The sequence below is a fragment of the Drosophila hydei genome, unplaced genomic scaffold (assembly GCF_003285905.1).
Source record: "Drosophila hydei strain 15085-1641.00,03,60 unplaced genomic scaffold, DhydRS2 tig00008124-arrow-arrow-pilon, whole genome shotgun sequence".
Taxonomy (NCBI): Eukaryota; Metazoa; Arthropoda; class Insecta; order Diptera; family Drosophilidae; genus Drosophila; species Drosophila hydei.
Genome location: NW_022045834.1, coordinates 797,538 through 853,402, shown reverse-complemented (window position 1 = coordinate 853,402; position 55,865 = coordinate 797,538). Strand labels below are relative to the sequence as shown.

General features: G+C 34.5%; 6 protein-coding genes across 7 annotated transcripts; 3 read left to right on the top strand and 3 right to left on the bottom strand.

Annotated features, from left to right (window-relative positions):
* The first annotated feature begins 841 nt into the window (after positions 1–841).
* On the top strand, positions 842–2,160 carry LOC111600423 (fibrinogen-like protein 1). Its single transcript, XM_023316505.2, has 3 exons — positions 842–933; positions 998–1,866; positions 1,926–2,160. The coding sequence occupies exons 1-3, from the start codon at positions 844–846 to the stop codon at positions 2,041–2,043; spliced, it is 1,077 nt and encodes a 358-aa protein (XP_023172273.1). The 5' UTR covers positions 842–843; the 3' UTR covers positions 2,044–2,160.
* Positions 2,161–33,644: 31,484 nt separating this feature from the next.
* LOC111600418 (cilia- and flagella-associated protein 299-like) lies at positions 33,645–34,534 on the top strand. Its single transcript, XM_023316499.1, has 2 exons — positions 33,645–34,048; positions 34,120–34,534. Exons 1-2 carry the CDS (start codon positions 33,734–33,736, stop codon positions 34,501–34,503), a joined length of 699 nt encoding a protein of 232 aa, XP_023172267.1. The 5' UTR covers positions 33,645–33,733; the 3' UTR covers positions 34,504–34,534.
* Positions 34,535–39,075: 4,541 nt separating this feature from the next.
* Positions 39,076–39,600, bottom strand: LOC111600437 (protein nemuri). The gene has a single exon (XM_023316530.2). It carries the CDS (start codon positions 39,598–39,600, stop codon positions 39,163–39,165), a length of 438 nt encoding a protein of 145 aa, XP_023172298.2. The 3' UTR covers positions 39,076–39,162.
* Positions 39,601–42,111: 2,511 nt separating this feature from the next.
* Positions 42,112–43,215, top strand: LOC111600327 (cysteine and histidine-rich protein 1-like). Its single transcript, XM_023316391.2, has one exon. It carries the CDS (start codon positions 42,112–42,114, stop codon positions 43,213–43,215), a length of 1,104 nt encoding a protein of 367 aa, XP_023172159.2.
* Positions 43,216–44,174: 959 nt separating this feature from the next.
* Positions 44,175–45,079, bottom strand: LOC111600417 (cilia- and flagella-associated protein 299-like). 2 transcript variants are annotated; one of them, XM_023316497.2, is made up of 2 exons: positions 44,701–45,079; positions 44,175–44,638 (listed from the first exon to the last, which is right to left on the bottom strand). In XM_023316497.2, exons 1-2 carry the CDS (start codon positions 45,016–45,018, stop codon positions 44,246–44,248), a joined length of 711 nt encoding a protein of 236 aa, XP_023172265.1. In that variant the 5' UTR covers positions 45,019–45,079; the 3' UTR covers positions 44,175–44,245. The 2 variants fall into 2 exon arrangements, with proteins under 2 accessions (XP_023172265.1, XP_023172266.1); XM_023316498.1 differs by having other exon boundaries at positions 44,539–44,620; positions 44,688–45,079.
* A 621-nt stretch (positions 45,080–45,700) lies between these two features.
* On the bottom strand, positions 45,701–46,945 carry LOC111600399 (cilia- and flagella-associated protein 299-like). The gene is made up of 2 exons (XM_023316479.2): positions 46,473–46,945; positions 45,701–46,404 (listed from the first exon to the last, which is right to left on the bottom strand). The coding sequence occupies exons 1-2, from the start codon at positions 46,785–46,787 to the stop codon at positions 46,012–46,014; spliced, it is 708 nt and encodes a 235-aa protein (XP_023172247.1). The 5' UTR covers positions 46,788–46,945; the 3' UTR covers positions 45,701–46,011.
* Between the last annotated feature and the right edge of the window lie 8,920 nt (positions 46,946–55,865).

The window sequence follows — 55,865 nt, the reverse complement described above, 5'->3', positions numbered from 1 at the left end:
GATTTAGGCATCTGAGCTAGCTATGACTAATGTAACGTACAGTTAATATACTTAAGAAAAGTTATAGAAAAAGAATATGTAAACTTAAAAGAGAAAGATTAAGACACTTATTTATATATATATAAATTTATATATATATAAATTTATATTTATATATGTATATTTATATGTATATATATGTAAATAATAATTGATAACCAATAAATATATAATAAAAGTGATAGCAATTTAAAAACAAGTCACAAAGCTGTAGTCGAAGTGCCGACTGTGAGATGCTCTGCGAACCTTCTCTAAGAGCACATTTAGATATGCTTAATTTGAATTTTAAATTTAATAAATGTGGGAAATATTCCTCTAGCTACATTTTGGAATTTAGCTTGTGATGAAATTCAATGATATGATAAAAGTTATCGATAAATTGGTAACCAATGACTAATGAAGGAAGTGTGTCTGCTATTCTATGCTTATATATACACGGAAATGGGTACATAGGTTATTGATCCTAATAAAGAAAATATCTTAAATCAATATATAAAGTCTGTCTGTACACTATCTCAAAAGCAATATACTCTAAATGCTTCTTTGCACAAGGCTTCGAGTAATCTTTAGTATAAAACACTGTTCAACAAATTGAATATGCATAGAAAGCGTAACACTTAAATAATATATAATTTGTAAAAGCTGAAGACAATGCTGACAAATATAAACCTGTTCAAGCGGATTCTCGTTTCTCTTTTTTCAAGCATAATTTTTGTTAGACAGTGTAAAATTTCAAGAACTTAATCTTGCTTACAGCTGAGCCTGGAGAGCAAATCGTTTTCATTCATTAACTGCAGCGAGACGATGCGACGTGGAAGTGTCTTAAAAATGAATATAAAGTTAATAATTTTTGTAATTTGTGCACTAATTGAAGCTATTTACGGTGATGAGTTGGTGAGCTGAACTAAATGCATTTTTAGTTCAAAGTGAAGAATTCATAAAACATAATCATTTTTAGAGTTGTGCCGATGAAAGGAAATTGGGAAACACATGTGGAAAGTATTGTTATCGTATCGTCAAGCCACTTTTACAGCACTTGGCTAAGATGTCAATAAAAGAGCAGGAGTTTGAAAACCTATTGAAAAAAGTTCATGAACAGGAGATAATTATTAAAAATTTGCAATTAGAGAATGCTAGATTTGAGAACCAAACTCCATTGTTATCAGCATGCAAATCTGAGTTGGCTGCTAAGGATGCGCTTATCGAATACAGGAAAGCTGATATTAAGAGTCTGGAAAGTGATATCCAGGACTGTAAGTTTCATGCCAGAGCAAATATCTTCAGACTGGAAGAGCAGTTGAAGACGAAAGATAATTCCATTGACCCGAAGGTCTCGAGTTGTTCGACAAGTTCAAGCGACATAGAAGAGGCCAAAGTTTATAATATCAAGAGCTTTGCAGTGTCTTGTGATTCGAGGCTAGCCGGTTCGGGTTGGACGGTTATTCAGAGACGTCAGGATGGCAGCGTTGACTTCAATCGCAAGTGGAACGAATATCGTCTAGGATTTGGCCAAATCCAAGGCGAGTTCTTTATGGGACTCGAGAAACTACATTTGCTCACCAGTTCCCAGCCGCACGAGCTCTACATATATCTGCGAAATATTGCTAACGAAACACGCTTCGCTCGCTACGATTACTTTCTTATCGCCGACGAGACGGAATCGTTCAGACTGCAGTCATTGGGCAATTATACTGGAAATGCAGGTCATTCACTCTTTAGCCATGTTGGTTCAAAGTTCTCTACAATGGATCGCGATAATGATAGCTCCGATTTCAATTGCGCAACTGAGTGGTTGTCTGGTTGGTGGTACAAAAGCTGCTATGACTGGTAAGACAGGCTTATTGTATAAGCTATGCAAACCCTTTTCAACTCTTCAATCTTTCCAGTAATCTCAATGGTGTATACAAAGATGTCTCTAACAACGATGGAATTAAATGGTTAACCTGGAACACTACGTCATCAATATCATTTGTGCAAATGATGATTAGACCGAAAAGTCTCTAAGACTTCAAAAAATGAAAGTATATTTTAAATAATCAGATTCAATTATATATTTAATTTAAATTGTATACAGTTCAATGGAGAAATAAAAAAAATCTGTATCTAAATCTGATTTCTGCTGAGGAATATTTTTTGGTGTTTTACTTCTTGATTGTTGACACGACTCTAAGCCACCTTCTGCTTCAAAAATATCAATATGTCCTGAATTTAATTAAGTAATATATTCAGCTACTAATAACGACATGGAAATAGCCTGTACCCTACCCTGCTGTTCCTTAGTAATTCCTTATGGTTTTCATTCTCCATATAAACATTCTTGTAGCTATTGATAAGCTCATTCTGAAGAGCCAATTGCTTATCCTTTGAGTCCAGATTTACATCTTTGGCTGCAGTCAACTGAAGCTGAAGAGCCAATTGCATATCCTTGGCTTCAATCAACTGCAGCTTGGCAGCCAATTCTTTGTCTTTAAGCTCAATTGTTTTCTGTTGATCTGCTATAGTCTGAATATATTCGTCAACTTTAATTTGTATTTCTGCTAGAGACTTCTCCTTCACGAGCATAGATGAGGCGTGTTGAAGAAGGGGCTTCACAACCGTGTAGCAGTACTTACTGCACTGCGTATCTAATTCTCTCTTAGCCTTGCACTCCTTTAATAGTTATTATTGAACATTAATGTGTATGAGTGATGTGTAATTACTTACAGGACTTTCCATTGCAACGCAGCTCAAAGTTGATATCAATATCATGAACATGCAACAGACCTTGATGTATTTGTCCATTCTAAATAAAGCAGAATTTGCAACTTTTTCACAATTAAATTTATTTCGGACTGATCCAAGCTCCTCACTCATCTTAATAAAGAAACCTCGTATTTCGCAGCTTATAAGTTCTTATCATTTTCTCAATTGACGTCAGCAGTTGGAGGAAGAGGCGTTATCAAATAGGAACTTCTGACACACGAAATGGACAAAAATTCCCACTTGATATTGCAAGCGGGTCTTAAAGCTAAGCTTATCAAAGTCAAACGCTTATATATGAGAAATCAGAGGTATCAAAATAAAATATTTTAACAAATATATTTATTTATTCAAGGTGCTCCATAACTTGTATCTATGTCTCTCTATGTTATATGGCACTCATTGCAATGGCATATTCATACGATGCACATTCCATATAGATCAGATAGTAAACTCGACTAGAGCCCTCTCACATTTATAATCTCTGCTAAGTTGACATCATACTAGGCATGGTCTATGCATGGGTTTATATAATTTCTAGCTGGCCATGTGCACATTTCGATACATGCGACCGCTACATGAGCATGTTTTTATAAACTGTATGGTTAATATTCTGTTGGCCCACAAGCATAACGGTATTAAATGTAAATTATGCAGGACATGACACATAATCAGCGAACGCAGCACCGAAGCGACGTGTGCACTTTGGTAACCACATCGTGTAATTAAGTAAATATTTTTGTACATATTTGTGCTTCTATATATGTATATATATATATATATATATATATATATATATATGTTTTACTTTTGCACCTGGCAAGCGCTATGGCCATGAACAGAGATAGCCGTAGCACAGACAGAAAGAGAGAGACAGATCGACAGCGACAGCGAGAGCGAGAGCTGTGTGTAAGAATTTCATGCTGAAGCGTTGCATATTTGTGGCGTATGTTGCATGCAAATGGGTTTTTACTTTATTGGCCGCCATTCGCAGATTTGCAACATAATTAAAAGAAGCGAATGGTAATGGGCAATGCGCCAAATTAAGTATACGCCACGCTGGCTTCAGACTGAAGGCAGAAATGAACATAACCGCAACGACTAATAAAGCGCAGCCAAGCCAAAGCAGCTGCTGTGTGAGCATTTTAACTGTAAGTGGATTATAAGCGTATGCGTACAATTTAAATGCAATAATTCTGGCGCAAAATAAGAAGACAAATACAGCTACTACGACCATGCCAAAGTCAGCTGCAGTTGAATTTTAAGCGGTCTGGCCGCAGGTCAGTTGACTTGACATTTGGCAGACATTAAACAGAAACTGTTGGCATTAACCGCAGGCCAGGTACACCATGGTCACACACACAGAGCAGCAGCAGCAGCAGCCGTCAGTAGCAGCAGATTTCCCCAAAGACAAAGACAACATCATGGAAATGGAGACAGCAGCCAAGCAGGCGCCAGACTTAGGCCCCAGACCAAAGACAAGTTAGGCAAGCGAAACAGAGCTGAAGTTATGAATAATTAATGTCTATCTTGCTCTCTCTATGTGTGTAGGTGTGTGGCTTGTGTTGGCGTGTGCGTCATTCGTGTGAGCGAGTTGATAATTTGTTATAATTGCCGGGGGATGGCCACAGGTCAATTTTGTGGGCATTTAAATAAATTTGCCAAGACAGCAGTAAACGGCCAGGCGAAAAAGTCACAAAACTTGGATTATTTATTCAAGTAGAGTAGGAACAGAGGAAGCGAGAGAGAGGGAGTTGAAACATTTAGTTCAGCAAGAATATTGCCTTAATGCTGACTGAAAATTATTGCAATCTATATAAAGCTCTTTTTATCTGAGCTGCTTGAAAAATATATTTAAATTCCATTTCAATTTTCACTTTTTAAATGTATTTTTATGTTATTTGTGCAGAACTTGAGACTTTATCGTTCCAATAAAAATTGTTTTTTTTATAGAACGTTTTAACATATTTGTATAAAGTTTTATATAATATTTATATTTATTTTTCTCACCATTTTTTTTAGATTTTTAACTTATAATATTAGTTATATATATTTATTATATATATTTATTAATTTATATATGTTTATTAAATTAATTTGTCTAACCTTGAAATATAATACTTAATAATACATTTACGTTTTTTGTTCTAAAATATTCTAAAATTCTTTAAAATTTCAGTGCATATTTTTTTAATGCTTAAGATGGTAATATAATTTATGTTAGTTAGATAATTGTTAAAAATGAATTTCAAAATGTTTAAATAACTTCTCCCTTATATTCATTATTCTAAAGTTAACTATTTTTTTTCTAATGCTATTAATTAAAATTAAAATTAATATAATCAATATCGAAAAGCATGTTTTATATTTTAATTTGCAGCAAGTAATTATTTAACTTTCCAAATAAAACATATATGTATGTGTATTTATCAGTAACTGCAGGACATATAAATTACTTGAGATTTTTGCATGCTCCAACTTTTTATATTTCCAACATATTTTAACAAAATTTATTTACTTACGAGCCATGCTCCTGTTACGCAACTCACAACTCGTTAATAGAGGATTAACACACCTAAATTGATATTGTGGCCGATATTGTGTACGAGATCTATATTTATCTCCCAGCAACACAGTTCATATCTCTTTAAAGGCAGATATTAAGTTTGGAGTGTTTGCCTGCTCGACACTGCGCGCTCTCTCCCTCTATCTCTCTTCCTCTGTCTCTCTCTCATTAGCTCATCCACGCCCGTAACACACTTTTCGTCTGTCCAAAAACTGAAGTTTCGGGCTAAGCGTAGTTTGGCAAACAACTGGCAACTATCACAACGCCAAAGCTGTAAACATCAACTGTGATGGAAGTGGCTCGAGGTTGTGTGTTTTGCAGCCAGAAAAGGGACATAATAATAATAACTTGGCTGTCCGGAGCGTTGGCACGCCTTGCTCGAGGGGGCCTGAGCTTATGCTTGGCCATAAATACCTTAACAGCTTTTGCGTAACTTAAGTCACCTTAGCACTTAACAGGGCGTCGAGTGTGCTTGGGCGTGTGTTGGTGTTAAACGCATTAAGTCCGCATTCGCAGGTGAGAATTTTTAAGAGTCGCATTACGTTTAAGCGCGCAACAAATGCAACTATTTGCAGCTGCAATGAGTTAACTCAATAATGCACTTGGCCAAGCAGACACAAACACACACACGCACACACACTCTTTTTCGTTCAACATATGGCCAACTACTCGGCTGTCGTGTCCATATAAATGCGCACTTGTTTCAGCTTTTATTATTATTGTTTTTTGCAGTTGCTGCTTTTGTTGTTGCTGTGTTAAATAAAGTGCTTGGCAATTCATTTGCTTTTATTTTTTAAAGTTTCTGCAGCTTGGCAACAATAAATCACAGCTATTGACAGCCATGGCGTATACTTAATGTCGAGCACCCACAGCTGCCAATGACAATATGCAAGCAAATAGTCCTTCATTAATAAGCTGAGCTGTTGCTTTAAAATATTTTAAATATGAATGTGTGTGAACAGCATTTATATTCATGTAAAATTTATTAAAATATTTATTTAAAAATGGATTTAAATGTTAATATGAAAATAAAAATATATTTGGTTGAAACAAGTTTAACATTATATATATATAAGTTTAATATATTTAACAATATATTTCATATATTTCAAAAATATACATAAATTTTATAATTTAAGACAATATTTTATTTTGTATATATTTTCTGCTAGCTTAATTCAAAATTTGATTTTATATTTTAAGCACAAACTGAAATAAATTACAATTTCTATATACATATACATATACACGTTATATATATTTGCTTTAATCCCCCGTTGCACTGCAGTTGTTGCAGCAATTTTAAAGTTGCATTTCAACTATAATTTGGGTTGTTTTACGGGCACAAAAATGTCATAGCCAAATGCTCGGTGGCTCAACCTGCCACACACATAAAGGAACATGGTCTACATAATAATGCAAGCCAACCAGCCAAGCGGGCAGGCAGGCAGCCAGGCAGCCAGGCAGGCTACCTTCGCAGTTCCCTCGAGGCAGTCATCCGACCAATAGCCGCAAAAGATATCAATGAACAATCGATGGGGCTACCACCCCTTGGATGTTCGTATGCTGGGCAACTCAGGTTACAGATACATATGCACAACTTACAGCATAGATGGGGGATACAAAAGCTACAAAGACACGGTTGTCGTCGCACTGAATTTGTAAAATACGTGACAAACATTTGCAATTTGGTCAAAGTCGCAGTCGCAGTCGCAGTCGCAGTCGTTATCGTTCTCCATCTAGAGTCCTGTCACAGTTTTTCTTTCTTTTCCTTACATTCTGCTCCGATATTTACAATTCAATTGTTCTAATTTCGTTTCGTACGGTTCTCATTTTTCTGACCCAAAAACAAAAATGAAAAGAGGAAGACGAGCGAATAGGAAATTGAAGTTCAATCGAATTGACAGTCTGTGAAAATTAAATGCCCCCGCAACTAAAAGTTGTTGTTGTTTCCTTGGTTTTTTTTTATTTTCGCTAGTTTTCTTGTTTTTCACTTCATGTCTAAATTGATTTATTTATGTTCGAATCGACAGAGCTTACGCTCTTCTCCATCTGCTTTTTTATTTTTCCAGCTCGTATCTGGTGAACTTTTATTGTGCGGCCGACCACATTTTGTGGCTGCATGGGTTATAAATTTATAGTAATTTTTTATGCCATTTTAAATGGCAACATAAATTTAAATTTATTACACGTCGATTTCCGCTTTCCCCTCTGTTAACCCCAACTTCCTATCGAGGCATTTGCATTCATTTACCCGTTCGAGTTTGTCGCTGAAGTAGATAGCAAAAAATATCTGTCTATCTGCCGTCGCACAGGAACTGCGCTGCTGATGGCCTGCTCCTGATTTTTATGCACTTCTGCGGTCTTGTTAATAACATCGTGAATGCCTCAGTTTCGAGCTTGGTTATTCATATTTTATACAATAAACACTACTGTTATACTATGGCTAAGTAACCAGCAAATTGTTTGAGTAAATTAATAACTATTAATATTTTTTAAATTTTTTATAAATATTTATTTTGGTTTTGTTAACTTTTTCCAATTATGAAATTTTAATTTTGAATTTATATTATTATAAAAAACTTAAAGAAATGTTTATGGTTTTTTCTTCTCATATTAACAATTTAAATAAAATGTTCGTTTGATTTTTTAAAACTTAAAATAATTTATTAAAACTTAAAATATGTTATTTATTTAAAATTAAAAACTGATTTTTTTTTAAATTTTTAAAATGACTAAATCATAACTTTTTTACAAACTTTTTATTATATAATATAAAATATTTTTTGAATTCATTAAAATAGTAAATAAATAAGAAATAATAATAGAATTAACTGTATATATAATTAAATGCAATATGTTTTATTTTATTTTAACCTTGATTTGATTTTCTAGAGCTTTTAAAACAATATAAGAATAAGTTTTATTTTCAGATCTTCAATTTCTGCACACATTACATATCTATGTCATATCCCAATCGAAATCGAATGATAAGCCTTATCAGATGCTGTTTAACAACTTGTACATATATCAGATAACTTTTATGCTACAATCGTTGATTAAGACTTATAATTTGCAGAGCTTAAACCACTCAAAAGTTGTCCAACTCTGCTGGCCATGAGTCATAAACATTTATGTCAAATTCCAGCTAAACAATTTTCGCTAATAGACCAAGAGACAGAGAGAGAGTGGAAAACCCTACGAAATGCTTAGCATACCACGTAGCTAAAAGGGAAATTTAATTAATTTGCTTGCTTGTCCGCGTTCTCTGGCGAGTTGCTTCAGCTTCATCTGCATCCTGTGTATTTTAGTATCCTCTTGAAGCGCGGACAAGTCATAAACTGTGAAAGTTACGAAGTTACGAGTATTTTTCACCAGCTGCAACTTCATTATGTGACTGATGATGTACAGCAGCGTGAAAGTAAGTAATCATATTTTATTTTTTATTTTTTTGCCTTTGTTTTCAAAAAAAAAAAAAAAAAAAATCTAAAGCCTGTCGCAGGACGAGCTGCTGCTGTTGCTGCTTGAAAGTTTGCGCCAGCATAACTGCATAATGGCATGGAGAACAGCAAAAATTGGCATATAAAAAGTTTTTTAATGAATGGAATTAGTGTCTGGGCTGCACTGACTTTGTTAAATCGTCCGGCCAGCGCCTCCGAAAGGCAGTCCATCAGTCCACTCACTCTGTCCACCAGTGAATGTATTTGGCATGCCCGCAATGCTCGATGTAACAGCTCCTGTTTTCTGGGCTAACAAAATTAGCGCTTATTAGTGCCAGTTGGGCAAACTTCTGTTACGCTGCGTTTTTCATTTCTCGACTCGTGGCTCTCATAATTTCCCCTGAGTGGCCCATTGAGCGAGATCTCTCTAATTGTTTTAAACGAACTTCCATCAAAGTTGATGTACCGCAAACTGCTTGCAACGTCGCTCACAAATTAATATATTCTTTAATGAGTATTGTTTCGCAAGTTTCTGGCTTTGGTTTTTCTTTTCCCTTCCTACCACTTGTATTTAGACAGGTTACACTTGAAACTGAATTGTGTTTTATGAAAAGTTGTGCGGTTTTGTTAAGACAAAGTTTTGATTATTTCTTTTAATTTTCACAGCATCCAAATTGCTGCATTGTTGTTTTCAAAGTGTTGTTTGACTTTCAACATGATTTTATATAGAAGGTGTGTGTTTTTAAGTTTACAGTTTGCCAATAATTTTTTATATACCTAATAAGAGGTATATCTGACTGAAGGAGAAGTGAGCAGCTAAAGGGCTGAGCGACGTACCACTTGGAGTTCTCATTTTGTTCAAAAATAATGTGTTTCTAAAAGCTGAAGTGACGAATTCAATGTAGATTTTCTATAATTATAACCAGTAACTCAAAACTCAATGTTTGATACTAAGAACAAGGCAGATTTATTGGTAACAAACTATGATTTTAGGGCAGCTGTTGAGCTACGTAATGTGTTTTCTTAACTTTGACATAAATTCAAATATGTTCTAGGCATTGTATGTTAACTGTATTTGTCTATTTAGTTAAGCGCGAGTAAGAACTATTTGTATATGTAAATACAAGCAGCTGCTGTATTCTCATGCTATTCTAATTCTAATCAGGCTGAGAGAGATCAAGAAAACTAATGAGCATGGGCCAGGAGAACGTTAAAGGGTGCAAGTGAATGTCATCTCTCATGGAAATCCTGGTTAGGTTTTTAATTGCAAAAGGCTCAGATATATCAGATATACAGCAGATCAAACCAAATCCTCTCTTACTATACACGGCCTAAATACTTTTACTTGTTGGTTATCTTCCCAGAAATTGCTCCAAAAATACAATTACAATAAAACATAACATATAAATATGCAAAATTTTTTAACTAGATGAACTCAAAGTAATAATAATAATAATAAATAAAAAGTATTCTGCTCTGCAGTAAATATCTTACACAATCAATCTCATCTGGCAAAAGAGGTGACAGACTTAACAAAGTTTTGTCTAGCCAGCGAGCTACAAGTATTTATCAATTAACGAAGTCAGCAAGCCTGAAGAATAATAAGCAGCAAAAGTATACAGATATACATATGTATATATATATGTATCTATATGTATACAGCTATGTATGTGTATCAGCATATAATCCGGCTAGCTTGACATAAACAGTGAATGACTGCAATGCAGTCATAAACTTGCACCAAATATCAATTTATACACTTAATTAAGCGCACATGTGACTGCGCCATTTTATAAACCAATACATGACTAGAAAGAGGAAGTGAGAGCCATGGGGAGAGCTGAAGAAGTGGAGTCAAGCGCACACACACTCGCACAGAGAGACATTATATAGCCACACACACATAAGTAGGTACTGCTCAAAGTCAATTGCAATTTTATGAGCTGTTGAAAATGAAGTGTATAACTGAGCGAGATAGAGAGAGGGAGAGAGGTGGGTAAATGGTAAAGAGACTTCACATCACAAGCCATTACGCTGATTGGCTTTTAATGTTTATCAATACATAAGCCAGTCCGTTGAAATTACGCTCATTTGAGGTCAAATGCGAACGAGTGTGTGGATGCAGGCAAGGCATCAATTTTAGTGAGAGGCGTGAGTTGGTTTGTGGTAGCCGAGAGGACTGCTTAAATATGCATGTCCCGTGGACTACTTTACTTTTGTGTGTGTCTGTCTCCCTCTGTGTGTGTCGTGCCTGCGGCACATAAATTTCCATTATCACATGCTAACATTTAGTCAGCTATTATTTTCATACAAGAATTATAAGATGCAGGCACATAGGAGCAGTCCAGCACTGACTCGACCTGCATTTTTTCTCAGTCTTACGTGCATAATTTATCTGTCAGTGAAAGTAGCAAATGCACTAAAAGGAGAACCACCAAGAAGTAGAACGAAAAAAACCAGAGGAAGAAGCAACAAAACCAAATGGCAGCACCAGTTGGTTTACAGCCGCAGCAGGACATACGGACGACATGTGGCGTCTGGTCGCAGTTAAACAGTGGAGCAAATTCTGATTTTTGTACATAGAAAGAACTAAAATATATATAAGCAAATTTTTTTTATTTATTTAAATTAATTTTCTTCAATTTCTTTTTTTTTAATATACAAGTATGAAAATATTTATTTAATAGCAGATTAAAAATTATATATTATAGATAATCTATTGATTTATTTTTAAAATTTAATTAATTTTCTTTTATTATATTATTTATTTATAATACATTCAAGTTTATCTAATGTTAAAATTAATTTTCCTAATTTTTATATGAATGATAAAATGAATTACTAATAATAATTAGTGCAAATAAATGTTTAAATAAATAATATTGAAAATAAAATTTTGACTAAAATATAAAACAATATAGTACAATTATTTATATTAAATTATTTAATACTCATCAAAGAATTTTTTTTTAATATTAATAAACATTTAATCTCATTTTTAAAACATAAATTCATGTCTCTCTTTATGTTACTTGACTTTCAGCTTTTATAATACGCACAGACCAAAGGTTTGAATGCACTGTGCAACGAAAACCAACAGCAACAACAACAGTAACAGCATGTTTAGAACTGGCATATGCATCATCATCATGATGAGAAGCAACGAGCTACACTAACTAAATCCTATTATGAACTTTGAGCTTATGAAAAGACTTCAAGCGGCGCATTGTCTGCCAGCTGCAAAAAGAGATGGACTAGCAAAGGCGATAGGGACGGAGATAGTGAACGGGACCCCTATGTGCTCCATGCTGCTGGCAACGTTTACACTTCTGCATAATTAAGTTATGTGCACAATACACACACATACAGACAGAGAAAGCGAGACAGACAGACACATTCACATGCACACCTTGTGCCATTAGCTAGAGTTTTTCATTGCGCATACGCCGCGTGTGTCGCAGTTGGTTGGTCGCCTGTCTGCGAACAGCTGCTTAGGCATCTTTAATTGTTATAAATTGTGAGCTAAATTAAAGTTGTGCAACAGCAGCAGCTGCTGCAACCGCAGCTGTCGACCAATTTGAAATTTCTTGCTTCGTTTTGCACAATTTTACACAATTTCCGTTTGCAATTTATCAGCGCCAAGTTGTTGGCGGTATTGAAAACAATTGGCAGCTAATTTTGCGCAAAATTTGCCATTTTTTATGTTCGTTTGTGCTGGATTGAGGATATTTCAAAATCGTTTTGCTGGATGCTTGCCAGGCAGCCAGGCAGCAGCAGTTGGCCCATCCACCCACAGCATTGAGCTCAATGCACATCCTGAGCTGAGCTGCTGCTGATGCTACCATTGCTGCTGCTATTGAATGTAGAGCCTTAGTTTCAATCAGCACTGCTGTCGTAAAATGCAAAATAAATTTCTAATGAATATTGAAGTGTGAAATTTGAATTGATTGCATTTGATTTGCGGATTTATAGCCAGTATATTTACATTGAGGCGAATCTTGTGGCTTTTTCCTTTCCTTTACAGACATTTCCAAATTCAATTTAAATGTTGCATTGAGTAAGCAGCTTTACAGTTTTTGTTCAACTGCACAGCTCGGGAAATGCAACTGTGCTTAAACTTTTTAGTAAAAATTAACTGAGAATCATTTATTAAGTAGATATAGAGAGTCGTACAAAATTAATACTTTTAAATATTTAAATTCAATGGTCAGAAATATGTAGAAGTATTTTACAAAATTTATTTGTTATCAAATTGAGAAAGCTCATTTGTGGAGAAAAATATTTTATCAATGTTATGTGAGTTTGATAGAAGGAAATATAAGTTTTGAGGACTTGCGACGTTTTTTAAATTTTTCAACAATTAATTTAATCAAAGTATGAAGCCTTTTACTTAACAAATAACAAATCAAAATAAATATAAAAATTAATTTTAACAATTTAATGACTTACAAATTAAATTAGAAAAAGTAAGATAAGGAAGTACTTGTTTTTAAATATTTTAAATAAATTATTTTTTAAATCACAAAAAACATTAATTTTGATAAACTGCAATTAGTGCATGTGATTATTCTATTTGCTAGCCTGGCACTTCCACTAATATCATTTACTTTATAGGGTTATAAATAAGTTTAAATGTTTTTAACATAAAATTGATTTTTTTTATATTTTTTCTTTTAGACAATAAATAAATACTATATATTTAACAAAAAAGCTTAAAAATATTTCGAGATGAACGTATTTTGAAATCTATTTAAAATGTAAAATATAGAAAAATTAAATTAAATTAATCGGAAAACAACTTTAATAGGCATACGATTTAAATGGTATAAAAGCTAAACAAGTAGAAACACAGCTATATTAAATAATATATTTAAAGTGAATTCATTGTTGTCACCACTTTTGGGCCACAGTAATAAGTTTCTCAGAAATAAAAGTATATATATTTGAGCTCAACTGATTTTATTTGTTATCGAGGTGCTTAATTCTTACATATTCAGTTCAGCTTCTGTTAAATACAAACCAACTCGCTTGGCAACTTTGTATATACTTAGAAATGCAACTATTTTGCCCAATTTCAGTTGGCAGACCGCACAAAAAACTCTGCACTCGCAAAGTTAAGCCATAATCTGGAGTATTTGCAATTGCCGCATAATTGCAAAACTATTACAATTTGCCCCGTTTCCGAATTGCACAGAATTTTGTGGCAAACGAATTTAATTGAATTATGTGCCAGACAAGCTCGGCTCGGCTGAGTTGCGCCGCAAGGCGAAATTGCTTGCCAAAAAACGTACCGTCAGAGATGGAAGCTAAGGACAAAACCCGGTGCCATGTTTAATAATTTTACAACAATCTAACGGCACCAAATTCAATTTTATTCAATATTATTAGCTGGAGGCCCGTGCCTGGCTCGTCTCCAGTTGCGGTAGCCAACTTCTTGTCTGCATTTGCCCCAAACCGCAACGGGACAACGGACGGAATGCTTGAACAATTTGGCTTAAGTGCCGAGATTTGGGATCTGGTATCTGGATCTGTAGGTGTGTAGCTGCTACAGCTATGTCCGCATGTGGTCTTGGGGCTAGCTTTCGTTTGTTTGACTTGACTGTTATGCCAACTTGGCACGCAAACTTCTCACAAGTTTAGCTAGTTAAGCCAAAAAGCGACGGATGCCGCATATGGAAATTGGGTCGTGGCATCATCATCATCATTGCCATTTTATTCTCATCATTGGCTTGGCTTGGCTTGGCTTTCGACCAGTACAAGGCCAAGACGCTGAGGCAACTAACTAACAATGGCAACTATGCAGCCCTTGTTTGGTTAGCAATCTAGTTGGGTCTTTGCAGCTATGTTCAACACACACATACGCACACACTCTCCCTCACACACACACAGATACACACATCCACACTTTCATACAGTGCGACCCTTTTGTTGATATTGTGCCGCAGCTGGTGCGAAGTTTTGGCATATACCCCAAAGGTTAAAATTGTTAATTTGTTAAAGCTTTGGCATTGTGGCCAGAGTTCATGATGCCAGCGTCACTGATTGAAAATCTCAATTATATATGAACTGGTGACACGACTTGAACTTAACTCTGTCATAAGTGTGCGAGCAAATTTTATTTAAGTTTATCAAATTTACAACTTTCAAATTTAATTGAAAGACATTATGCATGACACTATTATTATTAATACATATTACTTATATACATATACTTTCTATACAACCAGCTTACATTTTGAGTGCCTTATAAATATTCATGAACTGAGTGCCTCAAGTCTTTGTTTTGATATTTCAGATCAAAAAATAGATCTTCCCCTGATCATTGTTCCTTGCAATTGTAAGAGATTTCTATCGATGTTTTATTAGCAGGCAAATATATTTGAGCTCTATATCTTAACTCTCTAACTTTCAATATAATTTGCATTTTATTTGTTGTTAAGTTTTCAACTATTTTTATGACTTGTTTGGTTGTTATCTGTTACTATTCGCCTATTTATATAAGTCTTGTAGATGTATATCATACATTAAAAGGAAACCCAGTCTGTGCGGTTTTCCTAATTCTGAATTGTGGTATAGATATTAAAGTATTTCTGTCTTCTGGCTCTTTGACTCTTGCTGCTACTATCGCCTATAAGTAGTCATCGTATTCCCACTAAAAGTAAAGCCTCTCTATTTGAGTTTCATAATCCAAATTATCAATCTCACAAAATGCAAAACTTCTCTATGCGTTTCTCTTTTACTCAAAATGCCTCAAACGTATTTTATTTTTAAATTACGTTCTTATTATTAAAATTTATATAGAACTGTTCGCTGATAAAGCATGTTTGTTGCTCTACTTATAGCTCTGAGCCGGGTGTATTAAATCTTCACACAGTTGTCTGGGAAATCATTTAAATAGTCGTTTTGATATCAGCTGCTGTTGCTGCTGTGAAACTCGAGAGGCGCACAAATTATATGTTAATGCAATTGTAATTGATACAAATTTGATTTCAAGAAAAGGCAAAAAGAGAAAAAAGAAAAAAAAAAAACAAATAATATGTTTGTGCGGCTGCTGGCATTGAAAATGAGAAATCATTTGGTATGGAGCGAGTGTGGCATATGTTGGCATAATGTGGCACACGTGGCATGCGTCGGCATCCTGCTGCCAGCTGGCAAATGGGTGGCCCGGGCAACGCTGCTGCCAGCTGGGAACGAGATGGGTAGCTGGAGCTGTGTTGCTGAGCGAACACCCGAGATAACGTAATAATTTATATGAACTTTACAGGGTCATTAATTTAAAGCTTATTCAGTTGTTCAAGATTTATTAAATTAACTCAAGTTGTGGCAGCCGACACTGAGTGTGGCAGGAGTAGCGACTCAACTTGCGGCCAATGGCGGGCGGGGCCAGTCAAACATACACGCAATAAGTTAAGCTTTACCGGTTTGGGGTCAGCTTAGGGTGGCGATTTCGTTGCTCTCTATTGATAATGCAAAACTGCGGGCAGATAATGTGCAAAGCAAAGCTAACTTTGTCAGATATTGAGGCAGGACTTCAAATCAAAAGCACTTCTATTGATAAGCGTTGAGAATATGAAATATAAGTAAATATATTTATGTCGAATATATATGTATATGTATATATATATGTTAAGGATGCGCACTTTTCGTTAATGAGAGAATCACGAACAAATGCCGTTACTTTCGTGCAGTATTAATTTGTTGTGAAAAGCGTTTGATTGGAAATGGAAAATGTAGTGCTGGATGTAAGAGGTTAAAAAATTTAAACAAGAATAAACTTAAAAAAAAAACATATAAGTTAATAAAAAAATATGTTCATCTTACTAACACTTCAAATTCATTTAAAAAAAATCTGAATGTATATACATATATGTTATTCACAATAAACATAATGAAATAATCAATGACTCATAGTATAAATATCCCTTATCAAGAGACAGCTAAACACTATGACTAAGCCCCAATACATTAATTTTCACAGAATATATATTTCTGCTGATAACAGAACTCTAGACAGGCATGAAATTCGGTTAATAGGTGATAATGCCAAAGAGCCGCATATATAATTTGCATTCTTGCTGTAGATTGAACAATTTATGGCGAAAGCTTTCGAATGAATAAATGTTTGTACTGAGCAAACGCAGCTTAAACACAATTAAATTAACTGCATTGTAATTGTCTGCACTCAAACCGAATAATAATAAAATTTATTTATTTGAGCTGCAAGCCAAACAGGGGGCGGGTACACTGACTGGAGCCGCAATTCAATTTATTGCTGTTGACCGCGACTAGGATTTGGCTGCTTTTCCGGCAAGGCACCGCATTGCAATTTACGTGCAAAAACCAACATAAATGCTACAGAAACAACAACAGCCTTGCTGAAGGTAAAGGTAAGTCCGAGCAACATTTGATTGAAACGCTGCAATTTGGCGGACTAAAAGAGAGAGAGACGGAGAGAGAGTTGCGAGTGAGGTAGAGTGAAAAAGAATACTTCAGAATAGCTCATATATATATATATATATATATATATATATATATATATATATATATATATATTTGTATAAATGAACTCGTTTTTCAGGAATATTCATAGCAGTGCCAACGCTTCACTGGCAACAACCACAAAAATGCATTGAATTGAAAATGTTTGAATTTGAATTTGAATTTATATTGCAAGTTTGACTTGATTGAAGGCACTTGATATCGTTTCCTTTTGACATTGCACCAGTCCACTTTGGGCTATATATATATATATATATATATGTAATTCTGCGGTTTGCATGTTTTTGTTTGGGCCAAGTGCAGACGCTTGGCTAACAAGCTGTGGATTTCTATTGATTTCAGACGATTTCATAATGCATTCAACTCCTCTGCAAATTTTACTTCTATCTCTTTCTATGTGCGACAAAAGGCAGCTAATTAAATTTAATTGCTTATCCAAATTGAGTATTAATATATATAAAAATATTTTAAATTTTGTTATTCAACTTTTCTGATTATAATTTTATATTTATATATACTTCTAAATGTGTTTATTCTTAAATGTACATATAATACAACTTGAAATAACTTTTCAAAATATATTTAAATTTGTATAAAACATAAATATATAATATATTTATTATATAAATAAATATATATATATATATATTTATTAGACATTTTTGCATATTTTATATATACCGTATTTTATTAACTAAATTCCCCAACTTAAAGCTTAGTCCAAAATTGTATGTCTACAGGGCTGACATTTGCGCAACAAAATCATTTTATTGTGCGTTTACTGTGCTTAGTTTTTATGCCACAAAGAGCTAGTGCATAATAAAATTTCGGAATTTAAACATTAATTATAGCCATCGAAGCGCGTCCGTGAAATAGTTACGTATTGATAGACAAGCAGAGCAGCGGACCAAACTTGTACCTCAAGGATAACGCGTCCTGCATGCCAAATGCCGGGCACGTAGGCAGTGAATGGCGACATGGATTGCGGTTGCGGATACGCAGATACGTTCGCAGTTGAATACGATGGCTCCGTTTTTTCCTTCAATTTTTCCTCTCTGTTGTAGAGTAGAAATCGCAAACTAACCGCAAGACAAAATCCAAAGTTGAACAGTTCGAGTCGCACATTTAACGGCATTTTGGATGCTGTCGTTGCTGGCGCTGATTTTAACGACATTTCAGATGCGATTTCCATGCACAACTTCTTCTTCGTCGGGGCCAACTCCATAAACTTACAAGATACGCGTGTTACCTGCGCGCAAGTTTTTTTTTTTGTGACTCTCAATTCCAATAAACTGGCTGGCATAATATTAGTTTTTATGCGGCAGCAAAAAAGGAAGAAAATAAAATAGATTTGGAAAAGAAAAGAAAAGTTTGGATTCAACAAAAGCGAAGCAAATAAAGAAACTGCAAAATCATTTAGGCAAACAGTGACAGACTTTTACAGACTTTGCCCAGCGCCAAGCCCATATACGAGTGCACAATCCAGCTGTCAGTGATGAATGCATTTTGCCATCAAAAAGGCTGAATTTGAAGCCACAAAATAATAAAAGGATTATGGAGAGAACGATTCAGTCGAGTTGAGCTGCAGTGCGGAAATTTATTAAAAATCGTATGAAAATAAAAATAAAATAAGCATTGTAGCAAATAAATCTCAAAATACATATATTAAAAAATATTAAAAGTTTAAAAAAATATTTACATATATTAATAAATGAGTAATATATATTTTAAGGATATTTAAAGTAAAACTAAATTTTGTAAAACAGTTGTATATTATTTACCTTATTATTTAAAAATTATTATTTTTATGTTAATTATTTAAAAATTTATTTTACTATATTCTACTTTAAACAAAATAAAATTGAACAATAATATTTTAACATGAATTTTCTTGTAATTTACATGAAAAGCCTCAATAAGTGCTCATATAAATAAATATTTGTAGTATTTGATAACCGCTAGATTTTGAGGCTAAGTTTTTCTGATTACATTAATAACATTTTAACATTTTAATATTCACTGATTTTTTTTTTCGATATAAAATATTATAAGTATTATTGAAAATTTTTTTATTTTTACAAAAATATTTTAGAATATGCTTTTGTTAAAAATGTCTTTAAATAAAATAAATAATATTAATTTACAACTACCATATCATATATCATATAAAATAATGTAAATATAAGAATATAATTTTGTTTACACATCCTTTAAATAAATTAATAGAAACATCTTTTTTTATATTTTTTAAAATTAATTGGTAGACATTTTCACTAAGTATTATTTTTAATACCCTTTTCCAAGCAGTAAGTAACAATACAGATATTATATATTATTAAAAATATGAATATATTTTGAATATGAAATGCAAAAATTATTTTCAATATTATTTTTTCAAAATATTTTTTTTTTAATTTTCAATTTAAGTTGAGCTAGCTGTATTTAGCTAAAGTTGGCAGCACTGTCTGTTCACCTGGTTATGCCCATCTACCTTGTTTCAGTATGCATGAGAAACTTTGTGCTATGTGACTTTCAGAAATTTTTAGTTTTGATTTCAAGTTTTGCCGTGGCCTGTTGTCAGCTCATGGCGGAGCTTAGCTCCAAAAAATATTGCAACTAGCAGCAAAGTCACGTGCAAGTTTGCCGACATTTTGGCATTACCTGGCAACCCTGCTCGGGCGCCAAAGCATGCAACTGACAAACTGCTGCGTATGCCATGCCAACTTTAAGTTCAGTCTACCACAGACTCTCTCGATGTATGTGTGTGTGTGTGTGTCTTTGGCATTGTGCAATTGCCAAGAGCGCAATTAAATAAATTTCCATTTAATTGCGATGAGCACTCATCGCACTCACGTTGAATTTAACATGCACTAACTAAATCTGTCACGTGCCCTCAACAATGACAGCGTTTGGGTATTTGGATATTTTGAGCAGGAGATAGCACAGTAGGCAGCTCCTTCTCCTCTCTCTCTCTCTCTCTCTCTCTCTCTATCTGTCTGCCTCTCTATCTCTCTCTCTGTGTTCCATCTACTTTTGCCCTAATTGCAATTGTTTCCCATTTGCAAATGAGTTACGCATGCGGGAGGAAACTATTTGTACGCATTGCTTCTCGTGAATGTTTTTGTGGCTATGAAATTTCGCTAAGTTTATGCTACTAAATGTGTGTAATAAAGTATGTATTGGATCAGCTAATCACAGGCGATGTCATTGTTGTTGAGCTATAACTATAATGATGTGCTTAAAAATAGTTTTTAATCAGTGTTGGGTGTAAGAGTAAGAGAAGAAGAAATCGAGGCACTGAGGGAGAGAGGTAGAGAGAGAGAGAGAGAGAGAGACAGAGAGTGAGACAGATAGAGAGTGCGAGAGACAGATAGAGCGAGAGAGAGAGAGTGTTAGAGAGATAGAGAGAGAGACAGAGCGAGAGAGAGAGAGTGACAGAGAATGAGAATAAGAGAGATTCTCATACTGGAAGACAGCCTAGACAATATCGAATTATTTTAATGTTCAATAGAACCTACTAAATTAATATTGATCTGCGTTCCATGTAATAATAGTTTAAATAACATAAAGTGCATAGAGATGCAATTAAATTTGAAGAGCCTTATATACAAGTATAGTTAGACAAGAAACCATGGTTAACTATGTATACAAATGACACGCCATCTAGCTACCGCAGCATCTCGGCAACCGTAGCCATATCCGCCCTCGCATCCGCAGCAACATCCGCTCTAACTAAACGATGCCAAACGACGCTCAACACCTTTAGCAGCGAATGGAGCATAAGAAATCATATCAAAGTATTTCAGCGTACGGATATAATATATATAACAATTTTCACACCATTTTCCTAACACGTTATTTGCGCGTATTTCATATATCCTTACTGTCAGGACACTTGCTGTGTGCACGCGTCTCTCTCAGTGTGTGTGTGTGTGTATGTGTGAATTAGCGGCAAACGGATGTTGAATTGGTTTGCCTTTGGCTTCGCTTCCCAGCCAAGTGTGAGTAGCAAATGTGTGTTTGCAGCAGCAGCATCTTGTGGCAGGTTTTTTCTTCTCAGCTCGATGTTGACTGCTTGTTTTTATTTCCTTTTTGACGTGTGTACATGTGTGTGTGTGTATGTGTCTGTGGGTTGTTCTGGCACGTTGGCACGCTTAAATCAAAGCAATTTGCCGCACAGCTTCGTGAATGTGTGTGTAAATTATCGCCGCAGGATTTTGTTTTATTAAACTCAAGTGTACGTTCGTCTGTGTGCTTGAGCCTCAGATTTCTTGAGATTCAAACTTAAATATATTTATATTTTTCCATATATATACAGACTATTAGATTATTACAGATTTCGTTGAAATAAATAATATAAATTAAGGTGCAGCCATTAAAAACTATGCAAAATTAGGAATTTATTAAATTATAGTTATTTGCTTATTTAAAAAAAATTTATAATTTTTTTAAAATTAAAATTAATTTTTAATTTTCAGGTATATAATTCGTGCCATAAAAATCTGTCATTTAAGTAGGTCACACAATGCGATATATAAATGAATTCGCCTTTGTATCAACTACTTAAGTGTTGAATTTTCATCAATTTATATAAATAATTTAAAAAATTTTTTTTTAATTATATTTTTTTGTTGATATTGCTATGCATTTATCACAAGTAGTAAATTAAAAGGTTGAATGCAAACCACAACCTCTTAATGGTTACTACTTATGACACTGGCATAATATTCACTATTATTAAGCATTAATTTATATGTATTTCTGTGACTTCAAGCAATTCAAAGTTGAACTCATAAAGACACATTTGACACTGACTGCAGCTGCTGGCAAATTCAATCAATTTATACCCTAATTCTAGGCTGCAGCTCCAGTTAGGCCTGTTATCAGTCTTTTGTCTGGTTCGAACAAGCAATTATAATCTGTACACCCCGCTGGCACAGAAAAATAACTGTAAATTCTTCTTTAAATAGACGGAAAAATATTTGAAAATGATATGAGTTAATCTAACTATCTATGACAATAAATAGAAGTCATAAGTATATATATGTTGTTAAAAGTAAAACAAATTATTAGTGGCGTATTTAGTATATATATTGAAATTTTTGATTGAAATAAAAAACATACAAAAGTCTTATGAGAGAAATCTAAAAAATTAAAAATTTGGCTTCAAATTGAACAACATTTGAAATACATAATAAACAGTCTACCTACAGATGTGATATATATACAAAATTTATTTCACATACGATATACATATAAATATATGTTTATACACTACTCAATTTTCAGTATATATATCTATTGTTAATGTTGATCGACTGCTTGAGAGACAAAGCAACAAAATGTGAAGTAGGAATAAATTAACATGCATAAATCAAGCTTGCGATAAGGTTAATACAATTGCAAAGCCGAAGGCAATAGTATAGCTATGTTCACCTGTCTACCCTCACACGCACACACTCACACACAAACACACTCAAATACCCCTGCAGCTGTTTCGCTTACTTAACACGTCGTTTATGTTGGTAAATCGGAGAATGAAGGCACAGACAGTCAGACGATTTTGTCGACATACACAACAATGTTGCCAAAATAGCATGACAACCCCACAACAGCTACAACAATAACAATGATGCCATTAAAGCCGCCAGGGTTGCCATTTTTCCACGTGTGCGCGCTTTGACAATGAAATGTATGCGTACCATTTACGAGTGTTTGCTGTGCGAGTGTGTGTGTGTGTGTTGGCTTTGGGGTGTAACTGTAACTGTGCCGTTTATGTGCATGATTTTTCACTTCTGCAAAACATTTTTATAATATTTGACAGCACATTTTTTGTTCAGATTTTCCATTCAAAGTTGATAAAAAGAAAAGTCAAGACGGCACAACATCTTGATTCCTGGAATGCAATAATTCATATAATGCTTTTTGAAAACTTACTTACAGCTAGGGAAAGGATTTGGGTTTTTAATATCATTTATTTATATATTATATATTTATATATATATATATATATATATTTATATGTTAAATACTAAAATACATTTTTTTAATTCTAATGTAAAATACAGCAATAAATCATATTAAAAACCCAAATAAATATAACTAAACATACATTTTTTAATCAATTTATGAGTTAATACATATTTTATATTTTTTAGCACTTATGCGTATTATTTAATTTTTATTAATATTAATTTAAATTATATTAAATAATTTTGCCATTTACATTTACATTAATTTAATTTTAACTTATATCAAGCAATGTTAATATTTAACAAAATATTCTTGTTATAGTAGCCTGATATATATATATATATATATATATATATATATATATATATATATATATATTCAAAAGTATTTGCCAAATTAACTTAAGATAAAACTAAACTTTAATTTGAGTTTCTGAATTTAATTGACAACAACTGCCTTAACAAGCTTAAACAAGAGAAATATATTTCTAAATATAAATAAATATTTATAAATCAGTAATAAAATATAAATACCAATTTTTAATAAGTCAAGAGCTTAAAGATAAGAAATGCTATAAAGCTAAAAGATGCTGAATTAGTTGCATCGTTCCAAAGAAGGAAACTCTCAAGAGCCTATCTCAGGCTAACATTAATGTCAAGTCAACCTTTAAAGTTGCCAGATACAGAATACTCAGTTATATCATTATAATGCATATTCTGCTGTTTGTCATGGATATTAATTCTATATACACAACTATCTATAAAATCATTGATGATGTTCGCTTTTCAGCATTTAAAAATGAGCTGTCAACAGCACTCGATGGGCCCAACTGGCGGCATAATAAACTAAATAAATATTGGAACTTCATCAAGTGTCATGAAACGAAGTCTGGTTTAACATTATTTGTTGGGCACAAGTGTTGAAGCGCAAAGATTGATGATGAGAAATCAAAATGAAAATGTGTTTCATAATAACTTTTGCACATCTCCAAGTAGAGGCTGTCTGACATACTCATAATGCGTAGCTAATGTTGACATTTTTCCAACGGTTCAATGGGCAGCCAAATATCAATCTGCTGTTGCTTATCTGCCGTCCTTGGGCCATGCCCACACGCTGGCAAAGAAATGTGACAGTTGTTGTTGCTGCTGCTGCTGTCCCATTGTTTGATTGACTTGGATTGGCCTTTGTTTCAATGAGTCGAAACATCTTCATGATAACTTGTCCAAACAGCGATAGACAGAGATACATAAGGCGCTGAAGGGAGTGGAGTGAGTGAGTGAAGATGTTGAGTTTTCTTTGAATTCGTGCTGTTTGATTTGTGTTGTATTGTTTTGTTGTTCATTTTCATTTATTGGTTCACTGCACGACAAGTGGATCAATATTTTCGAACGTCATTTACTTGTCATTATACAAAGAATATTGTAGAAAAATTCCGTTGCTCGAGCCAGCCCATTTTGTGTTCTTTATCGCCGTCACATCATTAGGCAACGCCCCCTCCGTCCGCCCTCGCCAGTGAAATGAACAAAAGGAAAATGTGTGTAAGAGCCCAAGAAGTACGCGCGCTTTTCTTTTGCCCTGTCTGTGGATTTGTTTGCCAGGCAATTATTATCCTTATCATTGACACAAATCACCATTTAATTAGTCCAATGCCTGGCGCTCACTTGTCTCCTGCATTTCAAATTGATTTGTTGACATTGTAGCTCTACATCAACTCAAGTTGAACAGCGAACAAGCTGGTCAGATTAAATAAAATTATATATATCAATATATATACACTTATAATATTAGTTAAAGCTTGCCCTCGTATCTATCAATGAAGTTTGGCATGTTATTAAATATAATTATTTATTTTATATTTCTATATCTATATTTATTTTATAGTTTTAATTTATAAAAATAGCAATTTGCATTTTTTTAAATAAAATAAATAAAATATAAATAATTTATATTTAATAAGTAAAATAAAAAGGATTTTATCTTAAATTAATATCTTTTAAAATGTAATTCAAAATTTTATTATTTTTATATTTTAAATAATTAATACTAAATCAGTAATGTTTACAAATTATAAATAATAATAAAATAACGTTAATATTTAAATATTATTCATTTTCGAATATAAACTAAAGCCTGTTTAATTTAAAAATTTTATTTAATATTTTTATTTTATTAATTTTTTACTTTGCCGACTCGTACTAGAATATTATATGAACTGGTAAAAGACTAAATTCGTGATTGTTCGTTTAGTTGAGGCATTTAGCTGGGGTGATGAAGTTGTTACAAGCTTTTGATGAGCCTTAGATTAAATGATTCGGTAAGTGTGCAGAGTATATCCGCTTTAGTTTTAGTATCTTGAGGTGAGACTACAGATTGTAGTAATATATCTTTAATTGTTTATAAACTATATGCCCCTGGGTAAACACTGTAAACGTAGGCGCTACCTTCACGCGACTGCTGATGATAACATCGTATAGTTCTTGCAATTGCCAATTAGATAATCTTAATACAAAACAAATAATATATATTTAAGTGCACAATTACAGCAAAAAGCCAATGCACTCCCACATAATTACATATATATATGTTTACTGAAAGACAAACTAGTTTTGACCCGTTAGCCATATTGAGGCATAAATATTTTCTCACCTGTTGTGATAGTTTTAATTACCAGTGTGCTACAACGAATTGCAGAGCAGCAATAAATCACAAAGCCTTGCATGACAGAGGCATAAATTACAATTAAACCTAAAGAAATTATAACAATATGCTATGCCCGTTTTAGATAGACAAAAATATATATAAACTTTTGACCTTTTGCAACTATTAATTATGCGTGTGATATGCCATGTGTGTGTGAGTGTGTGTGTGTGTGTTGGCATTAATGCGACATTAGAAGGCCAACAACAATTGAATTGTGCAAAAGTTTTGCTGTTGCTGCAGTCTCTCGCTCTTGGCGCTCCATAAATCTGCATAAAACATGCCAAAGCTAAAGCCCAAAGTCCAACGCTAGACTCGTCGTTGTTGTTGTCCTTTGTTGTGGCATGCAACTTAATTAACATGTGGCACCCATATTTCATACCTTGTGCACAGCGCTCTATTCCCTGAGCATATGTGTGTATCTTTAAGATACAACAGACAGTTATATATATATATATATATATATGGTATATGTTTGTAAGCCGCTTAACGCAGCGCCAATGCGATTAGCTGACAGCGTCGACTTTTAGCACTTAAATTGCAGTTGCACCCAAGCCAAGACCAATTGCCACACATATGGTCCACTTGGCGTATCTGTTGTAGCTGTTGCTCTATTTTATATGGCTTAACTTTGCCCCGGATACGCCCACACCTTTTTGCTGCTGCTAATGCTCCTGCTAGTGTTGTCCTGTGTTATCTCCTTTGACATTCCCTGCCACAGTTCATTTTGTTTTCACTGCAATTTCTTACTTGTTGTACACAATTAACAGCTATTGCTGCCAGCTCCACTATGAAGGGTCATATCATCTATTCTGTTCATTTATGTGGGTGTGGGTGTGTGTGTGGGTGTGGGCGTGGTTGCCAGTGTTTGTTTGCCTTCTCAGTTGCTTGGCACTGCTGCTGCTGGGGGGCGTGTCCCGATTGTAATATGCGTTTTAGTTAGCAAACAGAGTTCGGGTAGCACCGTTGCCCTGCACCTCTCTTGAGCTTCATACTTGGGCAGCTTCTTGCTGTGACTTGCATAATGAGCTACATGTTTGCTGTGGTCTATCCTGCTGTTGCTATTGTTATCGTTTTCCATTGTTGATACTAAAACTCCCTCTGCTGACCAGTAACATAACAAACAAAGTTCTATTGCCTGCTATTCTAAATGGGCATTATATATTTTTGTGAATTCAGCTAATTATAGTTAATTGACATTTATTATATATATTTGTCACTTTTCAAAATAAGCTTAAACATGAAATAGAGACTTATGTATATAAAAGTATTTATTTCTCTTACAGAAGAGTAAGATAATTAGTTGTATGGTAAAGCTAAAAACGCTTACTCTCCATCTATTCAATATTAAGTGCCTTATAGAGTTGCATAATTTTATATTCTAATAAATATAATTTTAAATAATCTATTTATGTTATTTTTAAATAATAAACAGATGAAATATCAATAATACTTTTAATGTCTATAAAATAAATTGTTTTGTGAAATAAAATTAGATTTTATTTAAAGCTATAGTAAGAAATATAAAATATATATTAATAATAATTATATATATTAATACCATAAACTTTAAGCACATTAATTATTTTAAAAAATTTTTTAATTTGAAAAATGTTTTGCATGTAAAAGAATATCAACTTTTAAGACTTAACTAAAATGATAAAATACCGAAAATAAAAAACAAATTTAAAATTATTTTTTACATTTTTTTTAATTTATGAAATAAAATAAAAAAATATTTAACAAATGTATTACTTAACTAAAGCAATCTCTAGATATGTGGACACCTTGAATAAAATGTATTTGCGCTTGCTTTTAAATAACTTTTTCTTTCTCTTTTAAGGAATAAATTAAAGTTCAGTAAGTTTTTATTGCAACAGTAGTTAAAATAGAGAAAAATATGACAGTTAGCAGAACACAAATGCAATCAAAAGTGTCCAACGTGGGAAGAGAAAACTATGGCTAACAGAAGCCGAGACAACGGGCAACTGGCAACTGGCAACAAATGATTTAGAAAATGATTTATGGCACATTCATCTAATTACCACAATACCCGCAGAGTGGAGCAAAGCAGAGCAGAGCAGCTCCATGGTGGCTGAACTGACCAGAAACACATTCACAGCCAGCCGGCAAAAAGCCAAACCAAGGCTGATGACAATTGTGAACGTTTGGGCTGTGCGAGTGTTGAATAGTACGTGTGTGTGTGTGTGGGAGTGTGTGTGACATTAATGACGCATGCCATCAAAGTCAGTTGAAATGGAATGGAGTTGGATGAGGGCAGCAACCAGACAGGCTTTCAGTCTTTCCGCCTGTTGCTAAAACCTTTTTTTCGCGCAATGCAGCGCATCAATCTCAACAACATCAGGGGAATAGGGGGCCATGTTCAGAGGAGTGTTAGAGCGTTGCGGTACGCGTATTAATATCGCATCAATTATAATTTTCAGCTGGCAGCCAGCCTCACAGCCTAGTTGACAACCAAATGCGTTTTAGCTGCAGTTTTTAGCCCAACATTCACGTGTAACAAATTTGGAATGGCAATTTGGCCAACAATGTTATTTAATTTTAGTTGGAACAAAAAAAAGAAGCCGGAAATCTAATTTTAGCTTTGCCGTGTATTTTTTTTTTTGTTATTGATTTATCATTATGGCCATGTTTTGGTTTGACATTTGTGTTTAGGACGCAAAATGTTATTGACAGTTTTTGCTAATGATTGTTTGCCAACCGAATGCCAATTTGTTGTTGGCCTTATCCGAATAATTGTTTGTAACTGTGATTGAAGTCCAGTCATTGTTTAATTCGCCTGCAACTCAGCATCAGTACAAATTGTTTTTCCATAAAAAGTATATTTCTAATTCACTTTAAGAGCTTGTGGAGGGTTTATATGATGTGAATTGAAATCAAATATAATTGTATGAAAATTAAAATATTAAAGAATGAAGAAACCGTAAAAAGAGTTCATAAAGAGGGTCATTTATTTTTAAGAAAATTATTTTAAAAAATTTTAAAAAATACATATAATAATGCCGCTGCCTTAAAAATTTGAAAAAGTTTGCATATATTTTTTTAGTTTTAAATCATGTTTTTATAGTTTAAAAAAATAAAAAAGCCAGTAAAAGCTGTTGTATGCATTAATATTTTTATTGAAGTCAATAATTATTTTTTATTACTCAATGGCCTCACCTTTGCTGCGCTTTAAGCATAAGATCTTACTTCGTACTGTTCCAGCATGACGAGTCAGGATCATACGGCAAATCCTTTTAATAATTGGTGCAGCTGTTATAAGCAGCGAATGTAAATAGTATCCTATATAAGCCTATATTAATATTATAAATTTTCTTATTATAGGTTTAAAAAAAATGGCAGTAAAACATTTCTTAGAAGTTAATCCAGCTATGTTTACATTTTCTCACAATAAAATCATGTTTATTTTAATGAAACTAATTTAGAGTTCAATCAAATCCAGTTTATTTCAATGCTTAAGGAATTTTGGCATTTCATATTATAAATGCCTATACTTTTCATAATATAGAAAGCAATCGTAATAATTAATTATCATGAAATCTAGCTGATTATAATATATATAATATATATAATAAAATATATATAATAAAATCTAGCTGTTTATAATATATTTACTTCACTTTTATAGCACAAACAAGCCAGAGCAAATCCTTGACGCTTAACATATTTGTTAAGTTTAGACCAGATCCTTTCATACCTGCTGCCAGCTACAAAGTTAAAATGTGCTTTGTTTTCTCTACTCAGTCATTTGACATGGCTTTACTTAATAATTTAAACATCTAGAAATGTCGCTCACACCAATTCTATGTAAATTTGCCACTTCACTCTTTTCTGTTGTTTGTCACTTGGCTCTAGGTGGCAGCATCTTTTGTTGCTCTCTCTCTCTCTCTCTCTCTCTCCTTTCGTCTTTCGCCCGCTCTTACACTCTGATTTAAATGCTAAAGTGCACGATTATCATTTCGATTTTGTATAAATAGGTCATGAATTATTCATGGGCACTTACTTATGCGCCATCAAAGCGACTTAGACGTTTCCATTTCCATATCCATCTGGTGCCCACAGAAGTCGACATATGGCAATATGATGAAGTGGGCTTATTGACTTTAAGCCATCGATGGAAATACTAACTTGTGGTTAGCATGTACAAGTTGCGTACAAGTTGTATTCGATCATTTAGTTTGATAAAGTCAACTTCACAAATTAAAGTAATTTCCTGTTGCAAAACTTTTCTCACAGCTGCTGACAATTGTTATTGTTACACAAATATATATAGTTACATGTTTAGTAAAAATATATATATAAAGATATATATATCGAGTGAGATAAACACAAATTACTGTCGATTTCATTTCACGCCTTGAGCAACGAAAGTTTCCTATGCCAAGCAAAATCGTCAGCCATTGTCAAATGCTGCGGCGCGTTGTCCTAACGTACTGGTATCCTGGCGGCATCCTGCTATCCTGGCAGTCTGTTGTCCTGGCATCATTCTCAATGTCTGTCGTTGTCTGAAATTCGATAAGGCGACAGATAGACACGCAGCAAGGCATCGCCGAGAAACCTGGAAGCAATTTGCGCATAAACGTTCAGCACGATAAAATTCGCAGTTTTGTTTATTTTTCTGACAGACGCTGAGGCAAACAGCAGCTTCCAATGGGAAGCTTGCGGAAAACTCTACGCTTTTCATCTGCTATGCGAACTTTTGATTCGAATTAAATTTACGATTTGTTCCTCTGGCTGTTTGCTTCTGCTTTAAGCAATTGTCATGCACACTAACCGATTTAGTTTACAGAGCTGGAATAATAACAAAAGCAGACTCTGTAAATTATCGGCAAACAAATTTATTTAAAGCTTTTTTTTTGAGGGAAAAATAATTTTATTGAAATCAAAAATTATATATTTCTTGGATAAAAAGACTTTAAAATATGCTGAATGTTAAATAATAAAATTAAAGTATTTTTTATTACAAAAAAAATCTTTGAAAAACTCTGATTGGCAATTAATGAAATTAAAGTATACGTATGAAATTTTTGTGAATTTCTAATTAGTAAAAATCAAAAAACATTTTCTATTCATATAAATAATAATTAAAATTTATTTTATTTACACAAAATAATTTTGAATTTTAAAATGAATTTAAAAATGTAAATTAAAAAGTATGAAAAATAAAATATAAGAATAAGCTTAAACATTTTAATTTTATTTTTTATATTTCATTTTTTAAAGACCCATAATTTAAATAGTTCATGCGCAAATAAATATTTCAAATGCAGAGAATTTAATACAAAATCGAATTTGACACATTTAGCAGCTCTCTCATCCATTAAATAGCTTATGCATATTGCACAAATGGAGCGATAAGCATCTATAATTATGACACTGTGAGCTACAGCTGCAGCCGCTTTTCATTTCCTTGCCATTACCACTGCGTAGACTTGTTGCCGCATGCCGCCTGCCGCTTTGCCACTTTACCACTTGCGTGGCCAATTGACATTTATGGGTTGTGCGAGCATGCAAGGCCGACGATAACACGCCTCACTAAGCGCTCTCGGAGAAAACTGAACTCGAGTTCAATATTGAAGCCCGCTGTAGATGCGATTCAATATGCTCAAGAGTCAAGTTCGTATAGGTACGATTATTTATTCATAACTGAAGTGCCGCTTAACCCGCCTTTCTCTCGCTCTCTCTCTATCTCCGTGTCCCCCTCTCTCGGCTGGGCTGTCAAGCATGCATTTTTGCATTAAATTGTCCTTGTTGAAAGGAAATCGCATACACTTAATGCACCAGCAGTAAAACCTATTTGCATGAGCAGACGACGGAGCTGCAGTTGGTAGGTTTTGAAAAGGATAAGCAGCTCGCATCTCATTGTTGTCAGCAGCTGCTGGAATGCATTTCGCCTGACAGTTGATAAACGACATGAGTACCGACTACCAAGTACTGAGTACTGCGTACTGAGTACTGAGTACCCAGTACCGAGTACTTGGTCGAGTTAGATTTGCACACATGCAAAACAGACAGACCAAAGGAAAAGTGAAAATCCTATAATAGATTTTCACATTCCTCAATTCGGGATTACCCCAAGTGCGGCTGTGACTGATGATTGTCTGACGTTTGTCCCATTTCCTGTTGTATTTTTCTATTCTTCTATTGGCTGCTGTTGTCTCTTTTTTATCGCGCACTTGTTGCGAAGCTTTCGCATAATTTATGATCTTTACTGTAATTGCCCTATTTTATGTCTGCACCCGGCAAAGATTTAACGACCCAGCAAACGCTTCAACATCCTCCTCTAGACGTTGTAGGCGTTGTCGTCTTCTTATCATGTGGCACATTACGTGGACCAAGGCTCTGCCACACGGCATGGGAATGACGGGGGACGCTGGTTGCGGCACTTAAGCCCTTTAAAATTTATGTCAAATGCATTTGTAAAATATGCCAAACGTACGAGTGGTAAAACCGATTTCTGCGCCATTTAAACTAACATAGTGCACAGTGGTGCAATGACTAATAAAAATAGAATTCAAAACAAATTTTTTTAAAAATTTTTTATATATATATTATTATTTTTGCATTATTTCTTTTTAAATTAAAAATTGTAACTGCTTCAAGTATTTTGATTATTTATAAAAATAATTTTAAAATTATGTAAATAAATATAAAATTAAATTATTAGTAACAAAGTTACAAAATAAACAGAATAAAATTGAATATATTTAAAATTAAATACATATTTTTTTATTTATACAGTATTATTATTTTTGCTTTTAAATTTTTGGTTTTAATTTTTTTTTGATTATTATTTATTTTTTAGTACAATATTAAATTATATATATTGATTGTATGACTTTTTTATGATTTTTTTTAGTATTTATATATTTGAGTAATCTGAGTTATTGTAATAAAAAATTTTAAAATAAATTTTCGACTCGGTTTCTTAAAGAAAATGACTTAGAATATTAATAAATATAAGATATTGCATATTTAGAATTTGAAAATATTTAATAAATATATTTTATAAACAATAATAGTGTACATACTAAAAATGTCAATTGCTTTCTTTTTTTTATCTTACTCAAATTTAATTGTAAACTCAAATTTTTTTAAACTCTTGATTGCCATTTTCATTATGCTTGGCCAATGTTCAAGAATGTTGTCGGACCGCCAATGTTGCTGCCAATGGAAAACGTTTTCCGCCATCGTTCGAGTAAAAACAAAAGTACGATTCAGCTAAAAAAAAGAAAGGAAAGGGCAGGGGCAAAGAAAAAGTGCGCAAGAACAAGAAAATCTTTGTGCATTTTCGTGCAGTTGGTTGTGGCAAATGTTCGTGCAAGGAAAATGTAATTTTTACTGCACGTTTGAGTTTGGGACCCATATACACATGTAAGCAGGCATGCATGCAGACGAGTATGTCTCCTTGGGTGTGCGTGTGTGTGTGCATACATATGCATATAAGTCGCAAATGCAACAAAATGGCGACAGGCGGCCACGTTCCTTGTCTCTTCAGTGTGTGTTGTCTTTATCAGCATCGTTCTCATCGTTGTGAGTTTTTGCTTGGCTTTTATAGAAAATACATTTTCACATTTTTGCCTGTTAGCAGTCGGAGGCAGCATGCCCTGTGACAAAATTCAAAATAAGGTATACAAGACACAACACTACCAAGCAACAATACAATACAATACAAAGTATATACAGAGTATATATACATAAATAAAAAAGATATACAAATAAATATCAATATTCATAGAAGGAGACAAACGTATTCACCATGACGGCTAATATTGATTTTAGGCTATTGCAGTTTGATTCTTACAACAGTTATATGACTTCCTTTATTAGAAATGAAGACTATCGCTACTTATCGAGCATGTCACCCATCAGGAAGCTGGTGCGGCTCGGCTATCGCAGCACTGCCAAGATCTACGATGAAGCTGAGTTCAATAAGCTGCGTGCCAAGATTCTGGAATTCATGAATCCAAAGGTCCTCTCGAGCGTACTCTATGGCAACCATTTCAAAGGCACAGATGCTGCTCTGAGTGCATTAATGCATCGTGAGGAACCCAATCTGTTGCATAAAATATCGGTAAGCTCGTACATAAAATATATGTCTTCATGTATATGTGAGTGTATATCACGGGCCTTGCCTTTGGCCAGACCATTATCTTTATGCAGGTACGTCAGCGTAGTGGCTTCGATGTATCAGGTTACATAGACTATGAGCAGAGTCTGCGCCATTGCACCTTTAGAAAGCCTGATTTTACCAATTGGCGAGCCGTTTTCGAGGGTCGGGAGTTGTTGAAGCCGAAACCAACCGATCTGAGCTACTACGACTGGCACAAAGGCATCGTTTGTATGACAGATACAGATAATTTTGAGTCGGTCGCCGGTAGAAACACATTAATATTCAAACATAAGGATGATCACAAATTGATTCCGGTCTGTGCGAAGCCCAGTCATTATGCTGAAAATGTTTCTCGCTCCATGATACATTCAGACTTATATGGTTATATAATACTATACGATCATATTATTCGTTAAAAATGTATATTTGTATAATTAAAACAAAAATATATTCAAATAATAAAATATAAGCATAACTACATTGCTGCTTTTACAGAGCAGCTAGCGGACTATCAAGGTCTATTTAAGCATTCTCTTTTTGTTTGCATCTTTTATCTTATGCAAATAATGCATGCTGCATGCTAAAGAAAAAATTTTCTTACCCTTAGCTTATGGCGGCTGCCTAGATAGGCAGGTGTGTGTAAACGAGTGTGCGTGTGTGTAACACACGTGATAGTGCTCGAAATTTGATCACGAAATGGCAAAAATGTTTTTGGGCATTAAAGTGCTGCCGTCGAAGACAGCGAGGCAGCAGGCTTTTCGGCAAAACCAAAGTTTCTGACTTAAATTTGATTTTTCCAAATGGAATATCTAAAAAAAAAACGAATATATATATATAAATCAATACGCGGCTCTGTGCAAATATGTTTGTGCGTGCATGCACAATATATATTGTGCAAATAAAATGGCACCAACAAGCACGCACCATATTGTATTTATGTAAATTTATTTCCGTTACATTTCCGCCATTCAATTGAAAATCGTCGTGTGATTTTCTTTCTTTACCCTTGCGCATATTTGCCCACGCCCACACCCACGCTGCCTCAACAAACAAAAAAGAGTCGGCCGAAAAATCACAGCCGACTGTAAAACATTCGAGAGGAGGCAAAGTGGTGAAGAAACTGTGGAGAGAAGTCTTGTGCAAAAAACTACAAATATGCAGCATTCATTTATAATATATTCGTTTGGCTCGTTGGGCCCGCTACGAAGGCAATGCCGTGAGGCTGTTCGGTCCGCATGTAAATTGTGGCAAGTCCAGCCGAATGTTCTCCAATGTTTCCCAACTGTAACTGCGAATTATTGTTTCAATTTATGAAACTGCACTACAGATATAAACGAAAAATAATTCAGCATTGTTCGCATGCATAAAGTTAAAGCGAAGAGCGAATTTATGTTAAAATTTAATTGAAGAAAATAAATTAAATCTAAGCTAAATATTTTGAATTTAGCGAAAAGAAAATATAGAACTTAATTTCAAGCGCCTCATTATTTAGATCACTAATTTATTTATGCGATAAAATATATACTCATTGACGCTTCTTAAGTCTCTAATATAAACTCATTTTTAAAATGTCAACTTTTTAAATAAGTAATATTTAATTGGAAGGAACGTCAATGTTTTGTGTATTAAAAAAATAAGTTAGTTCAAAACGTACCAGGTTATAAATTTTAATATAAACAACTCGCAAAAGTAAAATAATTTTTAAAAATAAATAAAATTTTGCTGAAAAAATAAATTTTTATGAAAAAAAATTAAAAAACGATTCTAAAATTAATCAATTTGATTAGATTCTTTGATTACATTTAAAAAGCAAAATAAAGAAAAATATTTTGATTTACAATTATTTAATAAAAACATTCATTCTTAAAAATAAAGTATTTTCTTTATTTTAGTCCAAAAAATATGAAGAATAGACAAGGATGAAAACTATGCTGAGCTTAAAAGTTGTTTCGACTTCGACCAATTCATCTAAGCTACTAGAAAAATGCTTGCCAGATATAATCATAAAATTCTATTAGATTTAGCTTAGAGTTTAGAAAGAGTATAGAAGCAGATCAAGTTTCAACAGAAAGTTAATTTATTTTCTACTAAAATATATAACTAAAGTGCAGCTAAGAATCGTATCAGTATTATATTAATATTTATATTAATATTTTTAAGTGTAGGCTTTAAGAGTAAACTAAAAATCATTTTTAAATTCAACAATATTTCAACTTTAAAGTTTAATATTAAATGTAATTGCGCAACTTTAACTATTTTCTAGTTATCTCGTTCCAAAGATAAATTATTTTTCATGATTTACACAATTCAAAGGTTTTTAGCAACCGAAATAAACAATTGATACAGCTTTCTATTACTCTATATAGGCCTAAATTTGTAAATTACCAAATGCTGTATAAATATGAAAATTGGGTCATTATTGAGAGCTGTACGGAGGTAAAATGAAATTTCTATTGAAATTGTATGCAGCTTTCTTTGCTTATATAAAAAGGAGTGGGCGGATCGGGGCGGTGCTGCGATATGTTTGCCGAGTCTATCTAAACGTATTCAATTCATTTGCCTTATTGTCATATCTGAATTGTTTAGCTCGAGCTGCTTTGTTGTTGCTCAAAAAGACAAACATTGACGAGAGCTTATTGTTTCTCGAATAGATGCATACAAAGGCACTCACACACACCCGCACACACACACACCTCCACACACAGTCGCCCGTTTCTTGTCTATTCATCAGAGCAAAATGAGCGATAAGAGCATACGTGTAGCTGATGGATAGGAAATTACAAAATTTCTCGAATGCACATTGTGCGCTTAATTAAGCGTCCTTGTCCCTGGCGCAGGCTCAGGCACAGGCGCAGGCACTGTCACAAGTAACGCATAAGCGAGTCACGAGTAACGTATAGCGAAGTCTCATTATTATTGTGATTATTTTTGGCAGCGACACCGAATACTGAATAAATGCCACACATGCAGTTCGCCGGCTCGACTGGGGCAATAACAATAGCAAATGCTCATCAATGCGGTTGGCTGCCCATCCAAAATGTGCACATGGCGGCATTGGTTGTGTTGATGTTTTCCCAGCTGCCTGCTCAGCACATGGATTTAATTTCCTGCCCCATCCGAGATGCCTACAAACTATTTGAGGTTTAATGCGTATGCCATTTAGTAGGGTAGGTAGCACTCTCGGCGTTACACTACAAAAACTTTTGTGTTGATAAACTTGGCCAAGATGCTGTGCGCTGCACCAAGTGTTGCCTAATAATCCAAAAATTGCTGCAACTTGGCGGCCACAAAAAGTTGCGGCCCAACTGCGTTTACACACTGGCTAAGAAGTTTTGCTCGAGTGTAGTCGGCATAAGTTGAGACAACGCTGACAGAACGGGCGCGCAGGCAGGCAGGCAGAGCACAAGAGATTTTCATCCAGCAGGCCAGAAACATTGGCACATTCATCATTTTTGTAGCCAGCAGCAGCAGCATCTGGCTGCTGCAGGCAGCCGCGGCAAGTTCTTGTCACATGTCACGTCGCCCGCCTCAGTTGTTGGCCAGAGCAAGAGCCCAGCTTCAACTGTAGCTGACGAGTAGCAGGCCTCTGGCATTTGCGCCACTGGCATTTTTCGCATGCTGTTGCAAAACTTCGCTTCGCAATCCAAAGAATTTTTGGCATGCACTGTATTAAACCGATGCTTTAAACTTCCATCCATTTCAGCTGCAATGTGGCAAGTGCTTAAACACATGTAGCTAACTGTAAACTTGGCTAGCAAAAAAGATGAGGCAATAGTTCATAGATACAACCGTAAGGAGCTTAAAGGTATTTGACAGAGCTGGCTGAAATTAATTAAATATATAGTGAGAGGTTTTATATAGGTCTCCATTTGTACTGACTACAAATGCGGATTTCTGCATAAAGACATAAAATTTCATGAATTGCTTTGATTTTAGAACTTCAATATAGGTTTTTATATAGGTTTTCTTATTTGCTGCTCACGTCGCATTTTATTTCTATGTGCTCTTAATATCCTCTTATATGATGTTGGATCGCATTAAATTATTCAAAAATTATAGTGTAAATGTTTATTTATAAAAAATATATTAAACATTGACTTCTTATTTTCAGAAAAATATTCTGTGTTTCTCTGATATATCAAGAATATATTTAAAATGACTTTTTAATATAATATGGTTTTTTCAAATTACAAATTAATTTACAAATTGACTGCCTGCAAATGTTATTCTTTCACTTTTACAAGCTAGATTATAACAAATAAAATATTTGTTGTGAATGGGTTTATCACTTCAAAAATAATTCGTAATTATATACTGAATAAACTAAATTTTTTTGTTTTTTTTTTTAAATCTCTATATTGAATTGAATATTTTTCCAATTCTTTTATTATATATACTTCAGATTCGATCTTTTTAAATAAGTTTTTGTTTTCATATATTCTCTGCATTTCCCTATCTATTATTGCAAATAATTTTTGAAAGTTCTATATCTAAAAAGTTCTCCTAAAATATATGCTTAGTTATATATATTATTGTACTATTGTCTAGTTCTATATCTTCTTCTGATTTTAATAGCTTTAAATTATAATAAATATTTTTTATAATATGGCATAAAACGAAATATAATTTAAATATTTTACTCACGTAATATAATTCGATATCTCTTAAAATATTTTATATAAAAAAATTGTTTAACCATTTTTAATTTTTGAATATTTAAAACAAAGACTTATACATGATTTGTCTATATATTTTAACCAATCATTTTAGAAATATCTTTATTAAATATAATAATAATAAATTAAACAAACTCAATCAATATTCAGGCTTTAAATTTATGATAGAGTTGTGGCATTTTTTTGTGTTTTACCCCCACAGAAAACATCAAAGAAAATATATAGTTTTTAGTGAAAATTTGTATTTGGTTTTGGATTGTTTTTGAAAGGAAAATTAAATAAGTATAACACATAAATCAGTTCAATGTGTGCGCGTGTGTTGGTGTGTGTGTGTGTATTGTGTTGGCCTAAGTACATCGGTGTGTCCGTATCGGATTGAGTGTGTGTAGCATGGATGGCTTAACCCCTCAGGGGCTTGCCACTGCGCCTTCTGATGGTGCGACGGACGCCACTGCGATTTTTGCGACCACCACGACGACGACGGTTGCTCCTGTTGCGACGGTTGCCACGACGCCTGCGGACGACGCGCCTGGCACGGCCATCTTCGTTGCTGGGCCGAGCAACCGTTTTCTTTGACCCATTATCGATGGCGGTGTTGCGATGCTCGTTGGATTGAACTGCAACCTGGCCAGCCTCTTCACGACCCTCCTGATCGCCCTCTTCATCGATTTGGCCTTCTTCGACTTCTTCGTTGTCCGCGTCAACTGGCTGGATCTCGTCCGCCTGTTCGATGGGCGTGCGTACCAGGCCGTTGCGTCGCTGTGCAGCTGCCTCGGTGGTTGCCACCAGGCAGCAGAGGGCTGCCAGGGCAAAGATCAATGCGTACTTGTTTGACATGCTTATGGTTGAACACCGGATATGTTTGTGATGCCTCTGTTGCACCATCATCTGCGTTTTATAGCGTGTTTCATGTTTGCCCTAACCCATCTGCCGCCAAACTGTACAAATGTTGGGCCACTGCAAGTGACGTTCTGCCAGCTGTATTTGTTGCCGGTCGAGAAACTAGTTGGCTATTAATTTGATCTTTTGTTTGCTGTTTGCCTCCACAGCTGCCAGATACTTATATTCTTGGCTTTGCGCTGCTTTGGCCTCACTCCCTAGCTCATGCCATGCCACGCCATGCCATGCCATGCTACTAGATAATTGGTTTCCCTTGGCATCAGCTCCATTACAATCCAAACACGCTAACCCCCTTGGCCAGCGGGAAATATCATTTAAAAAAATGTTACGTAAATAATCGAATTGTGCACAAAAGCGTTTTTAGTTGCACTTTTCTTTACTTCCCTTTTTATTTATTTTATTTTATTTTTTCAGTCTGACTCAAGCTTCTTTTAAGCGGTTTTCATTCCTTTGGCCATGGGACGTACATAAGGTTTTAAGTTTCCTGTTTGTCCTTTGGCCGTTGCGAACTTACCAGGTTTCTATTAAAGCATTTGAGCAAAGTAGAGTGCATAATATAGATTAGATAGTGGAATAGAATGATTTAAAATAAATTATAAATAATTTATACAAAGCTTTTTATATGTTATATAGATATTAGGTTTATATATATAAGATTTCAGCAATTATAATTAGTTTTTAAGTGTGTCAATTTAAAATTTATCAGTGCAATAAATTTTTTGAAATACATTTCTTACAAATTTTTTTGTTTTCATTAATTATTTATAAATGAAAAATAATGTATATAAAATTATAAAATTTACTTTTTTAATTCAGAAAATATTTTTAAATAAGAATAATAACTTATAAATATTTAACCTAATTGTAAATATTATATAATACTTTAAAGTTACTTATGTATATATATCGAAACCTAAACTAAAATTAAAAGAAAGTACTTCATAGTTTATTCTGTAAAATTAAATTTTATTTATTGGCTTCACAACCCAAAAACTTCTGTTTAGCCGTAAATTTAGTAATAAATAATAATAAATTTAGTAATAGTAAATTTTTTTTGATAGTACAAAATCTACCTTAATCCAATAAAATTGCTCCACGTTTGCTTATGATTGCTTACTAATATTTGTTACATCTAGAAACCAGCTTTAAATTGTCTGCAGCTTATAAAAGGAAAGTAATTTATGTAGCAAGAAAACCGTTTTTCATTTTTGTTTTTTTTTGTTTTGTTTGCTTATCCGTTTTGCTGGCGATGCTTTGTGTGCCTTGCACAGATCGGCATCAGCGTCTATTAAAAACTGCAGCGCAAACAGCTTGCAGCGATTTACAAATAATGAATTACAAATTGGCGGCAGGAGCGGCGGGATATGGTAGATATGTACGGGAGCACTGGCCCACAGCGAATGTTGAAAGTGCACTCGAAAAACTGAAATTTGTTTTTTTTTGTATTTTGTATTTTTGGCTCGTTGCCAGCAATCAAACATATTTATTGCGCTTAAGCGCGTTGCCAATAATTTCTGCTTCGGCAGCTGTGAGGTGATGCAAGGAGGAGCCGTTGTGGCACGTGCAGCAGGCGGAAATCACGTGGCTGGCATTTGTTGAAATGATTTAGGGCTGTTTATTATTTAGCCAAAGCAGCTGCCAGATAGTTTTTCTTCTCTTTTCCTTTTTAAGTCAGCTATAGGAGTTTTCCCTTTCGTTTTTTATAAACTTCTTTGAGTCACTTCCCAAGCTGGCAGCCGTCCCTTATTACTGTCTGCCAATTTGTCAAGCCAGGGTTATTTAATATGCTGCTACTATGATTTTTCGCCCAGCTCGATTCTTTGAGTGCAAAAACTAATTAAAAAATTTCCTAATTAAATTTATCGACAACAAAAGAAGTTCGCATGCGGCTTCTATTTCTGGCCAAGCTTCTTTCAGGCAACAAAAACTTCAAATAGCCAAAACGAAGCAAAAAATGTATAAAATTTAATTGCAAATATTTATGTAATAACTTTAAATATAGTTGATTTGAGTTTATTGTATATTTCTTGAATTATTTATTATATTTTTTAAAATATAATTCAATATAAATTTTATAAGAATATTTCTTAATTATATTTTTTATAAAAATTGCACACATTAATATTTTTGGGAAATTAAAAAATTATTTTTAAAAAATAAGTCTTCTAAAAATTAAAAAAAAATTTATTATACAGATTTTTATTGAATAAAATTATTATAATATAATAATATTATAATGTAAGAATTAAATATATTCGTACAAAGCTAATCGAAGTAAGCTGTAATTCGAAGAGTCGTTTTAAGTGTGAGTACTAAAAGTCTTTATACAGCACATCCCAGTAACTACGTTTACAAAATTCACATACATATTTTCAATATATATATTTATATACATATAGTTACTTATATTATATAAGTTGAGATATTTAAATACAACTATTAAACAGCATGTCTACTGAGAACGTACAAAGGGGCGAGAGTAATGATGACACGCCACAGGCACACCCCAGCATATCCCTGCTTGCTCCGTCCGAAATGCCGGATCGAAGCATAAGCTTATCAAGCTATTGCGATACGGATGATGAGATGACAAATGTACCCAATGCGTGCGGCACCATCGAGGGCATTTCGAATGAGATCGAAGCCTTTCGGTGCATTGTGTGTAAAACGCTGCCATTTACGACGCTCTATCAGTGTCAATACGAGCACATTCTCTGTGCCGGGTGCTACCAGATGCGTGTGCTGGACAAGATGCTGGACACACAGCTGGGCACCTGTCCAGAGTGCAGTGTGCGCATCTATCGGCATGAGCCCTACCGCAACCAAGAGGGCGAACGTCAACTGGCTGAGCTACAGGTCGCCTGTGAGGATTGTGGACTGAATGTGCAGCGCTGCTACCTGCGCGATCATTGCCAGACGGACTGCCCCCTGCGGCTGGTGACGTGCAAGTATCGGCGCATTGGCTGCAAGTGGAAAGGGGTGCTGGGCGTAGCGGTGACGGAACACGAGAAGAACTGTCAGTATCAGGACAAACGTGGACTGCAACTGCTGGATGAGCTGAATCAGCTGCAAGCGGCACGCGATGCCAAACAGTGTCTGCTGGGCAAAATAATGAAGTTGTTGCAATTGCCTCATATTACGGTGAGACTGCTGCAGTTATTGCCACAAGTGGAGGGATTTCCGCGTAACAATTTCAAGATCTGCAGCATCTTTGAGGCGTTTAGCCAGAGCTGGTCCATCCAGCTCAAATGGCAGACGCCTGACGATGTGGAGCAGCCAGCCGATCAGCAGAACTGCAATTGCAGTTTACTCTTTCAGCTGTGCCTCGAGTCGCCGGACGGCTGTCGCGGTTCACTGGGACTCACCTACACCCTGGTCAGCGGCACCTACTCGGAGGTGCGCTTCCAGCCGAATCTATGCGAAAAGTGCGACTTCACACGGGAGAATGTCTACGGTCCGTTGACTTTGCTCTACAAGAATTCGTGGCTGAATTGCGCAAAGCTGCTGAACGATCGTGGCTTTTATGGTCGCCTACTTATGGCTCGTATATAGCTATGGATATATACACATATATATTCCTATATATATGCAAGAGAAAATTTTATTTATTTTGATATTGTCTTTATTTTTATGTGTCCTTACGAGAGTAAAAGACTGGATAAGTTCCAAATATGATTTTCTATGAATATTTTAATCGCATTTTTGAAATACTTTTCTATATTTAATAAATGCATATCAAATAGGTGTCAGCAACCGACTTTTGAAGCAATTTAGGTCGAAATTATTTGAAGTTTTCGGTTATGTAAAATTTGTTTGAAGTGAAGAGACTTATTCGGTTGTATATAAGGAAAGCAGAGATGAAAAAATGCTAAGTGCTGTAAAAATTTATAAAATTTAATTGCAATAAAATTTAATTGCAAATATTTATGTAATCATTTTAAATATAGTTGATTTGAGTTTATTGTATATTTCTTCAATTATTTATTATATTTTTTAAAATATAATAATATTAATTTTAATATTTATCTTTGAGATTTTATTTTATTTCAAGTCGTATTTATTTTTCACTTGTAAGTTTTTTATATTTATTACATATTTAAGTAAGAAAATATTTTAATTGTTTCTGTTCCTATTCCTATTCCTATCTATTCCTCTTCCCTCTACTTTTCCTCTTTCTGTTCCTGGTCCACATCCTGCTCATGCTCCTCATCCTACTACTGTTCCTGCTGCTCTTCATGCATAAAGAAATATTTTTAAGTTTCCAGAAGTTAAAGTTTAATTAAATGAACTTAGCTTTTCATAATTAATAAAAATGTTATAAATTAATTTTTAAGATTTAATTATTTAAATATTTAATTACCAGAATAATTCAATTGAATTTAATGCATATACTTTTCTAACACTATTCTATATAATCCAATACATAGGCCGCTTTGTAATCTCTTTTTTATTAAAACAAATTCTTTCTCTTTGCTCGATATGGTTATGTAGTTTATTTTCTTATAAGCTACCTTATACTATAGATGAAGTACTACACACTGTATTTGTATGTCTATGTAAAAATGGTTATAGCTATATATTATTAGGTGGCCTTCCTAATGATATGATCATATAAAACCATCATTCCGTACATTGGCGACGCTATGGCTGTGCGCTTCACATTTTCTCTGAAGAGGCCATCCGAACTTATCAACGGAATGTATTTGTGATCGCCCTTGTATTTGAATAGCAAGGCAATGCCAACATGCATGACGTCATAGTTGTTGGTGTTATTGTAGTGAATTTTGCCGCTGTGCCAATCATAGTAGCTCAAGTCGGTGTGTTTCGGCCTCAACAGGATGCGGCCCTCGAATATGGCCTGCCAATTGGTGCAGCCGAGCAGATGAAGGCTGCTTGCCCGCAAGCTATCCTCGTAGTCTATATAGCCGGATATATCGAAGCCACTGCGCCGTCGTTGCTGCACAAATATAATGGTCTGGCAAATATAATCAAGATTGTATCAGTTTATTATGCTAATAATTTACCGATTTTATTTACCGATAATTTCTTCTGCATGTTGCGCTCTTCTCGCGACGCCAGAGCACATAAAGCCGGATCATTACCTTTCATAAAACTACTAAACAACAAGCCATGATGCGATACTGGATTCATTTGCTCGAGAAGTTTTTCTTTGATCTCGTAAAATTGATTTTCCTCGTATATGGTGACATTCGTGTGATAGCCTAGCTTAACCACCTGATTCACAACTTTAGCGTTCCTCAAATACTTATACGCATCAGTCTTTGTATTTGATTTCAGATAGTCCTGGTAGGTATCGAAAGACAACAGTCTATAATCACCGATGGTGTGCGACATTTTCTTTTTTTTTTTTATCTTTTTAAGCTGTAATTGTTTTATGTTATTTTTGGTTTTTATATTGTTTTTTTTTTTTTTTTTTGTGTTTGTTTTTGTTTATGTAGTAGTTAGTGTGTAACTGAAATTGATTAGTTTGATTGGGCCAAAGTTAAGCGTAGCATACTATGTACAAAATTTAAAATAATAAAAACAACTTTTAATAATTGTTAATTTGTAATACAAATATTTATTTATTATTAATTAATTTTTGATTTTGTTGTTGAGATAGGTATAAATGCTTTATGCACTTGCCACTTTGACCGGTGTATCGGACTTCCGTTTTCTTGCGCTGCCAGCTACCCGGGAATCAGATGGTATCACGCATTAACCTTAAGAGTCCACTTTTTCCTTCGCAAAAACTTGTCGGCGAAGTCACAGGCTCTGTTAAAAGCCTCTTGGCAGTGGCACATTCGCTCCAACAATTTCTGCCGGATCTGTTTATTCTTTTGCGCCTGGTTTCAGCAGTTGTCACCATCTGATGTAGCTTCTTTCTATATATAAATATAATATATATATATATAATTAAAAATTAATTTCGATTTGAAGTTATATTTATTTTTATGTTCATTTTATTTTTATTAATATATTTTTTTGTTTATCATAATTAAATATTATTTTTATAAATTATTTAATATATTTAGCTTAATTGTTTTTTCCTAATTTTGTATATTTTGGATTTAGGAAAGGAGACATCTCAAGTCCTATAGTAAGTCCCATACGACAGCCCAAGCGCACTGCTACGAGTACATAAAAGAATCGTAGAATGATTGAAATATTAGCTCTGGAGGTGAGGGTGTCTCATAGTCGCGAGAGTGAGGGTATCCTCTAGTCGAACAGTTTCGACTTGTGCACTTCAGTTGCTTCTCATTTCCTTGATATCCAATCAATCCAAATTATGGAGATATAAATCGTGCGAAAATGTCATATAAATGAAGATTTTCTCTTGAATTAAGCCTAAGTTGCTTTTCGTACAATATGATCATACAGTATAACACAACCGTATATGGGCGAGGTATAGTATGTGCGTTTCACATTATCTTTGTACAAGTTATCTGCCGTCGTAACGGGAATAAATTTGTGATCGCCTTTGTGCATGAACATCAGCGAGCCACTTGAATGTATGATACAATAGTTTCTGCTATTATTAAAGGAAATTTTACCGCTATGCCAGTCATAGAAACTTAAATGATCCTGAGTGGGTCGCAGCATAGAGCGACCCTCAAATATTGCCCTCCAATTGATAGCGCCAAGCTTATGCTGAGCACAGGCGCTCAAGCTATCCTCATAGTCGATATAGCCCGATATATCGAAACCGCTGCGCTGTCGCAATTGCAGTAATATAATAGTCTAGCATACAGAGAACATATAGAAGAGGAAACATAATCAGATTAATTCTAAAATAGATTTTAGCTTACCGATAACTTCTTCTGTATATTGGGAGCCTCTCGATGGGCCAAAGCAACTATTGCCGGATCCGTGCTCTTCAGATAAGTACTGAACAAATTTGTTGTTTCATGCTTTGGATTAAGCAACATAAGTAGATTCCTGCGTAACTCATAAAATTCATCTTCTTCATATATAATTGTATTTGTGCGATACCCGAGCTTAATCACCGCATTGGCTACAGCTTTACTGTTCAAATATCGATATTCATCGATCTTGGTAAACGACAGAAGATAATCAGCATAGTTATTGAATTTCAGCACATTGAAATCGCCGAGGAGAGCCATTGTCTAACCTAATACTTATTTAAATATAACTTGTGTCTGTATGTATCTTTATGTTTGTCCATGTATCTTTATGTATTTGTATGTATCTATATGTTGTAGTTTTTTTTTTTGTTTTAGGTATTAATGATTGTGTTTTTATGTTGTGTTTGTTGTTTAGTCTATTTATGTTTTTGTTCGACTGCTAATGTCTCTCTGAGTTTCAAGAGTTTTACAGATATTGAACAAAGCTACGCCTACTTAAAACAGCTATTCGACGAAGCTTTCAATTTGTTAATATTGCTATTATAATTTAACATTTTGTTTATTAAATTGAAAATTGAAATCTGTATAACAGTTATTCTGATGTTATAAAATTGCATTCTAATGGACGAAATTATTCTCCATGGGTAATTTTGATTTTAAATTACAATATATTTTATGATTTTAGCAAACTAGAATATTTTTTTATTTTAAGTTTATTTATTTATTAATATTTTTATAATACTTAATAATTAAAAAAAAATACAATTATGTTCTATGAAAATATTGTTTAATAAATCGAATTTGAATTATTCAAAAGGATTTGTATACAGCTGTTATACAACTGTTAAGCAACTGTTAATTAACTTTTATATGACTGTAATATAACTCTTATATAACGGTTATACAATTGTTGAATAACTTCTCTACAACTGTTATACAGCTGAATACAATTGTTCTCTGATCATTTGAAGTCACAACTTTATTTCACAGTAGGTTTTATACATTTTAAAGCTGAGCAGTCACACATCATTATGCTGGCGGCTAGAGCACAGTGCCTGCCTATAAGTAAGTCAACACCCTGTACAAATGATGCTCGCTTTTGCCTGGCAGCATAAATTACGCGCATAAAATGAACATTAGATTCATATTTTAATGTGCACACAGGCACACACACACACACATACACATATGTAGACTCATATGCCATAAACAAAAGCAGGTTAACTGTAGCCCAACTGCCGGTAAGGCAATAGCTACAAAAACAACACACAGAAAGAAAGGTTATGCCAAATAACCTGCAGCTATTACAAACACAAACAGTCACCCACACACACACAGAGATCTGGCTGGAGCGTGTGTACTTATTTCCATTACAAATGAGCTTATTATGCGCCCGAGTCAGAAAGTCATTGCGACTTAAAAGGATTTGCATGTGATTAGTAGAACGAAATGTAAACAAAATTCTTACGCCAAAAGACAAAAACCTACGAAAAATATAGAATTTTTCAATTTTGTAATTTTGTAATGCGCCAAGCAAATGCACTAACTTTGGCGTTATTTATACAGGTATTCGAATATAAGTTTATATTTATAAATTTATTAAATATAAATAAAGCAATAAACAATAAAAATATATATATCTTATAATTTGTATATCTTTTTTTTTTTAATATTTATGTATATTATTTTAATATATTTTTAAAGATATTTATTTTTTTACATGTTACAAAATCATATATATTTTTAAGATAGCCTCTCATAGTTAATTCCTATCCAGTGACGATTTGTAAGTACTTGAAAAGTTGAGCACACTTTGTATATTTGTATGTTTGCGTGTGTGTATTATTGTGTGCTTGTAGGTACTTGATATTTGTGTTGGCAATGCGTATTTGGCAAATTGCCTTTTGGCAAGGGGACGCATTAAAACAATGAACACATCATAATCATAATTTTTGTAGCCTAATTTTTGGGGCTAAACGTATACGTTAAAATACGGAGAGAAAGAAATTGTGTGTGTGAATGTGTGCAGACAGATTATTTAAGCCCAATGCATATGGCTTGAATTAAACTGAGTACTCGTTTGGCCTCGACTTTGGCTTAACCTGGCAATTGCAAATCGAAATTCTTAAACTCAAACACTCAATTCAACTCAACTCGATTCTGATAGACAGGCAGACAGACCTAAAAGTTGACGTAGACTTTGAGTGGCGCCTTGCGCTTCAATTATCCTGCATAATGGAGATTTCTTTTGCATAAGCCCTGAATATTTGCGCACAAAGGCGTCTCGACGCAAATATAAAAGCGTCTTTGCATTTCAGCCAGGACAGGCAACGACATCTAATTGAAGTTAAGTCAAAAGTGTTGACGATAGACAGGTGAAAAAGATAAAGCAAGCCAAATATTCAATTTTCAGGCACCACTCGATTTGCTCAGCCCAAGCTAAAGATAAAATATTACAATATACAAATGTTTAAGCTTTAAGAAATATATTAATTTTGTGTTAATATATTTTAGTTTACAAATTCAAAATAATATATATATATTGGGTAAATATCAATATTTATATAATTATTTTTAAATAATTTTACTGCTCTAAGATACTTAACTTATCCAAAAAATAATAATATAATAAATATTTTTTTATAAAAGTATAGTTGAATATATATGAATATATTTTTAAAAGTTTTAATGATTAAATAAAAAAAATATATGTTTATATATATAAAAAGTATTTAATAAAATAAATGAATATTTTTAATCTTCAATTATCTTCTTATATAATTTGAATGCATTTTTTTCTATTAATTTTGAATAATAAAATAGATTAATAATAATACTATCGCAATTTGTACATACGTCATTTATTATGTTATAAATAAAAATATGTATATATATATATATATGAGTTATCCGCAAACTTTAGCTAAACTACTATACAAATACTTAGAGTTATGTAAGAGTTTTTTATTCTACTTATAATGATGTCAACTGTGCGATGTCATATAACATCAATGACTTGCTTTATAGAGACACCCAAACACACACACCCAAACACGCCCCATACACATATGCTTCAAGTGAGCATTCGCTCAACCTTTTTGGGCAGACATCCATGAAAAAGCAAACAAGCCAAAAGCGAAAGACCAAATAAAAATATATATAAAAAAATATATAAAAAAAACTCAGACAGCTCATGAATGCAGCCCATTGAATTGGCAGTTGGCACAAAAGACTAGACTCCCAAGTTTAGGCAAGTTTAAAAGCTGAATAAGTAAATATGTGTGTATATAGGAAAAATAAAATAAAATATTCATCAGTAAAAATTGCTACCGAAGTTTATATGCGCTTATTAAAAACTGAAGAATTAAATCCTAATAAAAACTTTAAATAAGGCTACAAAATATAAATAGGTTATACTCAAGGTTATACTTATTTAATATTTAAAATATATTTTGGATACATTTTACTTAAAAAAGCTTTCAATATATTATTAATTTTCCTTTAACATTAAAAATTAAGAATTAATAACTTATGTTATAAAATAAATAATTTTAAATAAGAAATTAAAATATTTTTAATAATTTAATTAATTTTAATTAAATAATATATAATATAATTAATAAAATCGATAATTTGCATATTATTTATTTTTTTTGTTTTAATATATAATATTATTATTTATTTATTCGTATATTTCAAATTTTTTAACTACAGGTTTTTTAATTTAAAAAAAATATATTGTTTTTTTTTTAAATATTACCAAGTAGTAAAGCTCAAATACTTTCTGAATAGTGTATATAAATTGCGAAAATAAATAAATCGCAGCGTAAATAAAGGTGAAAAGGCAATATATTTGAGTTGAGGAAAATAAGAAGAAACTGAAAGAGCGATTGGGGCCAACGGTGACGTCAAAAAATGTGAATTTTAGCTCAGTGAGCATTCGTATTGAGTCATCTTTGAGGCGCTTGCCACAATTTCCAAAACGAAAGAGCACAATTTAAGCCTAAGACAGATTTCAACTTCAAAGGCTGGCGTCACTTAAATTAAGGATGTGTGCCACGTGGCTAAGAGCCGACGGCTATTAGGCACAACACAGGAGACTAAACTGTGCATAAAACTCAATCAAGTCGAGACAGGCAACAACACAACAATTACACACACGCACACACACACACATACAGGCACACAGGCACATCAATACCCTTTACATAGCTCAACGCTCCGACATTGTCCCTGCAGGCATGTCAGGCTCTAATGCCAACTCTGACACGCTTCGTATTCCCGTAGCTCAGGCGCTTCGCTTATAAAATAGAAATCAGCGTGCAAGGAGAACAGCGAAACAAAAAGGATATTCCTTGCCTTCAAGCCGAAAATTCCACTGTTTTGGCAACACAAAGAAGGAGACCCAACAAAATTGTATTAACCCGAAGTATCGTGTGTTCTGTTGCATCTTTGGCCCTTTTGCTGCTTGGGGCCTCAGTGACGCCTAAACAAAAACAACAACAAAACATAAGAAAAAACTAAAATACACAGAAAATAAAAGACAGGCAAAACAGGGCAAAACAAGTCAAATAACTTAAGTAAATGTGCGAAAGGCCTCAAGAGCTAAACTCAAGGGTCTGCAGCTCATGTACTCCTCCCGAAATAAAATATTTTCAATGTTGCTTTAGTTCATGTAGTTCATCAGCTAACAAATTGAAGTAGATCTGTGAATGTTTTTTTATATAAAGAAAACCATTCTTTAATTTGGTTTATTATTGAACATTTTTAAAATATAAATTGAAATTTTATACAAAAATGGTAGTTATTAAATGAGCTTAGTCCAAGCATTATTTGTTTGAAGTGTCAACGATTTTGTTTGTATATTCTGCTTGGAGATTACTGAACTGGAATTGACAGACTTCAAATTGTACGCATAGATGCCATTATATACATCGTTATCTTAATGGGTTGTTGCAAATTTTATCTCTGCTTGCTTTAAGCTACAATAACTTTTGATTGTGAGCTATGCTTTCAATTGAGAACCCAATAGAGAAGTCTGTCAGTCCAGCTTTATCTCCAATTACTTATCTTAAGATTCAATTGTTTTCTGTAGATTTGCTATACTCTCAACTATATTAATTTGTTAGCTTTTAAGCCACAAATTTGATAAATCAAAAATTGTATTTATTTTAAAAAATGTTTGGCCAGTAAGAAATCTAATAACCTTAGGTGGTTATTTTAGATTTAAGACCAAGCCAAAGACTCCGGTTGCTTAATTAAAAATGGCTGAAATACATTCTCATATGAATTCTCTGATTGCCTCACTGTTGTTTGAGCTAAGAAATCGTTTTAAAGATGGCAAATGTCTGTGGAGAAACCGAAAGCAATTACACAGTCTTGTTTGGTTGCGACCAACAACAAAGAGGAGCGAGCAATGAGCAAAACATGTCCATGTCCGGTGCAATAAACATTCATTACGTATGGCCGCCTGCCACAAACAGAGCCAGCCGGCCAACAACATATTCCACACAACGAGGATGCTTTAGTTTTTATGGCACAGCTGCCGCTTGGCAGCAGACAGCTAGAAAATCAGAGCAATGTACACACTCAAATACACACACACACACACGCACAAGGAACACATCTTAGGAGTCATGTAAGAAGGAGTCGCTGTGGGAATGTTGCTGAAATCGTCAGCCGTCCGTTACGTTCCGGAATTGAACAATAAAATAAATGATATTTGCTCAAGTGGCCGGGCTTCGGTTTTAAATTCAATAAAATTTTATGAAAATGCTGCGATTAAGTTGTGTATACAACTTGCAGCTGCTTGCCGCATGTGTGTGCCCAAAAAAAAAAACAAGAAAAAAGGGTCAAGGCGTTTGCCATATTGACTTTTATGACAACGGTCCGACTGGGCGTCAAATGAAAAACTATATAATCAGCGTTAAAAATGCAACAGCTGCTGCAACAATCCAGGCAAGACGGTAAGAAAAAAAGCAAAAATAAATAAAAAACATATTTCAATCCCAGCCACGTCACGATATCGAAACGTGACAACGGTTTATGTTCAAGCTACACATATATATATATAAAAATATATAAGTTAACACATAACATTTAATATAGGGTATTTCATAAGTTTATAACCAACCCTCGCTATCGCGTGTTTCGTAAGTTAAGAAACAGCCCTCGCAATTGCGACACTGCATACTTTGTATCAGCGCGCTATAACTGCAATGGTCAGCGGCGGTAACCAGATACTTTTGTTTACTGCAAGAGTTTCCGTTATTGCCTAAGATTGCTGAGTCGGCTTGCCGACCATGACATTGTGGTGTGATGCGAGTTTTGGCTTAGCTTAAGTGAAATATTCTATGTAGCTAAAAATCAGTTTTGCATTGAAGTTTGAAGAATAAACCCGCACTACTCCGGCACACCGCCGTAATCAAATTGTTATATTTCTGATCATTGCTGAGCCACAAGGCCAGTTAATAGAAAAGGGGGTGAAGTCAAACCCTCCAACATAATCATCATAAGAAGATTATAATTACCCGATCAACGCTGGACCTGCCACCGACGCCTAGCTCATAGCTGGACCAGCAACTTATTGATTAAGACTATAAATACCCGATCAACGCTGGACCTGCCACCGACGCCTAGTTCATCGCTGGACCAGCAACATATTAATTGGCGCCCAACGTAAAAAAAAAAAAAAAAAAAAAAAAAAAAAAAATTTTTTTTTTTTTTTTTGGAATTTAAATCATGTAAGTGGATACTCCAGCCAACATTTTTTTTTCAAACACAAAATTTCTTAAATTTACTTTATAAAAAATTTGTTAGTACTAGTGAGTATTTCGTATTGCAACAGATTAGATTATAATAATCAGAACCAAGTTTCTGAAATACGTGAGAGTGGCTGCTCTGAGAATTTAGGCTGATAAAAATACTTAGTGTTACTTTCTATGTGTCTAATTCGACCCATCTTTTGACGGCCCGTTTAATTTTTCGCGGCCACTGGCCTGCGCATGCCACGGTTCAGCCAATATAGAAGCCCTCGCGAGCAATCTAGCGACTCAGATTCCGACTGTGACACTCGTATCAGAGTTCCGTCTACAAGACTTATACCGGCAGTTCCTCCACCATCAGATAGAATGGATCCAGATCAGCTTAGGGAAGTAGTAAGAACGGCCATCAGCAATGCCTTAGCCGAACAGGCCGCTGCAAACCAGCAGAGGGAGCAAGCATTGACTCAAAGAATTAATGAGTTAGCTAAACAAATAGCAGCAACAAGCTTTGCCACCCCACAAGTAGTAGCATATTCTGCTATAGAAATTAGAAACGATATTCACTGTGACGAGCCGCTAGATGCCGTCAAGTGCTTACCTGAGTTCGCAGGAGCACAGGAATCTTATGTATCTTGGAGGCAGGCAGCATTAGCCGCTTACGAGATCTTCAGACCACATAATGGCAGTTCTCGTCATTATCAGGCTGTCATCATTATAAGAAGCAAGATTAGGGGCCCCGCAGACGCGGTGCTGGCCTCATTTGGTACTGTACTGAATTTTGATGCGATAATAAATCGCCTAGATTTCACATACAGTGACAAGAGACCAATTCATGTCATTGAACAGGAATTAGGTACCTTGAGGCAAGGTGGCCTGTCCCTGCTTCAATATTACGATGAGGTGGAGAAGAAACTCGCTCTTCTCACTAACAAAGTTAACATGTCATATGAGCCGGCTTTAGCAAAGGGCCTATGTGAAAAATTCCGCGACGATGCGTTGCGTGTGTTCATATCGGGTCTCAAGCGCAGTCTTACAGACGTGCTCTTTGCAGCAAAGCCCAGAGATTTGCCTTCAGCACTAGCTCTCGCACAAGAAGTCGAGTCAAACCATGAAAGGTACGCATTCGCGGCTAACTTCGCAAAAAGTCTAGAAGACAAAGAGCGCAAGCCGCATGCAAAAGCACAGGGTCACCAACAGGAGAGGCATTCGCAACAAGCCGAAACACAAGCTAGCGGTACAAAGAATCCGCACTTTAGCAAGCAAAGCAGGGCCCCAGTGCAGTCTGACCAACGAAGCAGCAGGCAGCACAATAATAATGGCGCACCGGTGCCCATGGAGGTCGATCCTTCCTTCTCAAGGGTCTTGCAGCCCACTCAGGCCCCTGCTTACGCGAATAGGAAGCACCCCGCATCTGACCGCACAAGCGGTCAGAGGAATCAGCAGAGGCTGAATCACGTCACACAAGACGTGGGACAGGGGGCAGAGGCGTATGCTGATGCCGCCTCTAGCGCAGCGGCACAAATCAATGACGATAGTTATGACTCTGAAGCCCTCAATTTTTTAGGAGCAAATCCCTGCTACCCGTCATCAGACGAAGAGTAGCAGGGACTGACATGCGATTCCTCATAGACACGGGCGCGGCCAAGAATTTCATTCGGCCACACGAGGGGTTGAAAGGCGTCCGCTCGGTAGAGTCCCCCTTTAAAATTCATTCCATTCACGGCGAGACACAAATCACACACAAATGCTTTGTTTCAATGTTTGGGTTAAAGGCAACCTTTTTTATTCTGCCGGACTTATCAACTTTTGATGGGATTGTAGGCCTTGACCTGCTAAAGCAGGCAGCTGCTTCGCTTTGTCTAGCTTCAGGACAACTTAAGTGGGGTACGGAGGTCGAACAAATCACCTTCCACACGTGCAAAAATGTAAATTTCACGAATGTAGACTGTGCAGAGGCATCCCCTTTAGCTAGAAGTTCTTTTTTGAAAATGCTAAAAGCTAGACAAAAGGCCTTTGCGGACCCAGACGAGGCGTTGCCGTATAACACATCAGTCGTGGCTACCATTAGGACCACAGATGAGCAACCGATCTATGCCAAGCTTTACCCATATCCAATGGGAGCAGCTGATTTCGTTAACAAAGAAATCAAAGATCTGCTAAAAAATGATATAATTCAAAAGTCCGTCTCTCCCTACAATAACCCAATATGGGTAGTAGACAAGAAGGGTACTGATGAAGCAGGCAATAGGAAAATGAGGTTGGTAATGGACTTTCGTAAACTTAACGAAAGAACCGTGCCTGACAAATACCCTATACCAAATATATCAATGATATTGGGGAATTTGGGAAGAGCCAAATTCTTTTCAACATTAGACCTCAAGTCTGGATATCACCAGATCATACTCGCTGAACGCGACCGTGAAAAAACCGCTTTCTCTGTGAACGGGGGGAAATACGAGTTCAAAAGACTCCCCTTTGGATTAAAGAATGCAGCAAGCATCTTCCAAAGAACCATCGACGACATACTGCGAGAGCAGATTGGCAAATTCTGCTATGTTTATGTCGATGACGT

Excerpts from the sequence above, each read along its gene's own strand:
- LOC111600437 (XM_023316530.2), bottom strand. The coding sequence starts at position 39,600 with ATGTCAAACAAGTACGCATTGATCTTTGCCCTGGCAGCCCTCTGCTGC.
- LOC111600327 (XM_023316391.2), top strand. The coding sequence starts at position 42,112 with ATGTCTACTGAGAACGTACAAAGGGGCGAGAGTAATGATGACACGCCA.
- LOC111600418 (XM_023316499.1), top strand. The coding sequence starts at position 33,734 with ATGACGGCTAATATTGATTTTAGGCTATTGCAGTTTGATTCTTACAAC. Across the intron at positions 34,049-34,119 it reads ATCTGTTGCATAAAATATCG|ACCATTATCTTTATGCAGGT; the intron begins GTAAGCTCGTAC and ends GCCTTTGGCCAG.
- LOC111600423 (XM_023316505.2), top strand. The coding sequence starts at position 844 with ATGCGACGTGGAAGTGTCTTAAAAATGAATATAAAGTTAATAATTTTT. Across the intron at positions 934-997 it reads CTATTTACGGTGATGAGTTG|AGTTGTGCCGATGAAAGGAA; the intron begins GTGAGCTGAACT and ends AATCATTTTTAG. Across the intron at positions 1,867-1,925 it reads TACAAAAGCTGCTATGACTG|TAATCTCAATGGTGTATACA; the intron begins GTAAGACAGGCT and ends CAATCTTTCCAG.
- LOC111600417 (XM_023316497.2), bottom strand. The coding sequence starts at position 45,018 with ATGTCGCACACCATCGGTGATTATAGACTGTTGTCTTTCGATACCTAC. Across the intron at positions 44,639-44,700 it reads ACATGCAGAAGAAATTATCG|ACCATTATATTTGTGCAGCA; the intron begins GTAAATAAAATC and ends TATATTTGCCAG.
- LOC111600399 (XM_023316479.2), bottom strand. The coding sequence starts at position 46,787 with ATGGCTCTCCTCGGCGATTTCAATGTGCTGAAATTCAATAACTATGCT. Across the intron at positions 46,405-46,472 it reads ATATACAGAAGAAGTTATCG|ACTATTATATTACTGCAATT; the intron begins GTAAGCTAAAAT and ends TCTGTATGCTAG.